Source organism: Nicotiana tomentosiformis, chromosome 2, assembly GCF_000390325.3.
Source record: "Nicotiana tomentosiformis chromosome 2, ASM39032v3, whole genome shotgun sequence".
Lineage (NCBI taxonomy): Eukaryota > Viridiplantae > Streptophyta > Magnoliopsida > Solanales > Solanaceae > Nicotiana > Nicotiana tomentosiformis.
The window spans coordinates 100,634,142-100,695,089 of NC_090813.1; the positions used below are offsets into that span (position 1 = coordinate 100,634,142).

General features: G+C 35.7%; 3 protein-coding genes and 1 long non-coding RNA gene across 4 annotated transcripts in view; all 4 read right to left on the minus strand.

Moving 5' to 3' along the window:
* Positions 1–797, minus strand: part of LOC104095268 (sialyltransferase-like protein 1) — a 9,089-nt gene extending 8,292 nt beyond the window's left edge. Inside the window, exons 1-2 of the mRNA XM_009601353.4 lie at positions 558–797; positions 347–426 (exon numbers count right to left, since the gene is read on the minus strand). Coding sequence (XP_009599648.1) covers positions 347–426; positions 558–675 — 198 coding nt within the window. The 5' untranslated portion in view covers positions 676–797. The remainder of the gene's footprint in view (positions 1–346; positions 427–557) is intronic.
* A 22,907-nt stretch (positions 798–23,704) lies between these two features.
* Positions 23,705–36,186, minus strand: LOC104095269 (uncharacterized). Its single transcript, XM_009601354.4, has 9 exons — positions 35,961–36,186; positions 35,705–35,754; positions 34,289–35,536; positions 30,356–30,444; positions 28,411–28,513; positions 28,211–28,315; positions 25,132–25,249; positions 24,199–24,357; positions 23,705–24,045 (listed from the first exon to the last, which is right to left on the minus strand). The coding sequence occupies exons 1-9, from the start codon at positions 36,115–36,117 to the stop codon at positions 23,879–23,881; spliced, it is 2,196 nt and encodes a 731-aa protein (XP_009599649.2). The 5' UTR covers positions 36,118–36,186; the 3' UTR covers positions 23,705–23,878.
* On the minus strand, positions 28,777–30,349 carry LOC117276538 (uncharacterized). The gene is made up of 2 exons (XR_004506799.1): positions 29,922–30,349; positions 28,777–29,840 (listed from the first exon to the last, which is right to left on the minus strand). It is a non-coding gene; the product is annotated as an uncharacterized lncRNA (long non-coding RNA).
* Positions 36,187–38,459: 2,273 nt separating the features above from the next.
* On the minus strand, positions 38,460–53,780 carry LOC104095270 (histone-lysine N-methyltransferase, H3 lysine-9 specific SUVH4). The gene is made up of 15 exons (XM_009601355.4): positions 53,188–53,780; positions 52,996–53,061; positions 52,121–52,180; positions 51,930–51,981; positions 50,398–50,510; positions 49,800–49,976; positions 48,032–48,130; positions 47,304–47,402; positions 44,840–44,889; positions 44,677–44,765; positions 42,874–43,033; positions 41,359–41,464; positions 41,079–41,261; positions 40,552–40,782; positions 38,460–38,843 (listed from the first exon to the last, which is right to left on the minus strand). Exons 1-15 carry the CDS (start codon positions 53,578–53,580, stop codon positions 38,730–38,732), a joined length of 1,992 nt encoding a protein of 663 aa, XP_009599650.1. The 5' UTR covers positions 53,581–53,780; the 3' UTR covers positions 38,460–38,729.
* Positions 53,781–60,948: the final 7,168 nt, after the last annotated feature.

The window sequence follows — 60,948 nt, forward strand, 5'->3', positions numbered from 1 at the left end:
GATACAGCATACATGCTATAAGATGCTGAAAATGCATATCACTATTCAACTCCACGGCAACCATTCAGAAGTTAAAAAAAAAAAAACATAGGTTATAACTGGAAACAAGCTTGGACAGACTCAGATTTGCATCATCATCGAGCATACGATAGCTGTGCTGAGATCCATGGAAAAAATTAAATTCCAAGAAGGTCAACTAGTATAGCATGGGAGATGTAAAACTATTCCTATAGGATGTGAAAATGGGAGACGTAACAGCAAAATGAGCTAAAATTAACGTTTCTATAGCATGAGCGTAGAGAAGAAGATACAGAAATTAGTAACAGAAAGTAAGAAAGGTAATTACGACGCATTGCTGAAGATCAGACAGGAAGTCGGACAAGATCCGAATTTCCTCTCGGCTGATATTTACCGCATTCCAACTGCCTGCATCAAAATGCGGCATTCTAAATTAGCTTGAAATCAATCAATCAATCAGAATAGCATTTTTATAATTTTAAAAAGAAAAATGGAACAGAAAATTGTGAGGGTTAAGGTAAGAGGAGAAAATAGCATACCAGTGAAGAAAGAGGACTGAATGGCGAGAAGGATGATGGAGAAGAGAGCAGCAACACAGAGGAGACGAACAAGAGCTGGTTTCCTGCTGATTGGCGACTGCTTCACAGGTCTTGTCATTTGATTCCCCCGAGATCTGGGCTATCTTGCCTTTGCTTAATTTAACACCCTTTTGTCCAATTTTTATCCAGTTTTGCTTTACTCTACTAAATTAAGCACTTAAATTATTGCTCTTGTTTAGTACTATTATTATTTTTCAGTAGTTTATGTATCTCTAATGGTGTTTAACGAGCGGGCTGAGACGGGCTGGACACAAAAAAAATCAGTCCGTCCGTTTAACGTTGCGGGCTGTTAGCGGGCTGTATTTTTTCGGGTTTTTTTTGTCCGTACGTGTTCGGGCTGTTAGCGGGCCGTGGAATTTTATTTTATTTTTAAAGTAAATTTTATTTTTCTTATTCAATGTTATTGATACTTAAGTGTTTGCAAACTTTTAAGGCTTAAAATTAAACTTTGAAATTTAAAATTTGAAATTTGAAATTTGAAATTTATAATTTTAAAATTGAAATTTGAAAGTAAGTGGCTACAAAAAATTATTTAATAAGACCAATAGGCAATATGTAAGGATCAAGCTCCGAAAACTTTCATTTGATATTTTTATTGAATAATATATAATACTTCAAATTAAGTTGTAAGTTCTTTTTTGATTTTGTTATTTTTGAACTTGCAAATTAAAAGTTTACAACAATTATATATATAAAAAAAGAAAAGAAATAGTACATCATATGCTTTGCATCATTTTTGTAAGTTCATCCATGTCAACATGAGGTTCTTGGTTTCCGGCATTGGTTGAATCAGAACCATAAATCATTATATCTCCAATTTCTTGGTCCTCCGCTTCATCTACCTCGTCACACCCTTGATTTCGTCGTTCTAATCTTATCCAATCTCTGAAGCACACTAGATATTCCAAAGCGTTGCTACCCAATGAATTATGGGTATCTCCTAGTTGCTGTCTTGCTTGGCTAAATGCGCTCTCTGATGCGACTGTTGAAATCAGCACATTTAGCACGTCTCGAGCCATGGCCGAAAGAACAGGAAATTGATTTGAGTTTCTCCTCCACCAACTCAGTGGTAGAAATTCCTTTGTGCGAAGCTCTGCTGACTTTTGCAAGTAGAATTGAAGTTCATCAATATTCCTGCTACTAGTTTGTTGATGCTCCCATGTTGTAGACCAAATCAAATAATCTTCAACACCATCATTATCATCCAAAACACCGGTCCTAGATGTTGAAACTGAACTTGAAGGAATATTTGCATCTACAATAGAAGAAGCATCAACAATGTTAGCATAATAATTATATAATGTTTCTAAATGTTTGTGTCGATCAGAAATAAATGTGTCAATATCAGGAGTTTCAGTTGGTCCAATATCCATATAAGAATATAAAGCAGTGATTAATTGGCGATAAGTGGCCATTTTGATATAAGGGTTTAAAATAGCACCAATTAGGTAAATATGGGAAATTGGGTAGAAATATTTTTTAAACTTATTTAGCATAGATTCAACAACAGAAGTATATCCTTCTTTCTTCTTCAAATTATGTAGTAAAAGAGAAATTTCAGCAATATGAACTAAACCATTTGCAATAGTAGAATAATAAGCTCCAGAAAATTCAAGTGTAGCCGCATAAAATTTTGGTAAAAAATTTACAACATCTTCAATGACATTCCAAGTTCTAGATGTTAAGAAACAGCTAGGATCAGAATAGGGAGGGGAGGCCTACTTGTATTACCACGACTCCCACCCCTAATATTTTGAGTTAGACTAGCATTACCAGGTGTAGCTGGTGGTGTTTCAAGATTATCAGGTGATGGAAATGGAATATCATCTAAATCATCATCTATACCATAATTTTCTTGAAGTCCCTCATAATCTACATTTAAATTTTCACGTGAACTTTCAGAAATATGTGTAAAGCTACTAGAAGAACAAGCACCACCTCTTGATCTTTTGGAAGTTTTTTTACTACCACCTCTACTAGTGCACGCTTTTTTGGCTGCTCTAAATATATCCATAATGTAAATTAAATTAATAATTGTAAATAATAAAATAAATGTACACCAAAGAAGAGAAAGATATAGAACGAGTGTACCGGGATTCCGGATGCCGCACTAAATTTGATATCAAAAACCAAACTTCAATTGATAGATCGATACTTGGTAGTTGATACCACACTTCACTTGAATACTTGATATTTGATAATAATAATTTTGTAATGGCTAAATTAAATATTTGATGAAACTTGAAATAATAAGTAATTGAGAATTAAAGAACAATAATCAATAATATCAAGAGAGAATTAGAGTAGTAAGAGAGTGAATTGTGAGGAAAAATGAAGAAGGAGGAGGGCGATTTATAGTTTTTAAAAGGTTAAAATTATAATTTATCAAATACTAGGGGTGTGGGGGCTATTTTCTTAAGGGGGTAGGCTTAAATGGCCATTTATACAAAAAAGGACCGTTGGCCAACGGTCATATTTGAATTTGACCGTTGGCAACGGTAAAAAAAAAAACGTTAAAAATCGGGATGAACCGGGCTGTAACCCGTTAACAACCCGTTAACGGGTTAACAGGCTTAGCGGGTTCCGGTGCACCGGTATCAAAAAACTATTCGTTTGAAATCCGCTCCCCGCCCAACCCGTCCCAGCCCACCCCCCCACGCTACAGTACCGGGCTGACCCGGGCTGAATCGGGTTGTAAACGGGTCAGCCCGACCCGATTAACATGTATGATCTCTATTCATACCTATCATCTATTTTTCAACTGACTTATATGAGCAACCTTTCTTCTATGTTTTGCTCATTAAATTAATAATCTCTTATTTCTTACTAGTATATCTTTTCATTAATATTATCTTAATTTAATAAACAAGAATTTTTACATATGGTAGTTTCAGACTTAATACCATCAATTCTAGCTAGTATTAAAATGGATGGAGGCATACAATGTAAATACTTACCCGCCCATAACTTATATTTATTGATTTGATATATGTGTTACATTTTTATCTTCCTACGTAAATATTTTTTTTCTAATATGGAAAGGAAAGCTATACTCCAATATTGGAAATCCCTGTTCCAAATAGCACTCGTTCTATGTTCCGAGGAAGTTTTGCTTACTTGTTATGTTTGATTGGGAGGTTTCAAAGTGGGCACGAGCGGAGCTAGAGTGTCGGGAGCGGGTTCAGCCGAACCAAGTAGTTTTGGTTCGAACCTTGTATTTGTCTTAAAAATTTCATTGAATATATATAAATTATTAATCTGGAACCCAGTAACTTCAAACGATTAGAATTCCAAACCCATAAGCTTAAAATCCTGGCTCCGCCTATGCAAGTAGGTGGAATTAATGTTTAAAGAGCAACATTTATGGGTTTAGAAGTTGTTAAATTCCACAGAAGTTCCGGACCTAAACGGGCCAACCGGGCCGGTCCAAACGGTCCCGAGTCCGATCCCAAATTTAACGGGTCAAACGGTCCCGGGCTAAATGGTTTTTTTGTAGGGACCGGCCCGGGACCGGGACCGTTTGGTCCCGGGCTAAACGGTTCCGACCCACAGGCTAAATGGGCTAAGTGGACCTAACAGATTTAAAAAATAAATAAATAGAAATTAGAGACAAAAGGATGTTAAAAAAATATCTAATGCAATGTTTTGTAAAACAAATATAAAAAGTTTTTTATCTATTCAAAAGAATCAAAAGCTTAAAGATTTCAAAGCAAGTTCCACGTATAGTTTTTTGGGATAAAGAAAAACTTGTCCTTTTATGGTCAATTAAAATGTATAAATAAGAGTAAATCAAATATAAAAAGTTAGATAGTGGTGGGCCCGAGACAAAAAGGTTTGTCATGACCTAGAAAACATATCATTCTTCAAGAAAGCATATCACTTTTCAAAAAACATGTCACTTTTTGTGAGGAATGTGCACAGATAGCCAGTAATAACAGATGTATTTACTTTTAAGCCATTGTTTTAAATATATTTAATCTTTAGCCACTGCTTTAATAAACCTTTATCCGTCCGGACGAAAATATCATTCTGTTATATAGGATTTTGCTGATACATACGCTCCTTATTTACGATCACCAGCAGCTCAAACTTACGTGCAGAGAATTGTTGTGATCGTCCAAAATTGTAGCGGCTTCTCTTCCGATTTTAAATTTCTAGTTTAAGTTCAGAATTCAACTTTCTCGTCCAAAATTCACCATAAAATTATAGTAAGTTCTAAAGTTTCAGATATCTCTATATGCTTTTGTGTGTTTATGTGGATTTTTATTTCGTTACTGAAGAATAAGATGCTAGGAATTTGTTTTTTTTTCTTTTCTGTATTGATAACGTTAAGGACATCGCGTCCTTAACTCTGTGATTATTCTGTAAATATTGAGGACATAATGTTAAGGATTTGGTGTCCTTAACATGACCGTTGTTCTAAAAAATATTAAGGACAAAGTGTCGTGTGTTTTACAACTTGTATTAATAAAGTTAAGGACACGATGTCCTTAACTTCATGACTGTTGTTCTAAATATTAAGGACATAGTGTATTGTATTTGCAAATTGTATTAATAAAGTTAAGGACAGGGTGTCCTTAACTTCATGACTGTTGTTCTAAATATTAAGGACACCATGTCCTTAATATATTCACTGCACACATCAAAGTGAAGGACACCATGTCCTTAACATTTTCACTACACACAACAAAGTTAAGGATAGCTTGTCCTTAACATTTACACTGCACACATCAAAGTTAAGAACGACTTGTCCTTAAAATTTTCACTGCACACATCAAAGTTAAGGACAACTTGTCCTTAACTTTTACAATGCATACATCAAAGTTAAGGACACCATGTCCTTAACTTTTACAATGCATACATCCAAGTTAAGAACACTATGTTCTTAATATTTTGACTGTACACATCAAAGTTAAGGACACAGTGTCCTGTTTTTGCAACTTGTACTGATAAAGTTTAGGACATGATGTCCTTAACTTCATGACTACTGTGTAAAAATTAAGGACTTAGTGTCCTATTTTTGCAACTTATACTAATAAAGTTTAGGACATGATGTCCTTAACTTCATGACTACTGTGTAAATATTAAGGACATAGTGTCCTATATTTGCAACTTGTATTGATAAAGTTTAGGACATGATATCCTTAACTTCATGACTGTTGTTCTAAATATTAAGGACATAGTGTCCTGTGTTTCACAACTTGTATTGATAAAGTTTAGGATATCGTGTCCTTAACTTCACGATTGCTGTATAAATATGTCCTGAATTTCCCATTTTCTTGACTTGCAGGATGGATACAATATGTATTATAGTTGCTTTTAATGGTAGATGGACTGCAGACTATAAGTATCTTGATCATCAAACAAAGCTTGTTCTAGTACCTGAGGCAATTCGATTTGAAGATTTCATTAACCAGGTCTTTGAAGTTATTAAATTGGATAGAGACAAGTTTGAAGCAATGATATGGTTTGATATCAATCTGGGAACAAGCAAGGGAATGCTTGTATCCAAAGATTTAGATCTTCACACATGTATAGAGTTACTAAAAAGTCATTCACTCTTCAAGGGTTGTCGTTTCATTATTGATGTTTCGGAATGAGTTTTTGGTTCTACAAGTACCTTTGAACATGTCAATACAGAAACTCAACAAGACAATCAAGACAAATGCCAACAGATAATGGAAATAAATGTGGTTGAAGCTCAACCAATAACTGAAGAGGTGCTTCAAACATTTGATTCTATTCAAGTGGAAGGACAAAGCATTATAGAGATTGACAACGAACAAGCTTTGGGTATTCAAGTCTTAGAGAGTGCACCGGTAATAGAAGAAGTTGCTAAAAAAACCTTTACTAAACTAACTAGACGAAGCTCAAATTCGAAACAAAAAGAATCCCCAACTACGATATTAAGAGAAAATGCTTCGTTGGATGAAATAAAAGTGGGATCAATATTTGACAAAAAGAAGAGTATAATTAACTATTTTTTCAATATAGCAATTAAAGGAAATTTTGAATTCAAGGTTGTTAGATCAAGCTCAAAAAGATATTCGTTGAAATGCAATGATGATAGATGTGTGTGGTGTGTGCGTGCTTTGAGAATTAAAGATTCAATACTATTCAAGATAGTAAAGATTGAGAAAAATCATGACTGCTCAATTAACACTATGAAAGCTAATCAAAGGCATGCAACTTCAAAGTTGATTAGCGGTTACATTATCGACAATCTTCGAGACCCAAGGTTTGAAGTTACACCAGCCTTTGTCATGGCAGAAATGAAAAAATTACATGGACTAGACATTGGTTATCACAAGGCGTGGCGTGCTATTCAACGTGCTTCAGCTTTAATAAGAGGAACTTACATTATTGACAATTTTTGAGACCCAAGATTTGAAGTTACACCAGCCTTTGTCATGGCAGAAATGCAAAAATTACATGAACTAGATATTGGTTATCACAAGGCGTGGCGTGCTATTCAACGTGCTTCAGCTTTAATAAGAGGAACTCCTGAAAAGAATTATGAATTATTATCTTCATACTTGTATATGATAAAAAGTAAAAATCCGGGAACATACACTAACATAAAGATAGACGACAACAACAGGTAAACAATCAAAAAGAGTTTATTAGTCTGTTTTATAAACTTTAGGACATGGTGTCCTTAACTTGGATATGTGCAATGAAAATGTTAAGGACATGGTGTCCTTAACTTGGATGTGTGCATTATAAAAGTTAAGAACATGGTGTCCTTAACTTTGATGTGTGCATTGTAAAAGTTAAGGATGTGTGCATTGTAAAAGTTAAGGACATGGTGTCCTTAACTTTGATATGTGCATTGTAAAGGTTAAAGACAAGTTGACCTTAACTTTGATGTGTGCAGTGAAAATGTTAAGGACATGGTGTCCTTAACTTAGATGTGTGTAGTGAAAAACTTTGGACATGGTGTCCTTAACATGGATGTGTGTAGTGAAAAACTTTGGACATGGTGTCCTTAACATGGATGTGTGCAATGAAAATGTTAAGGGCATGGTGTCATTAACTTTGATGTGTGCAGTGAAAACGTTAAGGACATTGTGTCCTTAACTTTGATGTGTGCAGTGAAAAAGTTAAGGACATGGTGTCCTTAACTTTGATGTGTGCATTGTAAAAGTTAAGGACATGGTGTCCTTAACTTTGATGTGTGCATTGTAAAGGTTAAGGACAAGTTGTCATTAACTTTGATGTGTGCAGTGAAAATGTTAAGGACATGGTGTCCTTAACTTAGATGTGTGTAGTGAAAAACTTTGGACATGGTGTCCTTAACATGGATGTGTGCAATGAAAATGTTAAGGACATGGTGTCCTTAACTTTGATGTGTGCAGTGAAAACGTTAACGACATGGTGTCCTTAACTTTGAGGTGTGTAGTGAAAATGTTAAGGACATGGTGTCCTTAACTTTGATGTGTGCAGTGAAAAAGTTAACGACATGGTATCCTTAACTTTGATGTGTGTAGTGAAAATATTAAGGACATGGTGTCCTTAACTTTGATGTGTGCAATGAAAATATTAAGGACATGGTGTCCTTAACTTTGATGTGTGTAGGGAAAATGATAAGGACATGGTGTCCTTAACTTTGATGTGTGCATTGTAAAAGTTAAGGACATGGTGTCCTTAACTTTGATGTGTGTAGTGAAAAACTTAAGGACATGGTGTCCTTAACTTTGATGTGTGCATTGTAAAAGTTAAGGATTTAGTGTCTTGTATTTTTAACCTTCTGTTAAACTGTATTTTCATGTTTCTTTATATTTTTTATGCATATGGATCATCAATAGCTGGTTGAAATCATTGTAGACCAATGATTGCTATTGATGGAACGTTTTTGAAGTCAAAATATCGTGGTGTTTTAATGATTTCAGTTTCAAAAGGATGCAAATAACCAAATATTTTCACTAGCCTTTGGAATTGCAGAATCTAAAAATAACAATTCCTATGAGTGGTACTTTAGTGAGCTTCGCAATGCAATTGGGAGCCGTGACAATTTAATTTTTTTATCGGACATGCATCAATCTATTACACATGGCATTGCAAAGGTATATCCTGAAAGCCACCATGGGATTTGTATCTATCATTTGGAGCAGAACCTAAAGCGAATGAAAGTGAAAAGTGAGTTCATAAAACTTTTCCAAAGTGCTGCAAGAGTATACAAGCGCAGTGAATTTGATCTATACATGTCAAATATAGAAAAATTTGATAAGAAGACTTTTGACTACTTGATGGAAGAACCATCGGAAAGGTGGGCACGTTCATGTGGTCCATGACGAAGATATGACATGCTCACAACAAACATAGTTGAGTCAATGAATTCTGTGCTATTTGAAGCAAGGGAGTTGCCTATATTAAGAATGATGGATTTCATCCAAGTGAAGCTACAACGTTGGTTTTATGAAAGAAGAAATGAAGCAGAAAGAACTTTTTATGACGTTTCTTGTTGGGTAGAAGAGGAATTGAAGAAAAAGATAGATTTAGCTTTTACTTTAAATGTAAGTATTATGTTCTTACTTTAGCTTATTATTTTAATGATAATTTAACATAATGGACTAACTTATAATTTTTCAACTTTGAAGGAATTACTTTCTTGGTGGACTTAAACAAAAGAACATGTGATTGTTTTCAGTTTCAATTTGATGAATTACCATGTATACATGCAATTGCAGCTATCGAGAAGAGAAACATCAAGAAGTCTAATTTCTGCTCGGACTGGTACTTACAGGAATCTTGGCTGAAAACATATGAAAGACAAATACATCCTGTAGGACATACTGATTCTTTGATTGTACCAGAGAGTGTTAAGTCACAAATTATTAAACCTCCCGATTTCAAAGTCCCTCCAGGTAGAAGGCAAAAGAAAAGGCATATTCCAGCTACCGAATCATCAAAAATAACATTCAAATATGGTCGTCGCAGAAGAATTAGTCATAATAGAACATCTTGTATATATTCTCCGGCAGTCCATCCATTTTCAAGGAAGCATAGAGAATAATAGATATATCCACTTATGTTTATCTACTCTTTTAAGTTTTTGCTATAAATTGGATTCATTTAGATTGTTTTTATTTGAGCAAGTAAACATTAGCAGATGGTTATATAAAAGATGTCCTGAATTTTCAAACTTTCTTTGCGCTTACGTGCTCTTTGTTTCTTTTTCTTTTTTTGGGAGTTCAATTTACCTTTGTCGGACCAATTATTGTTTATGGGATTTAATTCTTGCCTTAAGTAAACAAGAAAGTCCTTTTCTTTATATAATTTGACGTCTGCAGCTTGCTGCATCTTTATTTTTAAAATCAGATTGGTACAAGTAAAACTTAAGGACATAATCTTTTAAAAGTCCTGAAAATTTCAAGTATGAATCTAATATTAAGGACATAAATTTTTAAAATGTCCTTAACTTCTGGAAATCTCAGATTATTATCTAGATTTCCAGAAGTTCAGGACATTTTAGAAAAATATGTCCTGAATATTATTTTCATCCTTCAACAAATCAGGACGTTTATGAACATAATGTCCTGAAGTTCTACAACAATCAATGTATCTTTTGCTATATCTCTACAGATTTAATAAAAAAACTGGCAATTTAAAATGGACAAATCAGTAGTTATAAAATTTGACATCTGCAGCTTGCTAAACACAGCTTGATACATCTTATTTTTAAAATGAGATTGGTACAAGTAGACTTCAGGACAAAAATTTTTGAAACATCCTGAACATTTGAAGTATGAATCTAATATATAAGACATAAATTTCTAAAATGTCCTTAACTTCTAGAAATTTCAGTTTATTGTCTATATTCCAGAAGTTTAGCACATTTAAAAAAATATGTCTTGAATATTATTTTCATCCTTCAACAAATAAGGATGTAGTTAACAGATTCTAAAGTTCTACAACAATCAATGTGTGTTGCTTTTAATTTTTAAAAACTTCAAGACAATTTAATCAAAGATTGGCCCTTTAAAACTGTAAAAAATGGACAAATCAATAGTTAACAGAAAGAAAGAAATTAATAACATGATGCCTTCATATTACTGCTGAAACTGTAATTTAGCCTAGATGTGACCAAAAAATTATGCTATGCAAACAAAATAAAGTGCCTTGTGACAATTTACAGGATATTTCAGAATTCATATGGATTCTTTACAGCAATTTTATACCAATTCCACTACAGCTGACTTTCTTTACAACTACACTACAGCTCCTTTGGGAAAGAAGTTTCATTTTCACTATCATAGTCATCGCCGACATTTTCTGACGGCGTATCATAACCAGAATTTCTTTTCCACGCTCCATGTACCCAAAGATTTGCTACAAGTTCTTTTATAAAATTTGATATGTCCTCAGGTTGGAATTTCTCCACATCCTTTTCCATCATCAACAACTCCACATACTTGATTAGGAATGCACCACAATCAGTCCTAAGAAAAATGTAAGATATGGAGTCAATTAAACAATATCTTTAATAAAATAAATCTAAAGTACATATAAATTATATAGCAAATGACAACACATACGATCCAGTTTGGTGTGCTGATCTTTGCCACTGACTATCAAATTTGTTGAATGCATTTCCAAAAGACTTGTGATTTTTCTCAAACGGTGAGAACTTTAGCAAGTGGGGGATCATGCGTGCATACATTTCAATGTGTTTCATTCCTTGCTCATATGACTCACTATATATGGAATCGTACACATCAATCTTTCTCTCATTCAAGTCCAATACCCTCAAAAGAAAATGTGTCATAGCATCATTATCTTCTGAAGGAAGCCGACATGGATTTTTTTTTGTCAACCTCTGTCCAAGCAATTCCACATCTACGATTGTCACCCCACACATATGGTGTGAGAACCAACTGATTATCATCACACCAAAACAAATCTGAAGCATCTTCATAGAAATCCTTATACACAATTAGCATATAGTTATCAAAAAGTATATTTGTAGTTGTGCAACGAAAAGGATGGGCGCAAGGGTGGTAGCATTCCTTCTTTCTCAAATAATACATGGAAATGTCAATATGCTTCATAAAAAGGTAAAAAAAGAAAAAAAATCCATCAGTCATAAATAATTAAAAAACAATAAATTAAGAAGAAAGAAAACAAATGTCTTGTGAATTATCAAACCTTATCATCAAGTACAAAGCTACTATCTGCAGGCTCAAGGAAGAACATTTTGCTACTGATTTTTTGATGGTACAATTTATATGGATTCTTTCTCATACCATTATCCTCATCATATATATCAGTTTGTCCCCTGAAAATTTTGAAAATATCAAAGTTAGAAAGTTTATAAGTTAGTCTCAATTCCTAATTAAGGACACTTGGTCATGAACTTACAGTAACAAGGTTATAAGTTTAGGACCTTGGTCCTGAAGTTAGAGTTGCAAATTCAAAATTTAAGGACAAGTAATCCTTAACTTACCGTTACAAGTTCAAAAGTTAAGGACACTTGGTCCTGAACTTAGACTTATAAGCTCATAAATTAAAGTCCTGAACTTAGAGTAACAAGCTCATAAGTTAAGGACAATTGGTCCTGAACTTAGAGTGGAAGTGCAAAAATTAAGGACACTTGGTCCTGAAGTTAGAGTTACAAATTCAAAAATTAAGGACAGGATGTCCTTAACTTACAGTTACAAGTTCAAAAGTTAAGGACACTTGGTCCTGAACTTAGACTTACAAGCTCATAAATTAAAGTCCTGAATTTAGAGTAACAAGCTCATAAGTTAAGGACAATTGGTCCTGAACTTAGAGTGGAAGTGCAAAAATTAAGGACACTTGGTCCTGAAGTTAGAGTTGCAAATTCAAAAATTAAGGACAGAATGTCCTTAACTTACAGTTACAAGTTCAAAAGTTAAGGACACTTAGTCCTGAACTTAGACTTACTAGCTCATAAATTAAAGGACAATTAGTCCTGAACTTAAAGTAACAAGCTCATAACTTAAGGACAATTGGTCCTGAACTTAGAGTGGAAGTTCAAAAATTAAGGACACTTGATTCTGAAGTTAGAGTTGCAAATTCAAAAATTAAGGACGAATAGTCCTTAACTTACAATTACAAGTTCAAAAGTTAAGGACACTTGGTCCTTAGCTTACACTTACAAGCTCATAAATTAAAGTCCTGAACTTAGAGTAACAAGCTCATAAGTTAAGGACAATTGGTCCTGAATTTAGAGTGAAAGTTCAAAAATTAAGGACACTTGGTCCTGAAGTTAGAGTTGCAAATTCAAATATTAAGGACATGTAGTCCTTAACTTACAGTTACAAGTTAAAAAGTTAAGGACACTTAGTCCTGAACTTAGACTTACAATCTCAAAAGTTAAGGACACTTAATCCTTAACTTAGAGTTACAAGCTCAAAAATTTAGGACATTTAGTCATGAAGTTAGAGTTGGAAGCTCAATACACTTAGTCCTGAATTTAAAATTACAAGTTCAAGACACAAATGTAAGCAATTAAGAAATAATGAATACATTTAGGGACTTACACTTTTTTGCGACCTTTCCTTTTCTCCTTGCCCAACCACCCAATGAATTTCTTCAATAAGTTTTCATCATCTTTGGCATAATAAAAAATACATGTACGAGTATATTTTGATTTTATCCAGCTTGTATACTTGGGAGTATTTTCATTGTGCGCCATCGATATTCCTCTTTTTCTTTTCTGTTCAAAAAGAGATTTCAATTGCCAACTAAGCTTCTTATTCCTTTTCCCTCGACCAAGCTCTTCTTCAACATTTCCTTCAACCTCCATAGACAAACCCTCATCAATGCTCATTTGTGTAGTCGGAGGAGTAGGAGTAAGAATAGCAAATGATGGACCATCAAAACCAATACTATCACTCTTCCTTTTCCTAGTATATTGGTTAGCGACTTCATTTTTGTTTTGCTCTGCAAGCAACACTACATATACATTAGTTTGGTGCAAGTCGTCAATTCTATGACAAAATGTCAAATGAAGAGACAAAAACTAAGGGCATAATTTTTGAAATGTCCTGACAATTTGAATTATGAATACAATATTAAGGACACAATCAATACCTGTGTTGGCCACACTGCCTTTTTGTATATCTTTAACAGACAATGGAGCTGACATATTGATTGCATTTTCTTTATCTTGCAACTGTTCTCCATGTTCTTCGATTGCAAGTTCACAAGATTCTGCAAAATATTTACAAGAGCTAACACAATTAGTACTTGTTACTAATCTTTGATTAAAATAAGCATGTATAAGATGAAAAAAACTCGGTCTAACCTTTTGCAACTGTCAAGATCATGCCAGCTAAATTATTATCTTGACTAGCATTTGTTTGGCTTCCAATATTGTCTGTAAGAGAGAGAGGGCTAGAGATATCATATGTTCCATCTATACATTTGCAAACAATCTCACTTATGCTTGTTCCTTGGGTATTTTCTATGTCTTGAGATTCTCCTCCACTTCTCTCTTTTGAAATTTCATCATCTTGATAGTCCACTCCATCTTCTTTCCTTGCAGCTTCAAAAGATTCTGTAACATTTACAATTAATACTTGTTACTAATAGTTTACTAAAACTAACATTCAACATATCATGAAAATTTCATTTAAGTGAGAGAGGTGTAGATAGATCATATATTTCTTCAACACATTTGCATACAATCTCACTTATACTTGTTTCCAATGGATTTTCTAAATCCTGAGATTGCACTCCATATTTACAAATTATTTCTGTTACACTTGTCTCTTTTGGATTTTCCTGGTCTTGACATTCCAGTCCATATTAAACTTGCACTCCATCAAAAGATTCTACACACATTTGTAATCACAAAAAAAGTTTATATGTATTACGCTATTGAATATAAATTTCAATGATAACAAATTCAAAAACTGTATCTAACCATTCCCAATTTCGATGTCAATATCAGTTTCATCTTCTAGATGCGCATCTCTATAATCGCTTTCATAATGATCTTCTACATGCACATCTATATCATCACATTGATCATCAACTGCATCTTTGCTAATTGGAACACTAGGTTCTCTCTCTATGGTCCTTTCATGAGGTTTGTCAAGAAGCTTCAATAAAGTATCAATCTTTAATCCTAGGTTTTTCTTTAAAGCCTGTGAGATAGAATTTAAAATAAGAATCAGAATGTTAGCTGCTTATAAGTTACGGACACTTGGTCCTTAACATAGAGGTACAAGCTCACAAATTAAGGACAAGTGTTCCTTAACTTAGAGTTACAAGAATAGAAATTAAGGACATGTAGTCCTGAACTTAGAGTTCCAAGTATGGGTGTTTAACGGGCGGGTTGGGACGGGTTGGACACAAAAAAAATCAGTCCGCCCGATTAACGTTGCGGGCTGTACTTTTTCGAGTTTTTTTTTTGTCCGTCCGGGTTCGTTGTTATCGGCCCGTGGATTTTTTTATTTTTTTTTTAAAGTAAATTTTATTTTTCTTATTCAATGTTATTGATACTTAAGTGTTTGCAAACTTTTAAGGCTTAGAATTAAACTTTGAAGTTTAAAATTTTAAATTTTATATTTGAATTTTATAATGTTATAATTAAAATTTGAAAGTAAGTGGCTACAAAAAATTATTTAATAAGACCTATATGTAAGGATCAAGCTCCGAAGACTTTCATTTGATATTTTTATTGAATAATATATAATACTTCAAATTAAGTTGCAAGTTCTTTTTTGATTTTGTTATTTTTGAACTTGCAAATTAAAAGTTTATAATAATTATAAAAAATAAATAGTACATCACATGCTTTGCATCATTTTTGTAAGTTCATCCATGTCAACATGAGGTTCTTGATTTCCGGCATTAGTTGAATCAGAACCATAAACCATTATATCTCTAATTTCTTGGTCCTCCGCTTCATCTACCTCGTCACGCCCTTGATTTCGTCTTTCTGATCTTATCCAATCTCTGAAGCACACTAGAATTTCCAAAGCGTTGCTACCCAATGAATGGCGGGTATCTCCTAGTTGCTGCCTTGCTTGGCTAAATGCGCTCTCTGATGCGACTGTTGAAATCGGTACATTTAGCACGTCTCGAGCCATGGCCGAAAGAACAAGAAATTGATTTGAGTTGCTCCTCCACCAACCCAGTGGTAGAAATTCCTTTGTGTGGGGCTCTGCTAACTTTTGCAAGTAGAATTGAAGTTCATCAATATTCCTGCTACTGGTTTGTTGATGCTCCCCTATTGTAGACCAAATCAAATAATCTTCAACACCATCATTATCATCCAAAGCATTGGTCCCAGATGTTGAAACTGATCTTGAAGGAATATTTGCATCTATAATAGAAGAAGCATCAACAATGTTAGCATAATAATTATATAATATTTCTAAATATTTATGTAGATCAGAAATACAAGTGTCAATATCAGGAGTTTCAGTTGGTCCAATATCCATATAAGAATATAAAGCAGTGATTAATTGGCGACAAGTGGCCATTTTGATAGAAGGGTTTAAAATAGCACCAATTAGGTAAATAGGGGGAATTGGGTAAAAATATTTTTTAAACTTATCTAGCATAGATTCAACAACATAAGTATATCCTTCTTTCTTCTTCAAATTATGTAGTAAAAGAGAAATTTCAGCAATATGAACTAAACCATTTGCAATAGTAGAATAATAAGCTCCAGAAAACTCAAGTGTAGCCGCATAAATTTTTTGTAAAAACTTTACAACATCTTCAATGACATTCCAAGTTCTAGATGCTAACAAACGGCTAGGATCGGTACAATGAGAATTAGCAACTTCAGTTATAGGCATTCTATATTTATAACAATATTTTAAGAATAAATAAGTATAATTCCACCTAGTAACTATTTCTTCAGGCATGAGTCTTGATTTTAGTCCATAGTGTAGACATTTTTCTTTAAATGCATTTAATCTAGCACTTCTATTATTTTCTTGAATTACACCAACAACTCTTCTAACTAAAGTGATATCATCTCTAAATAATTCAAGGCCACTCTTCACAATCAAATTATAAATATGACATGCACATCTAACATGATATATTTCAGGAAGTGGTGGGCGTAGATGCAATTGTAATATTGTAATAGCAGCATTGTTGTTAGAAGCATTATCAAATGACACACACAAAATTTTTTCTGAAAGATTATAAAATATAGCAACTTCATGGATAGTATTACTTATAAATGCACCAGTATGACTTTGATCTTCATCATATTTAAAAGAAATAATACGTTTTTGCATACAAAAATTACCATCTATTTAATGGCATATAACAGTCAAATAATCATTACCATTTACAGCACGACCAATATCAGAAGTAAGAGAAATTCTACAAGAAAGACTGGCGAATAAATAATATATATATGTCTGATATTGTCCAAAAAGGCTACAGATATCAGCTCTATAAGTACTTCTAGGAATACCTTTAAACAAAGGGTTACAAATTCTTTGAATATAAGTAACAAGATATGGTGAAGCAGCAAAACTAAATGGTAAACAACCTAAAACAATCATTTTAGCTAATTCTTCCCGATCTTTCTTAATATCGTATTTACTCATTAACCCTCCAGTACCCTGGTTAAGTTTTTATTGCCCATCTTCCTCATCTACTCCCCAATCAAGAGGGTAGTTGTCTACCATGTGCCTACGAAGTTGACCCGTTCCCCCTTCCTTACCGGTCTCATGTTTATAAATATCCTTACAAATTCTACATCTTACATAATTTTTATCTTCTTCTAGTCTGTCAAAAAAATTCCAACACTTACTTCTTAATCTTCGATTCTTCTTAATAGGGAGGGGAAGCCTACTTGTATTACCACGACTTCCACCCCTAATATTTTGAGTTAGACTAGCATTACCAGGTGTAGCTGGTGGTGTTTTAAGATTATCAGGTGATGGAAATGGAATATTATCTAAATCATCATCTATACCATAATTTTCTTGAAGTCCCTCATAATCTACATTTAAATTTTCATGTGAACTTTCAGAAATATGTGTAAAGCTACTAGAAGAACAAGCACCACCTCTTGATCTTTTGGAAGTTTTCTTACTACCACCTCTACTAGTGCACGCTTTTTTGGCTGCTCTAAATATATCCATTATGTAAATTAAATTAATAATTATAAATAATAAAATAAATGTACACCAAAGAAGAAAAAGATATAGAACGAGTGTACCGGGATTCCGGATGCCACACTAAATTTGATATCAAAAACCAAACTTCAATTGATAGATCGATACTTGATAGTTGATACCACACTTCACTTGAATACTTGATATTTGATAATAATAATTTTGTAATGGCTAAACTAAATATTTGATGAAACTTGAAATAATAAGTAATTGAGAATTTAAGAACAATAATCAATAATATCAAGAGAGAATTAGAGTAGTAAGAGAGTGAATTGTGAGGAAAAATGAAGAAGAAGGGGGCTATTTATAATTTTTAAAAGGTTAAAATTGTAATTTATCAAATACTAGGGGTGTGGGGGCTGAACTGGGTTGTAGCCCGTTAACAACCCGTTAACGGGCTTAGAGGTTCCGGTGCACCGGTATCAAAAAACTGTTCGTTTGAAACCCGCTCTCCGCACAACTCGTCCCAGCCCGCCCCCCACGCTATAGTACCGGGCTGACCCGGGCTGAACCGGATTGTAAACGGGTCAGCCCGGCTCGATTAACAGGTATAGTTACAAGTTAAAAAGTTAAGGACATGTAGTCCTGAACTTAGAGTTACAAGTTAAGAAGTTAAGGACAAGTAGTCCTAAACTTCAAGTTACAAGCACAGAAATTAAGGACACTTGGTCCTTAACTTAGAGTTACAAGCACAGAAATTAAGGACATGTAGTCATGAACTTAGAGTTACAAGTTAAAAAGTTAAGGACATGTAGTCCTGAACTTAGAGCTACAAGTTAAAAAGTTAAGGACATGTAGTCCTGAACTTAGAGTTACAAGTTAAAAAGTTAAGGACAGGTAGTCCTAAACTTCAAGTTACAAGCTCACAAATTAAGGACACTTGGTCCTTAACTTAGAGTTACAAGCATAGAAATTAAGGACATGTAGTCCTGAACTTAGAGCTACAAGTTAAAAAGTTAAGGACATGTAGTCCTGAACTTAGAGTTACAAGTTAAAAAGTTAAGGACAGGTAGTCCTAAACTTCTAGTTACAAGCTCACAAATTAAGGACACTTGGTCCTTAACTTAGAGTTACAAGCATAGAAATTAAGGACATGTAGTCCTGAACTTAGAGTTACAAGTTCAAAAGTTAAGGACAAGTAGTCCTAAACTTCAAGTTACAAGCTCACAAATTAAGGACACTTGGTCTTTAACTTAGAGTTACAAGCACAGAAATTAAGGACAGGTAGTCCTGAACTTAGAGTTCCAAGTTCAAAAATAAGGACATGTAGTCCTGAACTTAGAGTTACAAGTTAAAAAGTTAAGGATATATAGTCCTGAACTTAGAGTTACAAGTTAAAAAGTTAAGGACAAGCAGTCCTAAACTTCAAGTTACAAGCTCACAAATTAAGGACACTTGGTCTTTAACTTAGAGTTACAAGCACAGAAACTAAGGACATGTAGTCCTTAACTTAGAGTTCCAAGTTCAAAAAATAAGGACATGTAGTCCTGAACTTAGAGTTACTAGTTAAAAAGTTAAGGACATGTAGTCCTCAACTTAGAGTTACAAGTTCAAAAGTTAAGGATAGGAAGTCCTAAACTGAGAGTTGCAAGCTCAAAAATTAAGGACATGGTGTCCTTAACTTAGAGTTACTAGCACAGAAATTAAGGATATTACCTTGATGTCATTTTGAATCTTTTTTTCTGATAAAGCTATTTTTTGATGTATTCTAGTACATTCTACCTCCATATCCTTTTTGAACTTCTCCGATAATCTCTGAATCAAAAACTAATGGTATTCAAAGACAGAAAACATACGTTAACAATTTTTTTAAGCAAGACTTCATCAAATTGTGTTGAAGGCATTGAACTTTGATCTTGAGACAATGGCACGTGCACACTAGCGGGCTCCGCATCTACGTCAGAAGAAAGAAATGGTACCATCTCGAGCAACTGATACAACTATTATATAAGAAAAAAAAACGTAAGTATTCAGAACTAAAACACATAAACAAAAAAATAGCTGGTAATCCTGTTAACTTACTTTTTCATTATGAAAGTAATTTTTACATAGGGTGTCATAATGTGGAGATTTCATATCTGAATAACATAGCATCCGAGAGAACCCACATTCTCTGAAGTTCACAAATTATTTTTCCTGAAAAATTGGGAATACTTCCATAATCCAAACACAGAAGGCGAAAGGGAAGCTAAGTATAGTATAACTGTCCTTCTCTTTATCTTTCTCTTTCTCTTTCTCTTTCTCATTCTCATTCTCATTCTCATTCTCATTCTCATTCTCATTCTCTGAAGTATTTTGTTTGGGCTTCAAGCAACTCTTCAATGATTTTAGTAACTTTTCATAACAAAGAGAGCCCCAATTGAAAGAAGAGCAGAGTTCATCGTCATCTACGATTTTCATTACCCGCTCAGACACATTCCGATTCTTGCACTTCCCCATCAACACAGATTCAACAAAATAAATTATTGCCAACTTCACTGCATCGTCATGGCTGCCTACAAATAATGCAGTTGTACCATATGGGTGACTAATAATAAAATACCACAAATCGCCTAACTCGATTCTATCCTTTCTAGGGAAGTAGTCTTTCGAAAGCCTATTCTCTCTTTCACGTAAAACTTTGAAGTCCACTGAAGAAGAACATTTCAACCCAGTAATTTAACTGGAACGTTTCACGTGTAAATTTTACTTCATGATAAAAAATTTGAATGTCATTGAATGCGAGTCATTGCTTATAATTTCTGAAAGCAACACACAATGAATAAGTCTACCACAGAACTTCACACCTTGTAATCGAAAAAAGTTTCTGAAAACACCATCCCTCAACTTCTTCCATTGCGTGTTCGACAAGAAATTTTTTATTATTTCCTTATACAGAAAATCTCCTTTCCAATAGCTCATCGAATTACGCCTATCATCAAACTCGAAAACACGATCTCCTTCCATTAGCACACTACAAAGAAGGAAATAGAACGTAAACATTAGGACTATTTTTCTGAAATGTCCTTAATGTTTAAACTACAAAACTAAAATTCAGGACCTAAGTAGATGCATCTTTAATAGAAGAACAGTAAACTAAAATTAGTTTACAAATTCTTAGGATTATTTTTCTGAAATGTCCTTAATAATTAAACTACAAAACTAAAATCCAGGACCTAAGTAAATGCATCTTTAATAGAAGAACAATAAACTAAAATTAGCTTACAAATTCTTAGGACTATTTTTCTGAAATGTCCTTAATATTTAAACTAAAAAACTAAAATCCAGGACCTAATTAGATGCATCTTTAATAGAAGCACAATTAACTAAAATTAGCTTACAAATTCTTAGGAATATTTTTCTAAAATGTCCTTAATATTTAAACTAAAAAACTAAAATCCAGGACCTAATTAGATGCATCTTTAATAGAAGCACAGTTAACTAAAATTCCTAAACACAGTTAGCTTACAAATTCTTAGGACTATTTTTCTGAAATGTCCTTACATAATCAATATATTGATTGAACCACAAACACATTTCAATATCAAAAGGTTCTCTATAACTTTCTCACAAAAATCTGCACCTTATTCCTCAGTGAATCAAGTTATAATCATTATTTTGGACATTTCACACATAGTTGATGACAAACACAGTATTGATCACGATTAGAGATATACAAAAAGAAAAATGCATAAAAGCAAAATCGAAAACATACTAATACGTTGGTTCGCTGCAGAGAAGATGACAAAGGAGAAGAGATTAAGTTGGACAAAGTATACACAGAGAATTGTTGTGGGCTGGGAAGGAACGATTTTGAGGGAGCGAAATTTTGCTTATGAAATTTTGGCTCTGAACTTCAATCGAGAGAAGAGAGTTGCATGGAGGAACGATATTGAGAGAGCGAAATTTTGCCTATGAAATTTTGGCTCTGAACTTAAATGAGAGAAGCGTATAAAGGAAGGGTTTGAGAATAAAAGAAATAGAAGAAAGAGTAAAAATGTCTTTTCATATTAATTTTAATAGAGTAGTAGCTATTTATGCTCAACATTAGAATTAATGGATAAAAAATAAACACCACCTTATTTAGTGGCTACCACACGTCATTTTTACACTTTTTGTCTAGGTCTTCTGTGTCTATTTGCATGCCTCTTCTTCTTTCCGTGGTTTCTTCCCCAACAACATATGTATACAACAACATATGTATACATATTTAATTTTTAGTTTTTTTTTAAAGTTGACTGTTGGGACCGTTTGGCCCGGTCCGGTCCCGGTCCTGGCGGGATCAAAGTATAGGACCTGCCCACGAGACCGGACCAAACCCACTAAAACCGGTCCTAACGGTCCTGGCCCGTTTGGCCCATTTGGCCCACGATTCCGGGCTTAGACCGGTCCATTTGCCAGCCATATACGGAACATTAACGTAGAAATGGCGTGATATAGCTATTTTTTTAAGTGGTATTTACTTTTTAGCCAGTGTTTTTAATGTTGAGCAAAAATAGCCACTACTCTATTAAAATTGATACGAAAAGTCTTTTTTTACCCTTTCTTCATGAGTGATGTGTAAATATTAAGGATATGGTGTCCTTAGTTTCGTTAGTGATGTGTAAAATATTAAGGACACCATGTCCTTAACATTTACAATGCACATATGAAGTTAAGGACATGATGTCCTAAAGTTTAACAACAGAAGTTGCAAATACAGGTTAATGATATTATGTCCTTAACATTTACACTGCACACATGAAGTTAAGAACACCATGTCCTTAATATTTACATTGCACATATGAAGTTAAGGAGACGATGTCCTAAAGTTTAACAACAGAAGTTGCAAATACAAGTTAATGATATTATGCCCTTAACATTTACACAGCACATATGAAGTTAAGGACACCATGTCCTTATTTTTTATACATCATTTACTGCACATATGAAGTTAAGGACGTAATGTCCTAAAGTTTATCAGCAGAAGGTGCAAATATAGGACATTTTATCCTTAATATTTACACATCACTCATGAAGTTAAGGACACTATGTCCTTAACATTTACAATGAACACATGAAGTTAAGGACATGATGTCCTAAAGTTTAACAACAGGAGGTACAAATACAAGTTAAGGACATTATGTCTTTAACATTTACATTGCATACATGAAGTTAAGGACACCACGTCCTTAACATTTACACTATACATATGAAGTTAAGGACATGATGTCCTAAAGTTTAACAACAGAAGTTGCAAGTACAAGTTAATGATATTACGTCCTTAACATTTACATTGCACACATTAAGTTAAGGACACCATGTCCTTAACATTTACACTGCACATATGAAGTTAAGGACATGGTGTCCTAAAATTTAGCAGCAGAAGGTGCAAATACAGGACACATTGTCCTAAATATTTACACAACATTCATGAAGTTAAGGACACCATGTCCTTAATATTTACACAACACCTATGTCTAGCACAAGGGTATTTTTGTCCGGCGGATAAAAATTTATTAAGCACTAGCTAAAGAGTAAATACATTTAAAACAGTGGCTAAAAAGTAAAGACATCTCTAATCAGTGGCTTTATGTACACTTCCCCCAACATTAACAAGGACCAAAAGCCTCATGAGGTATTAACCAATATGTGCTATACTGCTCATACGCACCAAAATATTTCATTCTTTAACTTACTTTTACATATTGAACCACAATTCACATGGTATGTTTTTGTTTTATTATCTAGTACTCGATAACTTGGTACTATATTATTAGGTCATGAGTTAGTATGAGAGATCTTTTTTCATTTTTTGATATTTCACAGAAGGTATAGTAAGCATTTGGACAATATTTAGTTGAAGTTGAAAAAAAAGAATATTTGAAGTTGAAAGTTTAAAAGTATATTGGAACTTCATGTTTGCTTAAATATTTCCTCACCGTGTTTAGTTTTATCATATACTAGGAAGGATAGGACATAACTATCAAAGTTAACACAGTAAACTAAAAAAGGAAGATGATATAGGAAGCAAAAAAGGTTGACTCTACAACTTCACAACACTGCAAAAACACCATGCTCAAATCTAGGTGAGTCACAACTAGCAAATCTCGGTTCCAGATAAAAGGTAAAACAACTATTAATATACAGATAGGTTTCCTTATCATGTCCCTTCAAGATTCAGTAACGCCTACCACCAGACGTTGACATTAGGATTCGATTTGGCTTCTTCCCCCTCTTCCCTGCAGCATCATTTGATTTAGACGCATTGGAACCTTCAACAGCTTTTGCTTTGGACGTTACATTTGCAAAGGACAGGGTTTCAGAACTCCTTGTTCCTGAGAGAACTGAAGTCCACAGGTTATGAGCACTAATCCCACATAAGCAAAACCAAACAATAGCATGTTTACAGCAAATTGTGATGAAAACATGATAGAGAGGAATTGAGATTATAGCAGATATTCAATGTCAAAAGTCAACTATGAGAATTAAAAAGATACCAGATGCAACAGTAGAATCACGTCTGGGCTCATCCGTCTTCAGTGCTGGAAGATCACATCCAGCGGCAAAACCAAGCCTTGCAACATTGGAAAACAGTTGCTTGCCTCCAGGCACTAGGGAGCTTGATGATGTAACAGTCGTACTCGTACTTCCCAAAGCTTATCACAGGTACAAACACAAGAACAATCATTTCAACTAACGGGATAACGGCTAGCACATAGGTAAAGCAATATTATAAGAACTTCAAAAAATGCCAAATGTACCAAGGCTTTTGCAATCATGAAGAAGAGATAAACAGTTAATAGCGTCGGTGTCAATATTGCATACGGCAAAAGTCAAACTTCTCAAAAACCCACCAGTATTCAAGCTCAATTTAGCTTCCAACAGTAACCATTTTCTATAACGATTTGACTCACATACTTACTAGCAAGAAAGTGATTGTATATGTTGAGACATAATTAAGTAAATAACAGTATGTTCTTTCTAATAGCTTAAGCTTTTAGATGATATGATCAAATACTTCAACATGGTAGCAGAGCCGGCAAATGTTCTAAGTTCAAGTCTCACCGCCACCCATTATTAGAAATGAATTTCACGTGCTTGGTACATGAAATTGAATCAAATCTCGCAGGTAAGGGGCGTGTGAAAGAGACAATTAAATAAAGACAAGTGTAATCTCTCTAACAACTTAAACTTTTAGATAAGATAGATCACACACTTCAACAATGTGCACAAATTAAGCACTTTATTAGATGAAGATTATGCACTTAAAGGAATATAGTTGTCTTATAACCAACCAAGTAATGGTATGATCATCTTCCACTTATATAAAGACTGGGAAATTAGCATATATACTCTGGGATGGTTAAAATTCCAAACCACGTAAGATGAGAACATAAACCCATTTACATAAATAGCAATTTTTGACGTACCTTCGAAGTCATCGCTAGTGAAATTAGGCTGTTCTGTGTAAGAAGGTCCTGCAAAGCTAAAAGGCAAAGGCTCTAAGTGCATGCCAATGGCTTCAGCTTTAACTTTTTCACGCAGTTCCTGGAAAAAGAAAAATATCATCTTTGAAGAGTTTCTCAACAATAAAAAAAAGAAGGAATCATCCAAACCAAGTTTCTTATCAAATCGTATGCACTGTCAACTTGGGGTATCATCAGAGCGTAACCAATGCTGAGAAGAAAGAGATGTGGACAGAGCATTAACAAGTTGTTTTTCAATACAAGACATCCAAACCAGTATAACGACCTTATTCCAATCTAGCCAAGAAAAGGGATGGCAGTGGGGCAAGGCCATCTATAGCTGAGTAAAGGGATGTCAATGATGTACTCCCCCCGTTAGGTTAGTTTTTCTTCTCTTTCACCGCTTTACTTATTTTTCTTCTCGTCAATTTTTTTTATATCATTTTGATTTCTTTTTTATATATAAGATGTGAGAGCATCTCTAGAGGCTTTATAAGTCATCTCTTGGGCCCAACTGTCCATCTTATTTTGGGTTAAATGAAGTAGGATGGATTAGCATCTCTATATGCGAATTCTTAACCGACCAACACTTTGTCCCATACAACATGGCTGGTCTAACCACCGCTCTATAGAATTTACCTTTGAGCCTCAGTGACACCTTCTTGTCACATAGGACTCCAGGTTAGCATCCGAAGTTCTTTTTTTTTATAAGGTAAATTGTATTAATCAAAAGGAAGAAAAAACTCCCGCATACAAGAAGTATACCAAAAAGTAGAGAATTTACATCAGAAGAACATCATGGAAAATTGGGAAGCTTTCTATGACAACATCACTTACAGGGTGGGAGATTGAAGGAGAATCAACTTTTGGAATCACAGGTGGTGTGGAGAGGATACTTTGAGGGGGTTTTTCCCCCACGTCTTCAGAGTTTCAAACCAGAAGGAATTGATGGTCCAACAGATTCGCAAGAAGCATGAAGAGGGAGTAGTATGGGACCTCTCTTTTAGAAGGAACATGCAAGATTGAGAGATTTCAGAGCTCCAAAATTTGTTGGCACTGCTATACGGGCAAGACAGGCCCCATCCATCTTGCGATTCTTGGAGATGGGGGTTGTGTGGCGATGGTTTGTTCACCGTAAAGTCATTTTACCAGAGTGTTGGCGAGAGAGGAGGCCACTTTTCCATACTCATCGATCTGGATTCCTAAAGCGCCCACGAAGGTGTGCTTTTTTGCATGGCTAACAGCGAGAGGAGTGATCTTGACAGCTGAAAATCTGCGAAAGAGAGGAATTACACTTGTTAGTTGGTGCTACATGTGTAAAAGCTCAGGGGAAGAAGTTGATCATCTTCTGCTGCATTACCCTGTGTCCTGGGGTTTGTGGAGGGAAATCTTGAATCTTTTTTGTGTTCAATGGGTGATGCCAAACACTGTAAAGGAAATGCTATATAGCTGGGCCGGTTTCCGTAGAAGAAGCAAGCAAAAGGCATGGAAATTCGCCTCGTTAGCTCTCATGTGGATAGTGTGGTTAGAGAGAAATAGGAGAGTTTTTGAGGGGATTGAGTCTCCGTTTTTACATCTTAAGAATAGTCTTTTATCTTTGATCGCTTTTTGGTGCACACATACAACTTTACATCTTAAGAATAGTCTTTTATCTTTGATCGCTTTTTGGTGCACACATACAACCCCTACATGTGTAGAAGATTGAGCATCTTTTGTAGAGAATCATGTTCTGATGTAAATTCTCTACTTTTTGGTATACTTCTTGTATGCGGGAGTTTTTTCTTCCTTTTGATTAATACAATTTACCTTATCAAAAAAAAAAGAGGACTCAGGAACTGAGGCTCAAAGGTAAATTCTATAGAGCGGTGGTTAGACCAGTCATGTTGTATGGGACAGAGTGTTGGCCGGTTAAGAACTCGCATATCCAGAGAATGAAAGTAGCAGAAATGAGGATATTGAGGTGGATATGCGGGCACACTAGGATGGATAAGATTAGGAATGAAGATATTCAGGAGAAGGTGGGTGTGGCCCCGATGGATGACAAGATGCGGGAAGCTAGGCTCAGATGGTTCGGGCACGTGCGGAGGAGAAGTCCAAACGCCCTAGTTAGGAGATGTGAGCGGTTGGCTTTGACAAGTATAAGAAAAGTCAGAGGGTGGCCCAAGAAGTATTGGGGAGAGGTGATCATGCAGGAAATGGCGAGGCTTAAGATTTCCGAGGACACGGCCCTTGATAGGAAAGTGTGGAGGTCTAGCATTAGGGTTGTAGGATAGGGGGTAGCGGAGCTCTTTGCTACTCTGCACCGGGTGAGAGGCTAGTCTGACAGGGTTGTGTCCTAGAGTGCTAGTGGTTATTGTTGTGTCCACACTTCTCTTTCACTTTTCATAGTACTGGGCCTTTCTTACGTGCTACTGTTATTGTTTTTCATCTATTTTCTGGTACTTTTGATTCTGTTACTATTTTTATGTCTTCTGTTGTTGGTACTGATATATTGTCTTTTCGTCTGCTTGAGCTGAGGGTCTATCGGAAACAGACTCTCTACCCCTTGGGGGTATGGGTAAGGTATGCGTACACTCTACCCTCCCCAAACCCCACTTGTGAGATTTTACTGGGTTGTTGTTGTTGTTGAAGTAGGATGGATTAGGGACTTCCTAGTATAAAACTATCAGTTAAGGACTGGCTTAACGGTTTTACTTGTCAATCTTATTGTGAACCAGAGCAATTCTGATGCGTTTTTAGCTTATAACATATATGTTGATCTTAAGCGTTCTTCTTTTGCTATAAGAAAATTAATCTTATAACACAAAAAGGATCTAGTTACATGCTAAAGGTAGACCGTGGAATCCTACACATTTTCTCTCTTAAAAGTCCCTCCACTGATCTTCAGCAGGTGTTATTTATATCCTGCACTTGAATCTTTTAGCACTTTCCGTTGTTCACTCTGGGATTTTCTAAGGATCATAAACCCATGATGTTAAACCAATCAATTGCACAAGAACAGAAAAATCAACTGAAATTCTGATGAGAAGCATGGGCTACAAACCTTCCTAGCTAGCCACTTCCTTTGTTTTTCCCTACTTTTGATCTCCTCCATAAATGGAGAAAGTGCATCCATGGGCAATATCTTGCTGAGATCAATTTCACAGAGCTGAAAATTACAAGCGAAAATAATTAGAGCAAACCAAACAATTAATGAAGGAAAGTCAACACACTTCCAGAAATAAGAATCATAGTAGCAAGTACCTGAAACGTTGTTGTCAAAGAAAAATGACTTAAGAAGCGGTAGCGCCTTCTCATGGCCTCAGATTGCGTCACAGACTCCATTTGTAATATTTTCCCACAAATTCTGTACCCAAAATTTCCTCTTCTAAGTGGTTAACAAATGGCATATGCTCAAATATATTCACATAGACAGGTATATAATGTTATTTTTGGGTAAGCATGGTATTTACCACCCTTTAGCCTCTGTCCCTCCCCACTGGTAAACCTATTCCCTCACCTCACCCACCTACCCCAAAATAAAAGAAACCTGTCACAGCAAGCGGCAACCCTGTGCCTTTTCTAACTCCCACATATCCATCCTTCCCCTTTATTATAGCAAATCCATCCTTCCCCTTTGTCATAGCAAATCCATCCTTCCTATGGCCTTCGCAAGCCAGAGGGAATCGCCATCCCCAACCCTTCTGGTCAGTTTACCAGCAGCACCTACAGTTCCTCTAGAATATGTCCAAATTATATGACTCCCCTACCCAAATTCACTTTGAATCACAGTTCGAGAACTGAAAATGAAGCTAACTACCTTCTGTTACGTAGGTGAGAGAAGGTAAAGGGGGTTGAAATGAGATTTAAGCTGAAACTTTGAGGGGAGGGGACTCCCCCCTTCATGTCATGTAAAGCCCTCTTTTCCTTTTTATGCAACTTAGATAAATTGGTCTAATAATCCCCACTTCATATTTTGGGAGAAGGGGCCTTATAAAAGATGCATACATAAAAAGGTAACCTTTAAGGGGCTGGAGGGACATTAACACAAACCTCACCGTTCTTACCCGCAAGAAGAACATAGGGTGAGTAACATTCATCTTTCCCCCAATGTGACCTAAGTTGCGATAGATTCACCAGTTTCCTGGTTGTGCCAATATCATAACCAATCTATGATTTGGTCTATAGATGAAACCAAAATTTGACGAAGGATGAAATTGCACAAGCTAGATATGGTGAATATTAAGGATAAAGTTGAGCAAAATAATAAGCACTAAAAAGGAAAAGAAAAAAAAAAAAGGCAAGAAAAGAGGGAAAAGAAAGGGAGGACCACATTCAACAGACTGTTGACACTACCAGCCGGCCACTCTGTTCTCGCCTGCTTTGCCGAAACATTCCTTCATTGTTGCAGAAATTCTCCCCGCAATGCCCCTTATAATTCATACTCTCACACCCTTTGAGACCCCCTGCACACCATAGCCCTGTGCAAACTCCTCTACACCCCAAGCTTAGCATATCCCCTGCTCCTTTCCCAATCACTATTCACTATCTCTGTCCCTCCCTAGAACTTGTCGTAACCATTTTTTTTCCTATGATTCAGATGCATCACGCCCTTCCTTTGCTTGCCGAGATCGTCAAAACCTCCCCCTTCACAGAACACCTCTTCCAGAATCCCTTTCTGAATTAGCTATTCTCTGATGAAAAGTGAGTATTGGGATTTAATCTGTTTGTTGGCTTGCCAGCTATCTAGCAAAAGAAGATTTTTCAAATTGTACCTCCAAACTTTGTCCAGTAGGTCACATGTTTCAAAATAGAGCTAAGTTCTAGTAGCCAATCGCACCAAGGACCATCCGGAACAGAATACATCTATCAAGGACAAAATTGAAACCCCAGAAGAATAGGGACGAAATTGCAACTTCCATCAAGGAGTAAATTAATCCACTTAAGACATTCGTACAATCTGATCATTGCCTCCTTACAAATGACGGTAAAGTATAAAACAACCTAAATGTATCAAAACTGATATTGATGGGTCCTCAGGTGTGCAGTTCCTATGAAACCAACTAAAATAGACACAATAAAACAGAGATCCCTTTCGCCGATGTCAATGAGGAATGAACAATCAAAAAAACAAAACAGAGACCCCTATGCCACCTATCACTGGAAAATACAGCATAACTTACTGTAAGAATGTAATTAGCTTTCAAACCTGTTAGGAAGACTATCATAGCCACCGTAATAATGCAGAAGACACTTCATGTTCAGTGGATTAAGGATAAGGTGCTGACCATCAATTGCCTGAAATAATCAGAAAAACATAAAACATGTATAAAGTTGTGCATTACATATCTCACACACACAACAAAAAGAAAAAAGAAGGATATTGACTAAACAGAAATGTTATGCTTAGTTTGAGTTGACAAGGTGGATTGCTCTGATGGTAAGCACCCTCCACTTCCAACCAAGAGGTTGTGAGTTCGAGTCACCCCAAGAGCAAGGTGGGGAGTTCTTGGAGGGAAGGATGCCGAGGGTCTATTGGAAACAGCCTCTCTACCCCAGGGTAGGGGTACGGTCTGCGTACACACTACCCTCCCCAGGCAAGCGGAAGCAGAAGAAAGCATGAGAAATGACCCCAGGCAATTAATTGGACCGTTTGAAGAAGCAGAGCATAAGAGGACCTTTGAAGGTGTCAATAACACACATTCACAAGTGGAAAGTCTGTCACTCTTTTCAGTCTATTTTTGAAGCCAAAGCATTCAAGTTTCTACGAATGATCAGATGACCATCATGGAAAACAATATCTTTGTATGGTACATCTATATTTTTGCATACATGGGCTTCCCGTTTCTGTCAATGAAATCCCATCACTAGGTTCTACACAAAATTAAGAACGGAATTTTCTTTGTGGAAAATGGCTTTACCCCCACTTTGCCTGATGTATTTAAGTAAGGGAAACTATCTATATCTATATCTACATATAGAGTTTTTGATCAGCAGCTAAAACCCCACCGAAGAACTTGTTCATGAAAAGGTAGATTCAACAGAATGAAATCAATCACTTCAAAACAACAATAAAGTCTGAAACTTGCTACAAGTCATCCCAACCACCAGCAACAAACTGAGTGCCTGAAAACACTGGAAACAACAACGACGACCCAGTAAAATCCCACAAGTGGGGTCTGAAAACGATACACGTCCGGTGGGACTCGAACCCACAATGTTATGAAAACACTGGAAAGACTTCTCTTTTATACCTCCCTTCAATTCAATAATGTTATGAAACTCAGGTGAGGAATAAGTACCATGCAAACAGAAAAGAACCAAATATCCAACAAAAATAGTGATCTTAGAGACCAAGGTTCAAATTCCAAAAAAGAAAAAAAAAACGCTTCGGGATGTTTTTCCATCTGCCAAACCTTGATGGACATGGTTACCGAGTACTTGTGCTTGGCAGGTCCTCGGTAAAATAGTGCACACCAAGCTGGACATGGCACCATCATTATAAGAAAATAGTGATCTTTGGCTATTTCATTGGTACCTGCCAAGCACATATGATCTTACTACTTTTGTTGTCAAGTATGCCACAGTCGTTGAAGAAATAGGTTATTTTCTTCTTACAAGGTCTAATCACCTCATGAGCTAACTTTTAGTATGAGCTACGCTCAAGGTCCATTTGCTTAGCTATGTATCAGAGCTAGATTCATCCCTATTCTTTGTTACTCAATAGTGGCTACCATGCTATGTTGTCTACTCTCCAAATGTCCAGTCCTTGACGTAAGGGGCAGGACCAGAGGAGGGGGGGTTTAACATAAGTGTCTCATATTTGTAAAAAAAAATTGGTTACTGCCTCCTTATATTTTTCCGGGTAATCCTCACCTCATGAGCTAGCTTTAGGGGTGAGTTAAGCCAAATGTCCAGTTTCTTAACAATAAACATGCATCTAAATGTAGTACACAAGTACTTGCATAAGAAAGACAACATAATGATTAAGATGTTCTTTTTTTGAGAAGGATTAAGATGTTCTTTTGAAAACATGACAAGGTTTGAATTGAGATGTTCCCTCGAGAATATGGCAGTTTGAATTCCACATACTTACAACAACAACAACGACGACCCAGTGGAATCCACAAGTGGGGTCTGGGGAGGGTAGTGTGTAGTGTGCACTATGGATGTTTACCGGAAGGGCTGGACATGGGAAAAAACAGCCCGTCCGGTTAGTGGGGCGGGCTGGTTAGTGGACTGGGATTCCGGGCTAGTAGTGGGCTGGGATATTCCGGGTTTTGGTGGGCCCGCCCGGGTTCGGGCTTATCAGGTCCGGGTTATTTTTTTTTTTTTTTAGTGTATTATGTTTCCTTGTTCAATGTAATTGTTACTTTAAGTGTTTGCAAACTTTTAAATAATAAAATATGTATTTTAAGGCATAAAATTAAACTTTTAAACTTTAAAGTTTAAAGTTTTAAATTTGAAATTTGAATTTTAAAATTGAAATTAAGTGGCTATATAAAATTAATTAATAAGACCAATATGTAAGGATCAAACTTCAAAAGCTTTCCATTTCATATTTTCATTGCATAATAATACTTTAATTAACTTGTCTTATAAACTAACACATTAAACTTAAATAAGTCTAACAAATTCAAAATAACCCAAATTATCTCAAATCAACTTAAATACGAATTACTAGAGGACGGACAAGACAACCCTTGATATGCCTCCTTAAACCAGTTGTGCCTCCCACTTTCGATGAACATTAAAGACTCAACCACAGTTCTTGCACTCTACTTTGCGAACTTCTTCATTTTCTTCTACCACCTCAAAGTGTCCCCAAATATGTAAGCGCACTCTAGAAGCACGAGGCATGATTTAACTTGAACCTAACAAAAATGATAACCACACTTCACTTGATAATTGTAATTTTGTAGTGGCTACCATAAATAATTGATAAAACTTGAAATATTAATTAATTGAGAAGTTGAGAGCAATAAGCAATTCAATAATCAAGGGAATTGAGAGAGAATTAGAGTGAAGAAGAGAGCAAGTTGTGAAAAAAATGAAGAAAATGGGGCTATTTATAGTTATTAAAAGACTAAGAATGTAATTTATCAATTATTAGAGGGTGGATGGGCTATTATAGTAAGGGGATAGGCCGAAATGGCTAAAAGTGCAAAAAATGGTCGTTGCCCAACGGTCATTTTTTATTTTGACCATTGGCAACGGTCAGAATTTAAAAAAAATAAATTACAACATAAACCGGGCTGGATCGAGCTGGACCGGGCTGGAAGTGTTAGCAGGCTAGCCGGGTTCCGGTGCACCGGTAGCCAAAAAAGGCCCGACCCCGTCCGGCACAACCCCCCTACCCTAGCCAAACCGTCCTACCCCTTACTGAACCGGGCTGACCCGGGCCGAACCAGGTCGAACTGGGTCGTTAGTGGGCCGGGCTGGCCCGATTAACACCCTTAGTGTGTACGCAGACCTTACCCTCCGGAGTAGAGGCTGTTTCCGATAGACCATCGGCTCACGACGATAGTAAAGGACAGTGAAGCTGTAACATCAAAGGAAGTCAGAAAAATAACACCAACGTGATAACCAGACAGCAGAAAGAAAAGCAATAACAATAAGCAGTAACAAAGGTATAGCACTGCAGACATAATGGAAGTAATAATGACACAACAAGAGCCACTAGCATCCCAAGACAAAACACTATCAAACTATGGACACACAGGAGCTACTATCAGCCTAAAACACAACACTATCAGACTAGCCTCCTACCTCCTAACCTACAACCTTAATGCTCGACCTCCACAGCTTCTTATGAAGGGCCATGTCCTCGGAAATCTGAAGTCGTACCATGTCCTGCCTGATCACCTCTCCCTAAACTTCTTAGGCCGCCCTCTACCTCTACTCATACCCATCAAGGCAAGCCGCTCACACCTCCTTACCGGGGCATCCATGCTTCTCCTCCGCACGTGCCCGAACCATCTAAGCCTAACTTCCCACATCTTGTCTTCCATGGAAGCCACGCCCACCTTCCCGCTCTTGAATTCCACATACTTACAGAAAATAATTACTCACAAAAAGGTTATTTAATCATTCCTCCCCTATGCATATGGTACCAAAAAACATGATCTGCAATTAAATTCACCTGGTAGAAACTGTAGGAATTGATCTCTTCTCTGTCTGTAACGCCACTATTGTCTTTCTGTAGGCTCTTGTTATTATCATATAAGGTCAACGCACAATCTCCTACTGATTCAGCATCTGCAGCTTGAATAAGCTGAGAGTCCCTCATTGCCTTATAGAGAGTTGATTTCTCCTGCGATATCAGCTTATCAGCGGGATGACTGGATGGCATTTCTGGAGTAGATTGACCAGCAGACGGGGTCTGAGAACTTTCTGGTGACAGAGATCCATTAGGACACTTTCCCAAATAATGGTCTCTGCTAGTGTTGTTTTTTTTGACAGCAATGTGTTGCTCATTCCAGTATTTCTTCCTCTGCTCCAATTGTTCCATTGCAGCACAGACAAAGGGAAGTTTCTCCATGTCATCAACTAGGCCTGAATCTGCTCTAGCTAACCAACTATCAAGATCAGACATTGCCTCTCGTACAGAAAGGTCGACATCTGAAGTAAATGTGAACTTAGAAAAGGACTTCTGAACCTCCTCTGTAGCACCAGTGCCATCATTATTTTTCAAAGATAAAGTAAATGAATCCTTGTGGCGGGTCAAAAGGACAAACTCTACGGCATCACCAACACGATGTTGCTTAACGTTCTCAATTTGGATGGTGTACAAATCCTTCGAAGATATCATCATAAAGCACAAGGGACATTTCTTCTTGAAAACGTCTTTATGCTCATCGTCTTCGTAGATCATTAAATATTGCATAACACAAGGAAAACAAAAGATATGACCACATGATGTTATCTGAGGACACAAAGGATCCTCTAAGCATATTGGGCATTGCACATGAAATGGAGTGGAATATCTCACACAAACAATATCCTCCCATTGTAAAATTTTGTCTGGATCCATTGAGTCAGGCGTGTAATTGCCTGAATCCAACAGAACAAACTTGTAATTTGCTTGGAGAAACAAGTCTTTGTTGTAAGGCTTTCTCTTCATGTATCTCCTTGGAGGTGGCGCCCTAGTTTGTGGACGAGAAATGGGATCATAATGAAAATTCAGCAAGTGGTTGCCACTAACCATCTGGGTTCTTCTTGGAGCTGAGCGCGTTGCAATTCCTTGAGGACTGTTGGAGCCAAAATGGTCGCGTCTGCTGGAAGGATCAATCGTCCCAGCTGATTTCCCTGGTTCATGCAGTGAGATTCTACCATTTTTGTGGCGTCCCAAACTTCTGAAACCATCTTGACTGGCACTGAGGTTATTCACCTGCAATATTTTGAAGAGCGCAAATCATCCAAGTAACAGGCAATGGGATGAACAAATAAGGAGTTAAAAAACAGATCATGACATTTAGCGTCTAAGGGGTGCATTTGTGAAAGAGCTGCATAATTAAATGGTTTAAGAGAAGAGAAGTTGCAAAGTGCAAAATTTTACCTTTTTGGAAGATCCACCAGTAGCATGTGATGTAGTAGGATCCATGTTTCCTGAGAAAACAAAAACTAAAGCATGATATGGAGAAAACATCTACATTGGGCAAGCTGAAGAGTACTATGATAGAGGTACTCATTCCCTTGAAAAACAAACAGAGGAAAAGGAAAACTCAACTGAAAAAGAGGTATGACGCAAGAAAAATGCAACAATATGACATTATAACATAGGCAGAGTTGAATTAGGTAAAAGAGCATAATACCTGAGAAGTTGTCGGAGGAAATTGAGGGAGAGTCGCCGAGTGGGCGAGAGGGTTCTTGTTGCTGTTTGGATCCATGATTGGAGTTAGGGTTTGGAGAGCTTGGGGAAGAAGAAGAGGAAGCCGTGTGATTGTCGCTATGGGCGGACAAGATGGACATGAAATTCCCACAAAGATTTCCTGGGAGATTACAGCGGGGGTTACTGCTGTTGATCTTTTCGGGCTTTAGCCTCCGAAGACCCAAATATATAACCCCCCCCCCGGGGGACCCCCAACCCCCCGGGGGAATAACTTGGCAAAAACACCCTTTAGCCATTCCAACAGTTTAGTTAATGAATACATTACTTCTAACATTGCATTAACTAGTACAAAATAGTTCTTTTAATTATGGTCTCAAGTTAATTTTTATAGGTTATAGTTTAAACACTTCTTTTATTTTCCTCCCCTTGATTATGAATTTTGAAATGTCTTAAAAGTTTTTTAAGATATCATTTAATTGGGCAAGTGCACAAATAGTCATTCTCAGGAATGTTATTTAAAAATTAGTCGGTACTTATTTTGTCCTGAAATTTTAAACTAAAAATCTTAACTTTAGGATATTTTTGTCCCAAGAATTTGAACTGAAAAATTGAAATACAGGACGCACCGACTAATTCTTAAAAACATCCCTTTAGCGTAACTATCTGGTATCATTTCTACCATTTAATTCAATCATGACAAGTAGCAAGAACTCACTGCCACTAGAGCAACCCACTCTTGTCTAATAGCACCATGATAGATAAAATAAATAACATTAACACTCTATTTATTTCGATTGAGATGCCATGGTATTCACTATTGTGGTGTTAAATGTTAAAAGATTTGAGCTTAAGGGGAAATGCTCAAGTTTGTAATACCAAATTAATTTCACATAGGTGATATTTATAATGTCATAACTTAAAATGTCTTAAAAATTTAATTCCTTATGAAATAGTATAACCTTCTATTAGTATTTTATAAGGCATTTTTTTTAGCGCGTAAGCCCATGAAATCTATACAATACCAAATTATAATTAAAATAATTAAACAAATCCTTAATACAATACCAAATTCAATACCAATATGAACAAATTTAGGGTCAGGATTAATTATCATAATTCACAAAGAATAACCGACGGCAGGGCAGCCCTATTTACCTGCTAAAGAAGCACATGCATACGCTGATTATAACCAGGAGGGAGGAAGAAGACGAATTTCACAAATTAATTAAGTGACCGTCGGTAGGGAAAAAGAAGCAACAGTTGCGGGGCTACGGGCACCTACCATGAGTTTCCTCTTACACTTGAGGAAGTTGAGAGAGAGATCCTCGCGCTAATAAACCTGGCCGCCAAGCTCAGGCTCCAGGAAGATGCGCGCTCATTTCACTTCCATGCCACCTCCTGATCGATGATGCACAATATTCTCCTAAAGGGTTCAAGTTGAAGGAAGATTCTAATTTGCTTATCCGCGCGACCCAGATTATATAAGGAAACCTTCCAAGTATACGCTTGATGCCTAAGATGATATGGATGAAGCATCCAACAGGAAAGCCTACATGGACTTCTTAGCGAGCACATCTGGAGGATGATAGCTCCACTAATTTCCAGAAATTGCCTCCACATTTAACCTGAGAATGAAGCGCATGGGTAAGAAAGGCGCTAAGGCAAAACAAATGCAAGTGAGAAAAAAATCCGATAATGCTCAAGTCTCTGCGATGAAAGAAGATGAGCAGCTGACAGAGCTAGTAGACCTGGAAGTCTGCAGAAGCACAGCAGACGCTATAGAACTAGGGCCACTATGGACATTGACGACCACAATGCTTGATTTTCACTTTTGTGTGATACATTTTGGATAGAGTCTACACCTGTTCTGTCTGTCCTTTTGTTTTTAAGTGAGTGAAAAAAATCATTATCAACAACAACCAATTATTGATCTTTGGGGCATCCTCCATCCGAATAACAAAATGAAAAGAAACTGCAAACACAAGTCATTTGCCTCTCTATAACATTGGTACAATCTGAGGAAATGAAAACGCAAAGCAGTTCGCATGGTTGTGAATCAGACAGATCCTCTCAGACATTTGTTTGTGTAATCTAATGCCTTATCCTCCAGATCGACACACTAGGAAGTACTAGTCTCAACACACCTCATCTACAGGAAGCATAACTATCAATGTATTGATCAGGCGTCACTTCAGTTAATTTTCATTACTTGCGACGCACACAATCTTTGCACTGTTTTTCGCTCATTTCAGTATCTGAAGTCTAAATTTATGCAACGTGAAAATGCATTGGGTTGGGACATGCCACTTCTATAGAAGTCAAAGGCTGGCGGTTCATAAACTGGGCAGTCCCAAAACAAACTCAAAAATACGTTCCAGTGCCGAACTTTTCATCATTTCTCTTCAGTTTATGCTATGGATAAGACAGATAATCAATCTACAGCACAATGAAAACCAGAACATAATAAAAGAAATCGACCTGCTAGCTAATTTAATCTCACGTTACTTAAAGACAGTCACAGGAACTTGGTAATATATACTTAACAAGAGCATGCACGTTCACAATGAGTGGGAAATCAAAAGAACAAGTTCCTTTTCTCATTTGGACAGGGAGATGCACACTAGGGCAAATTCCCAGCAGCATTCGGTAACCACTTCGCAGAAGAGCAGATGATGAGAAATCAACATATAAATTCCCAAAAAATGTGTAATGTATGCTACAGGTAACACCTAAAGAATGGTTATAAATCCCATTAATACAGACGCCTACGACAATCAGCAGCACCGCAGTGGCAAGCCATTTGTCTAACCTTGCCATCACGATCCATAACACTATCCAGCACATAGCCATAATCATATGTGAGTTCCTACAGGGAAACATAAACAAATCAATGAGCAATTTAATAGTATAAAGGCTGCTTCGTACTGTTTTTCATATTATAGTATTGCTCAGTAAGGGATAAATTCCATCTTCCGTTCATTCTTATCCAACCATTCTAAGTAATAAGGGTCAGGCTAGATCTGAATCACACAATCAAACCTGTGCACTTCTGCCCCCAACACTTTCAACAAGCTCCTCCCACTTAAAAATAGGAAAGAAAAGAAATGAGAAACACCTTCCACCAAACCCGGCAAACAGACATCTTCTCCTTCTCTTGAAGTAAGAAGCCTTTTTTCTAGCATGTTGATTGATCTAAACAACGGGAAGATTGACGAAGATGTTACCCATCGTATTGGAGCGAGGTGGATGAGATGGAGGCTCGCCTCGGGGGTTTTCTGTGATAAGAGTGTGCCACATGGACTAAAGGGCAAGTTTTGCAGAGTGGTGGTTAGACCGGCTATGTTGTATGGGGCTGAGTGTTGGCCCGTCAAGAAGTCCCATGTCAAGAAGATGAAAGTAGCTGAAATGAGGATGTTGAGATAGATATGTGGTCATACCAGAAAGGACAGGATCAGGAATGAAGTTATTAAGAACAAGGTAGGAGTGGCATCGGTGGAGGACAAGTTGTGCGGGAGTCGAGGCTAAGATGGTTCGGGCATGTGAAAAGGAGAGACATAGATGCTCCGGTCAGGAAGTGTGAGAGGTTGTCCATTGCGGGTATGAGGAAGGGAAGGGGAGGGCCTAAGAAGTAGTGGGGAGTGGTAGTTAGGCAGGACATGTCATTGCTCTAGCTTACCGAGTATGTGACCCACGATAGAGGTGTGTTGGTCGAAGATTCGGGTTATAGGTTGACAGATAGTAGTGTGTTCCTCGTAGGCTTACCAGTATTAATAGGATTATTTTTGTATTATCTTATTCATGGTTCTTTACTATTACATGATGTGTCGTTCGCTACCGTTAACTTAATATATTGTTGTTACTATTGTTTGCTACTTGTTATTTTATCTCCACTCCACTGTTCCTTGAGCCGAGGGTCTATCGGAAACAGCATTTATCTTTATAAGGTAGGGGTAAGGCCTGTGTACACACTACCCTCCCCGGACCCCATTTATGGGAATACACAGGGTTTTTTGTTGTTGTTGTTGTTGTTGTTTGATTGGTCCAAACAGTTTACTATAAAGCTACAGCTTTCAATGAGGAGTTCACTAGTTTGGAAGCCACAGCTTCCAGTCACAGAGTTTCAGGTGAGATGAATTATTAATCTTGAAGCACTAACTTGTTAGAAATTAATTCAGCACAAGTATATAAAGGTTCATTTTATTTTATATGAATATTTCCAAGCACATTATTCAACTTCATAATAGTGCAAACTGAAGGCATAAACATGGAGAGGTTGTATTTTCAGCCAGTCCGAAGTAGACTTTCTCAAGATTTTGAGGGGCTTTAGGCAGCAGTCCTTTTAACCTTTAGAAAAGCTGGAGTGCTTTCTCACTGCTTCCTCACCAAAAGATCCATCTCATGTAACCCTTTTGTTGATATTTTTACATTTTCCATGATTCTGGATCACAATCTTCTTATCACAACCCTACTTTCCATTACCACACCAAGTTAACCATTGATGTCCAATTAGAAACAAAAAGAATAATTTTTATTGAGTTCATTAAACACACGAGTAACAAAGATTCAGCAAGAACCTGCAGAGGTGGTATGTTGTCAGCTGCCATTAGCACCACTCTTGCCAAGCCAATGTCGTGATGGGAGCTTAACACACATTGAACAAATAAATTAGGTTGACAACTATGATTAATAAACCTCGCAACATTGCCAACAGAGACTGCATCAATGCAATACTCTGGCCCTCCATCTGAAGTCTTCTCAACATCCTTCTGCCAATATCCTGGCAAAGAAACCTCACCCAACCGTCTCTACAGAACATAAGAAGATGACATGGATAAGAAAACAAAGACAAACTAAAGGACCAATGCCCACTAATGCTATTATTATGATTCCTGATCTCTGAGAAAACTGCAACAGCCAAAAATATGAGAGCACAAAAGAGTGATGATCTGTACATGGCTAAATCTTTATTTTATGTCTGGAAGCAAATGATAAGAATAAGACTATAGTTATGAAAACGACATACGGCTAATCCTAGAAGAAATGTATATGAATAAGAAAAACGGAAAAGGAAAACTAAGGATTCAAATATATGAACACTTGCCTCCCTCCCATCCAGCCCTTTCATTGTTTGCAAGCAATCAATGTCAAAAACATAGTTGTTTTCTGCTGCAGGGTCAATATGATCTGTCTTCATTAGAAAACCAATGTATTCACAAATGGTTGCTCCAGAAGGTATATAATCCCATGATCTCACACCCCAGCCCTTGTTTGGAGTACGAAAAACCTGTTCCCATTGACAATGAAACATCCACAGAAATGAATATGCAGCACTCTTCTGTATAGAAAAATCTGAACTCTGGTTAATGAACAAGTGAAAGAACCTCAAGCCGATATCTCAATCCTTTCTGAGAAGTGCGGTTGACACAGGCAGGTCCACATCCACAATTTGGACCACATTCAAAAACAACAGCCTTTGGCTCAATAAGTCTACAGAGAAAAATATACCGAAAACAGAAGGCATGTTAAAAGAATTCTATTGCAAGTCAACTGCAAACAGAACATTAATAAGCTCTGCACTTTGCTGTCAAGCACCAGACAAAGCCCAATCAACACTTCTCACAAATTAAACAACACTCGTAACACTGCATTATGTTATCTCATATAGTTACACTGAGCTAACGGGCAAGTAAATTGTCTATCAGAACTATAATAAACCAAATAGATACGAGATAAGTGATATACATATAAAAGGGACCTTGAAATATTTTTTGTTCTATTAATCAAAAATAGTTAATAACAGGGACCAGAAAATGCTTTTTATAATAGACCAGGGACCTTAAAGAATTCTTGGTTCTTATATCAGAAATATTTACTGTTTCGTGTCATGGCTCTTCAGGATAACGCCCATTGGCAATGATACGTATGCCTTAAGAGTCTTGGTGACTGCACTAAAGAACCTGCTAAATGAGACTTCAGGAAAGCAGATATCATGTCTTGCACCTATCTTCAGGGCTTATAGAACCATAATAATGTTCGGCATAACCTAAGGCCCACAAAAGATAAAGCATCATGAGAGAGCAATCAGATATAGAAATTCTTCCTCTACTTTATTGTGTACAACGAATACCCTGATAAAACCTCCTTCCAACTTTTTTCTCCATTAGTAAATTGAGGACTTTCATCACAAATGGGAAAAGAAGCAGTTAAAGGAGGTACCCTTGCTAATTCACCAAGAACTCCGAAGAGACCTTAATATATTTATTCTTTCTTTTATAAAGTGAATACATTTCATTATTGTATGGGCCAAAACGACTTGTATACAAGTATACCAAAAAAGTAGAAAACCTACAAAAAGACATGGTTTTTCTATGAAAGACACCCAATCATTTACACAAGAAGGATCTTCATGGGTGCCAAAAGAAAATATGGGATTGACGGCTACTCCTTAACTCAATAAAAAATCATCTCTACCCCTTCAAAAGCTCTCCCGTTTCTCTCTCCAAATAACCCACATAAGTGCTAGTGGACCAACATTCCATGCCCTGTGCCATGTCCTCCTCATCCCACGACCCACATTTCCAAATGAACATTAACTCCTTGACAATGCTTGGCAATTGGCATCACCCATGATATACCAAACCAAGAATTAAAAAAGGACAATAAGAGGAAAAGGAGCACTATTTATATGTGAAAGAGAAGATCAAAGTGCAAATAACATAAAGAAGGAAACACATAGCATGTAAACCCAGATAATCATGCATCGACAGTAGGCAATTCTTGTGCCGGTAAACATGTAAAGTTAGCAGCACAAGTGGATGTTAGAAAACAAGGAAAATGAAATTCATCTTTAATTTAAACTAACATACTCTGACAAAGGATAGAAATACTGCACTCACCTTCCACCATCTTTGTGAACATAGGGAAAATCAGAACCATTGAGTTTAGCGCAAGAACAAACTCTTGGATCAAGACATGAACCACGACACTTGCATCCTGTGGAAGCTGAAGGGAGCTTTATACCTTTGGCGCATATAATATGCTTGCTATAAGTGAAACCTGAATGTTGTGTAAAGTTTTAACGTCAAAAAGATAGGCACAAATGGATAAGAGCAATACATTCACATTGGCAAGATGTTTACGTGCACGACATTGCCTAAATTTAAGCTTCAATCAGTCTAAGACCGACAGCAAAAGCTCCCAACTAACTTACTCATATCTCCACTAACTCTACGACTTCCATCAGAAATCCCTTGTTAAGCACATAAGACTGACAAGAATCAAGGGAAGTTAAAAATCGGAACACGAAAACACATTTAGGTAGTTCCTGTAGAAATTGATAAAGCTTGGAGGATTCATGCAGTAGGTAAGACGGAGACGCGATAATGCAAATTTAAACGGCACAAGAGTAGCATGTGAACTATTTTGGTGGCAGAAAGTGCAACCAGGATCCTTCATCAAGTATCAAAAACCAAGCTGCTATGATCGCAATTCAAAACTCAAAAATATTCAGAACCCTAATCATAAGATAATCAATCAACTATACCTCTATCCCAAGCCAGCTGCCATCATCTATATAAATCTTCCATATATCCATTCCGTGAAATATAATCATGAAACCTTATCTTTGTAATTACATGCAAAACTCTAACTAGACTACAAATAATCTTGACAAATACCAAAACTAATGCAAGTGTAACAATAACTTGCCGTTAATGCTAACAAATTAGTATTGCATATATGAACTTTTTCTTAACTATGATATATTTGTAAAGAACGAAGAGATTTGAAAATGGATTGCTTTTTTATTCCCTCAAGCATGTTGGGGTTTATATTGTGCTTACAAGTAATCCCAAAACAGAAAGGGAAGTATGCAAGTAATCCTAAAAAAGAAAGGAAAGTAATTCTTAATAATTCGTATTCCTACTTACACAATTATAGGGATTCTAAACCTTTTCCTCTATATACAACGAATGGGTACTTTTCACATTAATAATTTCCTAACTCTTACCAATACTTTCAGCAAAATATGTATGAAAACCAAGAGATAAATAAGTCTTTTAAGATAACTTCCTTCGATAGATTAAAAACCCTAATCATTTGGACAAAATAACGTAATAAGAAAAAGTAAGGAAACAAATGGAAAAGAGTTAGGAGGATGGAGATGGTGTTGCTTTAAAGATAAGTACCTTTCCAGCCACCTTAAAACAAGCATGTAAGGCTGGAAGAGTGTCTGTGTAGGAGAAATACCACTACAGTTTGTGGGTAGGAGATGGATATAACATAGAGAACCCTTACCCTCGAATCCGATCTCCATTGCATTTAACACATTGCAATAGTTTTTCATGAGAAAAGGGTGGCTTTTCACAACGCTCAACCAGTCATCTATACAAGTTAAAGTAAAATGAGCACTCTGAAATACACAAATATAAGTAATTTATTCTCCAATATAAAGCTTAGAGAAGATATTTTCCAATTCATAGATTTTCCAGGCTGCTGTCTCAACTTGGAGACAACTGCCTCGTTATATCTTCTCTGCTATCTTATCTTCAGATCGAGCTAAAAGTTAATAGTACAGACAAGTCAAAATTTTCTATAGGTACAAAATGATTTCGGGCTTTAACATGAAAGTCGTTGCTAATGAGGAAGGAGGTATTAAGAAAGCCATCAGAACAGCATAATACCAAGACATAGGTACTTGCCTGTCGGTGCTACAGGTGGATCATCAACTAAATTGGTTGCGGGAATAGGAATATCCTCCAGTCCACCAGAAATGTCCTCACATACCAACCTATATATTGAAAATGTAAGAGTTTGCCTTCTTTTAATTTAATTCACAATATTAATCAGTTCTAATTTAATTACCCTCGTATTTCAGAAATAGAATTGGGAATACAGCCTCGAGTAAAATGTACCTGCATGCAACAGAAGCAAAATAATATGGAAAGTTAAAATTCGATCAGTTGAAGGCAAGGAAGTGGCTGAAGGTGCAGGGAGCGACAAAATACAAAGAGGTCATTTAGCTACAGGACTTTAAGCGTGATTAAGCCAACTAACAAGCCACTTGCACAACTGAATTTTTAACCATAGTTGCAGCTAGCTCACTAACTGAAGTAGAGATGCTGCTTCAGAGCAGAAAAGGCATATGGATACTTTTTAAAAAAAAAAAAAAAGATAAGCAACTGGTAAAGCTTTATGAAGTGAGGAGATGAGTAGGTCACACAACACTAATGAACATAAGATAAGGACACCAAGCCCCAGTAGAATAGTAGGCGAGATCAAGGTGACTAAATAATTAAGCTAATTAAGATCAGCACCTAAAGAATTCTATTTCTGCATGAAGGCACTTGCATCGTTGATTGTAATAAGCAAAAAGCTAAGGCACATGAAATCCCTTCTCTCGTTGTACTACATTAGCTCTTAGCTCAAAATATAAGGCTGTTGCAAGTAGAGTAAGGTTTTCTATTTTTTGGTATACCTATTGTATACAGGCACATTTTTGCCACTCTTTAATGAAATTTATCAACTTATCGGGAAAAAATCACAGTACCAAAGTTAAAAAATAGTGGACCTCATTTTCAATGACTACTGGTAATCTATAATAAGCTTCTACTGTCTTCCAAAAGAAAGAGGCATCTAGGCACTAAAGCTCTAGGGACGGATGCAATCCCAAAGCTAAAGAGAAGCAGCGCACAAAAGAGAATTTGGGGACAGTAAACCAAAATGCCCATGAGTTGTAAGTTCAATAAGCGATATCAGAAGTTATGAAACAAGTAAAGCACAAACTAAGAGTTGCTCGCAAATCCCACTGCATCTTACTGCAAATAAAGAAAAAAGCAGCTACATAGATAGTATATAAAGGAAATATTTTGAAGAAAGTACATAAAGGAAAGGAGCAACCACATAACAAGTGTCATATAAAGTTGCTACTAAATTAGAAAGTGGTGCTTTTGCCCTACAACCATTAGAAATATTATTTTATTATATATTATTCATTTAACCAACACTCAAAACAACAAATATCACCTTGCAACATTTAGGGATAGTTGGTTTACGGTCTAGTTATGCAGAAATTATAATGCGAGGATTGTTTATGCGGTGCATAATAATACAGGAATTGCTACGCATTGAATAATAATGCATGGGATTGTTATGCTGTAAATAGTAACACATGGAAGGATTGCCTAATTTAAGGGCACCTTTGTCTTCACATACTCTTATCTACTTAGTGGGCGTTTGGACACAAGAATTGTGAAATTCTGAAAAAAGTGGGGGAAAAATTCAAGTTGAAAATGGTATTTGAAAATTAGAGTCGTGTTTGGACATGAATACAATATGGAGCTGTTTTTGAATTTTTGTGAGTGCTTTGAAGTGAAAATTTTGAAAAATAGTTTTTTGGAGTTTTTCAAATTCCGGAAAATTCCGAAATTCAACTTCAAGTGAAAAATTAAATTTTTTATGGCCAATCGCTGATTTTAAAAAAAAAGTGAAAAAAAATCAAAAAAAGGAATCCTTTTTTATGGCCAAACAGGCCCTTAGAGCTAATTCTTGTATTCTTATTCTACATTTTATTCCGTAAAAAATATTACACACATTCTCGTATAAGTTATACCGGAACTAGTAACACATCATTTGGTTTGTTTCTCCAAAAAAAAAAAAATTTTGATGATCGAGAAATCCGTCTGTGGCCGATCCTTTGGACCAACCGCAGCCTTCGAAACTCGGTGGATAATGGGCACGCCCCTCTACCCTTCTCCACTTAAATACCAGGCTTTGCTTTGCATGGTGTGGGGGCTTGAACCTGTGACTTAAGACACAAATCCACCACCCTTTGCCACTTGAGCTAGGCCCTGGGGGCTTTGTTTCTCCAAAATTGCAAAAAGGAGTATGCTCAAAATTTCTTGATATTAAACATCCATTAGGAGAAATAGATTCTTTTGCCCCTAATTAGAAGAAATCAAAGGTGTGTAGCCTACCATGAATTCAAAACCACGTGAAAGCTTTGAATTTGGAGGTAACTTTAGAAGTGACACAAAGACAATGTAAAACGAGTGAAGATCTAGAGAAGAAAGACTTTCAAGAAACAAACTGCTTGAACTTTCTGGACAACAAATTCAAGAAACATAGGTATCTACTCATCAGTGAAATTACAAATTCGAAGTTTCTACCTTAAAATATAAGAGATTCGTTATTTTTCAGTCCCCAAACTCCAAGATAGAAAACCAAAGAGTGCAAAAGGACATTTAATATTTTGGCACATGAACAAAAGCTTAAAATTAAAGCATAAAATACCACAGCAAAAGAAGTGAAGTTAAAAAAGGAAAGAAACCTGGTTGGTGGTTAACACAGGTTGTCCCTCGATACGCTTTAATCGGTATTTAAAAACGGTGAATCCAGAAATACCCTTCTCTGCCCAGTAATTTACAACCTGCAAAACAAAGCTAATTTGACTTAATACTTGAATATATCCATGTTTTAACATTTGAACAGCACCCAAATCTTCACCACCATAATTTTGAAGAAAGTAAAAATTGACTGGCACAAACAACAGAAGGCTAAAAAATGACATTGCTGATTTATATTCTTTACTTTTTTTCAGCGCTTTTCCTTTTCAATTTGATGGCCATTTAGCCATTAAGAGAAATATCAGGTAGATTGGTCAGTCCTACATAACTAAACATGTCACGGTCAGAATCCACATCTGACCAGATTAAATGGTCCAATATCACGAGATTAAGCACATATTCACCAACAGTAAACCACTCAAATCACCCTACATAGCCAACACTCACACATCCAGATGTTGATTGAATGTTGCTTTCATATTCTCCTATTTGGTTACTGTTGTGTTGCTAGCAGCTAGCAACAGCTGTTTACATACATACTAACTCTAAAAACAACTCATTTAAACTAATGCTAAAGATAGAACAAAGATGGGAAGCTCTGAATGACAAACCTCGTATCAACAAATAGAAATATGTCTCAACTTTTACAAGCACATTCTGCATCTATTCAGAAAGAAATCTTTCGGGATTCAAAGATGAGGAAATTGATTACCCTATACAAGCCGTCATAGGTGTAAACCTTTCCAACGTAACTATTCACACACCGATGTCCACGTGTAACCCTAACAGGGACAGATTGCTCCATACAATTCTGCAAATAGAGAGCAAGTCATGTAGACAAACAACTTGACCACTCCTAAAGACTTCAAAAAAACAATAAGCACCACAATATTAACTATCAAAAAGAAAAGAAATTAAACTAAACATTCAAAAAAGCAAAACATCATTAGTCATGAAGATTTTACAATATAAAAACATAGATAAGTGCCAAAAAATACCAATCAAATCCTAAAGAGCTGAAACATTATCCGCAAAACACCACAGCATGAACAATATGAACAGATAGAACAATATGTGCTACTATATAAATGGCTTCATCGAAATCATGAATTTCACCAATGTACTAGTATCGTATTTTAGTGGGCGTTTGGACATAAGAATCGTAAAATTCCAAAATAGGGGGAAAAAATTTTCAAGTGAAAATGGTATTTGAAATTTAGAGTTATGTTTGGACATGAATATAATTTTGGGTTGTTTTTGAAGTTGTGAGTGATTGAGTGAAAATTTTGAAAAACAACTTTTTGGAGTTTTTCAAATTTTCAAAAATTTCCAAAATGCATTTTCAAGTGAAAATTGGAAATTTTATGAACAAACGCTGATTTCAAAAAAAAAGTGATTTTTTTTTGGAAAAAAAGGAAAAATTTCTTATGTCCAAACGGGCTCTTAATCATGCCTCTTTAGAAATATTTTCACCAGCTAAATGTGGGAAAGGAAAATCACCTAGAGTTGCTTATTGCTTATTAAAATATCAGAACAAGATCACCAAAATCTCACTGGAAAAGTTACTGCTGATAAAATATTTCCAAGCTTTGGGTTTTCATCTCTGCTTATTTGTTACCCTTGATGTTAATTCAAAAAAAATAAAATTCCCTTGTTCAAATGTTTTTTTCCACAATCCCAACCAAAAACCTCCACAACACACAATTTACAATTGGGTATCTTTCTCACTGCTTATTCAGGTAAATACCACTATTCCACTCTTCCCCCACTTAGCTTATTCTTCATTGTTAGACAAAAGAATTGACAGCAAAGAAAACGACATGAAACCTGTCTGACAAACAAGATAGTAGGACATCAAGCGTTTAATAATTGACTTACTCCAAAGAAGTTATAATAATTGATTTTATAACAAAACTATTTCACGTTTCTATCATTGTCTCTAAAGCGAAAGAAATTAAAGCGGGCAAACATTTCTTATTTCCCACACTAAACACATACATTGAACTCATGCAATGTAAGAGACTCAGTTCACCAGACAAGAGAGAACAACATGCCCCTTTCTCTAAAAGTCTCCCTTTGAACCTTGGTTGTCAAGATTTTTATGCTTGAGAAACCATAGAGAGCATAAAATGAGTCTTTCTTTCAATTCATAAAGTTACTGCCTTTTTTCCATTTTATAAAACAGGTATTTGTCTTGGCACGGATTAAGATGTTAAATCTGACTTATATTAAACAAAATAGAAGAAAAAACTAATGTAATGGTTGAAAAAATTAGTTAGATAGAGAAATAACACATCAAAGTATAAAATTGCAAGTCATATTTCTATAGGAATGGAACGGTAAATGAAAGCAGAGTTGCATAAACTGGGATTGTCAGTTAACCTGTCACAAGCCCATGACAGAGCATAATATATTAAATTCAGAATAAATGAAGTGATACTAACAAAAATAGCTTCAAAGAAAGAAGAAAAATTGCGAACCTTGAGCCCTAGATTACCCCGTTCCATGACTTGATCCTTTATTTGGCGCTTGTTACCAAGTAGATCATTTCCACCTTGACCAGTATAGACAACCTCTTCATAGTTGTCCTGGTCGTCCTCATACTGTCCTGATAGGACAATAGATACAGCAAGGGGCAATCTGTAGCCTCTGTACTCCTATATGATGTGAAGGGGTCATATTTCAACAGGCGGCAACACAAGTTTTAACCACAAAAAAAAAAAAGACCTCTAGAATGTCTAACTGCAAAAACAGACTAGGCAGTAAAGGACTGTGATCATGAAGGATCAAAATTTCTCTAACAATGAACCAGATAACCGACATCCTTCATGACACAACTTATCTTCTTTCTCCAAGGCACCACCACAACATCCTTGAATATGTTTGTTTTGAAATTACGCCCATAAATGTTGAGTAAAAAGAAATTCTCGTGACATTTGGAGGAAAATGAGTTATAAGAAGAAATGAAAAGCAAACAGTATTCACTATTCTAGGTAGAGCAAGGAAGAATATATGTAATTCAAGAATGAAATTCTTTGCTAGTCAACTGTTTCTCAAACTCAAAGGCCAACTGTATACCCCTTTTTTCCCAGCAGTTTGGCCAACATAATCAATGCCGTTTAGCCAATGGTTATGGAATCCAACAACGACCATCTCCGCACGCGAAAAGAATTGATGACCAACATCAATGCCTGCCACAATAAACTTAAACCTATAATTCTCAAAAACAAATGTAGCCACCCAAAACATAATTGGATGCGAGAACATACCATTAAACCATATAGATTGATTGGATTTTCAAACGTAAAGGACAAGGACCAATATTAATGTTATGCAGGCTTCTAGAAGTTACTTGACACATAAGTTAAAGGTCTAATCTCTAGATGTGCTATGTTAGAAGCTTGTTAGCCCATTCATCATCATCAAAGTTCTCATTTTCTATAGCCAAAGTATGCCATAGATGTGTACGTTTGGTCAAAATGCAAACATTTACTTTGTTTGAAAAGCCAGATGGTAAATCAATTTCTATTGCATTTCATGCAAAAGAGAAAAGTTACATGCTGCAAGAAAAATCTGTAAATCACATTATCAAACTTAAGACACTCTTCCTCTGCATTCACTGTACCGGATTGACCCAAACGCAAGAAATTAGATTTGTTTAATACATGTTGAGAGACCATGTTGGGTCCATGAAATCTGATAGAGAAGGAGAGAACAAATTTGGTTTTTCTTTTCTTGTTTTTTAATTTTGGGTGATATGGTAAACTTCATAACCTCAAACCCTCAAGCCAAGAGTACAATATAGTATTAAATGCAAATACATGTGTAAACACAATAAATAGAAAACAATGGTGCATGTACTGACATATTTACTAAGTCAATATCTGTATTGACTTTGAACAAGCTCCCTTAAACTCAAGTTGCTCAAATAAGTTGCCATTAGAACAATCGCCAAAGAAATAGTAATATAGCAGGAACAATCACCAAAATTATAAGGAATAGAAAAACTATGACAAGAAGAAAAAACTTTAAGGAAAAGGCCAATCATTGTTAGGCAAAAGCTAATTAAGTCCCTACCATCATCATAGAGCCTCTTTATACATGTGAAAATCCAAGTGAGAGAAGAGGAAACTAAGAGAATTAATTGAGTTCTCTTTAGGTTGCATTGATAAGAGTAAAAGAGGTTCACGTAAAAATTTTATACCATGCAAGGTAGGAACTATGTTGGAACTAATCGGAAAGGGAAGTTAAGGCTATTATTTGATGGGTGAAAGTAATTAACATTAAAATTTGAGAGCCACCAAAGCAAAACTATGTGGATTAATATTATTGCAATTGCTAACCTTTATCTAGAAATTAAATATGAAATGAAGCTCTATTCAACGTAAAATAAAAATATATGTTAAGAGGTATTAAGTGATTAATAAGCATAAAATCTTATGATATTACCTAAAATTCAAATAGAAAGTAAGCTTCTAGAAGCAGGAAGTTGTTTTTCTGAGAAAAGCAAGTGGAGACTTATAATTCTCAACCATACACAAATGGCCATCATTTGCTAAATCAATCATATAATGAAACGTATATTTGCATGACAAGAGTAGACAAACAACCTGGAATGGAGCCAATTTTCTCAGAATTCAAAACCTCCTTTGCCAATATCATCTGCAAGCTTTTCTCGTTAAGAATCAGTAGTACTAGAGTAGAACTACTCAACAGAGCCTCAAATCTTTTATGAAGTATCCACATTAAGGCAAATAAGGGTATTAACACGACCAGGATGAACTTATGACGCAATACATGCCTTAGAAATCGCTTTTAGATCAGGGCGCTTGGAACTGCGTTTACCATCATCTTCAGCTTCCTGCACATATGTGTTACAATTTACAAAGCGAAAAACGTTAAGGACTACCATGTTTTGCTTATTTTATCCAAAATGAAGAGGTCAAGGACTACCATCATAATAAAAATATAACAAAAATTAAGGCGCATGGAGATGAACATCATTGTTTGAAAAGCAAAGACACATAACAGGCTATTTTACTTAATGTTAGCTCCTAAGCATAGGCATAAGTCCCGGACTTCACATTTTTAACAATAGATTCAAATATGGAAGATTAAATTTGTATAACTTCTGTACATAAATGAATTTCTAATAAGAAAATAGCCATTTAATATGGTATACTATGTGTACATAAAAATCAATTTTCCTGGGATATGTACATAAAAAAATTCTAAGTCGCCAAATTTTGTTATGATAGGATAACAACATAAGTTATTGTTAAATATTTATAAAGGAAATTTTACAAGAATGTTTTGACTTTTGAGAGGTAAAAAAACAAACCATATAATGCATAATGAGTGCTTGAGGGAGTGTTGGGGCATACAGGGTGAACAAACTCAAGATGTAAAGTGTGCATGGAATAAACATCCACCAATTTTAAGGTGAGTCTGCAATTTAAATGACGATGAGGATAATCAGAAAAACTGAAAATTTATTGATTGAAATCATAAATCAAATATGAGTAAAGGAGCACTAAAAGGACAAACGACTAAAACAAAATTTGAGCGCAAAGAGAGAATAGGATGATACTGAAGTTGTATGTTGATATGTATCCTGGTTCTAACTACCTACTGTACTTTTCTAGTTTAACTAAGCAGGGTCGGGGGAGGGCTGACCTTAGATTTTGAATGCTTCTTTGTTTTCTGTTCATCTTGAACTCTTCTACACCTTATCTCCTCTTCCTGACCATGGTCAAGAAAATCATTAGCACATAAGAGAGAGAGAGAGAGAGAGAGAGAGAGAGAGAGAGAGAGAGAGAGAGAGAGATGCTTTAAAGCTGATTCCTCTCATGTTTTTATGAAATGTACCTGAACGAGATGGAGATAATGCTTGTTAAATCTCCGAACAGTCTCTGTTACCCTTAGATGCGCACTTTTCTCAGTCCCGTCCCCGTTAAGATGGGGACTCTGACTCTGGGAGGCTTCAGCAACAGGATGATGATTATCGTAGGTGCAGTCATTTGGCGGATTGGTCCCCGTGATGTCATTATCAATAGCTTGTGGTGTCATAGCGGGAGTATCCGCCTTTCTCGCCTTATGAGCCTTTGCTTTCTTCTCAAGAGCTGGGTCGTCGTTGGAGCGGCACCGTGTTCGCTGAGCTTCCTGTTGACTCTGCAAAGTCTTGATTCTAGCACTGCAACGTCTTGGGACCACCACTTCCGTGCAGTCATTGTTGTGATCGGAAAGCTCGGCAACCACCATTTTGGGGATTCTGCTTTTTTGAATTTGTAGGGTTTTAATGAATAGCTGCTAGTTAGGATGAAAGAGTTGCGACACAGTGAAGAGAGCAAAATAAGCGAACGAAGCTGGCTTCAAAATTCACTTTTTTCCCCCTCGATACTCGTGAGACGCTTCATTTTCCCGCCCAGCACTCCTATACTAGACTCTCGAGTAATTTTTGTTTTCGTTATACAAATTTGTAAACTTCTCTTCTAAGATGTTTTCTGCTTGTTCCACAATTTTTGAGTTTAATGCATTATAACTCATTACTGATATAAACTAATGTTGAGATAACAAGATTAATAGTTTGTTTGGTCAAACTTTTAAAATTTATTTATTTTGGTAAATACTTTTTAAAAAATTGCTTTTCAAAAAAGTAATTTTGTTGAGAAACAATTTGTGTTTGGTTAATTAATTTAAAAAGTATTTTTAAGCAGTAATTAGTGTTTGGTCAACCTTTTGAAAACCGTTTCTAAGTGTATTTTTCTCAAAAGTGTTTTTGGAGAAAAGCTATATTTTTCTGTTTTCTCAAAATTTGATTTTACTTCTACTCAAAAATAATTTTTTCCTTCTAAAAGTCCAGCCAAACAACTCATTTTTTTGCCAAAAGAACTTTTGGCCCAAAATAAAACTTGGCCAAACAAGCTATAATTTCGCTGCTGAACTATTCAAAATTGGAAAATTTTGCCCTATGCGTCATTTATTTGTCCAAATGTGTGTTATCATTAACCAGGTAGCTCAAAAATACTCTCCTAGAGTGCGAGGGCACTTTTTGACGAAAACCAACATGTAAGAGGCAAAATTGTCGCATTTTGAATAGAGTATTATTTGTTCACAGAAAACGGGCAAGCTAACTCAAGCACAATCTATTATTCCTTTTATCCTAATTTACGTGGCATAGTTTAGATTTTTATAGTCAAACTTTTTAATTTTAACTATGAATTCGAACATAAATTTTATAAAATTTTGAAATATAAGTTACATATTTGAAAAACATCCCTTTAAAAAATATTATAAGTCACAATAATTAACAATTTGAAATATTTAAAAGACATACAAAAAAATTACGACTAAAGAAAAATAAATTGACTTATAAAAATTCGAACATCACCACATAAATTGAAACAGAGACATTTAAATTCGATTCAAAATTATTTTCAATTAATTTTCAGAATCAGTTCTTTCACAACTAACAAATATTACATATCGGACCTCTGAGTATGTAAATCAAAGCTCACTAACTTTGTATTCGAGTCAGTATTTGCTCGTGTCATTTTTACACAATAATGTTGGTTTGTGAATTGAAGCAAAAGAAGGGGGAAAAAAAGAAAAAAGAAAAGACAAAGGCTTATGTCTTATCTTAGAGTTTTGAAGTGATTAGGATTGGTTAAGCGGAAAAAATTAACTGTTATGAAATATAGCTCAAAGTAATAATATAGAATAAGGAAAAACAAACTAAGAGATATAGAGAGAAGGAGATGAGAGATTCTTATTTATTCTTCAATTGTGTGTATTTTTCTATCTATTACAGGGCTTTTATATAGCCATGAAAAGTAAAAAAAAAATATGTCATTGAATATGTCATTAAGCATAGAAATATGTCATTGAATATGTCATTAAGCATTTGAGAAGATCGTGGAGGAAGAGTAGACATCCACCATAATTTGATTTTTCTTATAACACTCCACCTTGGATGTCCATAGATAATGTGCCTCGTTAAAACCTTATTATGAAAAAACCCTAAGGGAAGAAATCCTAGTGAAGGAAAAAGAGTACACATGTTTAGAAATACGCCTTTTGGTTGCCTCGTTAAAAACCTTGCAAGAAAAATCCAATGGGACAAAACCTTATAAGGGAAAAAGAGTACAACGCGTATTAACTCCCCTTGATGAGAGTATCAATTCACATCATTGAGCCTTCACATCCCAATCTTGTACACTAGTTTCTTGAAGGTTGACGTCGGTAGAGATTTAGTGAACAAATCAGCAATATTATCACTTGAACGGATCTGTTGCACATTGATATAACTCTTTTTTTTTAAATCATGTGTGAAAAATAACTTTGGTGGAATGTGCTTTGTCATATCCCTTTTTATGAATCCTCCCTTCAATTGGGTTATGCATGCTACATTGTCTTCATACAAAATTGTGGGTAGTTTGTCACACTTCAAACCACATTTGTCTCGAATAAAATGTATTATAGACCTCAACCATACACATTCTCGACTTACTTCATGAATAGCAATTATCTCAGCATGATTAGATGAAGTAGCCACGATTGATTGCTTAGTCGATCTTCAAGATATGACAGTGCCTCCATATGTAAACACATAGCCTGTTTGAGATCGAGCCTTCTGTGGGTAAGATAAATAGCTAGCATCGGCGTAACCAACAAGATCGGGACTATAATCATTGCTATAAAATAATCTCATATCAGTAGTCCCTTTTAAATATCGCAATATGTATTTGATTCCATTCCAATGTCTCCTTGTATGAGCAGAGCTATATCTTGTTAAGGCATTAACTAAAAAAGTTATGTTAGACCTTGTAATGTTAGAAAGATACATTAGTGCACTAATTGTACTAAGATATAGTACTTTGGGGTCAAGAAACTCTTCATTATTTTTATGAGGTCGGAATTGATCTTTATTTATATCGAGTGATCTCACAATCATCGGGGTACTCAATGGATGTGATTTATCCATATAAAATCGCTTTAAAATCTTTTTAGTGTATGCTGATTGATGGACAAAAATTTCATCTTTCATATACTCAATTTGTAGACCAAGACAAAATTTTGTCTTTCCAAGATCTTTTATTTCAAATTCTTTTTTTAAATAGTCTACTACTTTAGGAAACTCCCTAAAAGTTCCAATGATATTTAAATCATCAACATGCATGGTGATTATAACAAATTTAGATCCAGATCTTTTTATAAAGACACAAGGACAAATTGAATCATTCTTGTACCCTTCTTTCAACAGGTACTCACTCAGGCGATTATACCACATGCGCCCTGATTGTTTCAATACGTATAAGAATTTTTAAAGTGTTCTTGAGAATTTCATTTGATTTGGTGCTAAATTTAGAGTTCTAGGTATTATTTTGGCGATTTGATCACGCGAGCAGGTCCGTATGATGTTTTTAGACTTGCGCGCATGTTTTGTTTGTAACCTCGAGGCCTCGGGTGACATTCGGGCGATGCGCGGGTTGAGTTCAAACCTCAACAAGGCTGCTGGTGCACCAAATCTGGTGTGCCCGCACATGCGGATGCGCAGGTGCGAAGGTCGCTGGGCAGTGAGCATTTAATTCGGACTCCAGCCATTTTTCTTCTCGTTTTCAAAAGGATAGGAGGTCTAGGGCGTTTTTTCAAAGACATTTTCTTCCTCAAATCATAGGTAAGTGTTTCTTAACTCGTTTCTTTCAATCTTTTACTTTATTTTACTAGAATTCAACCTAAAATCTAGAGTTTCATGGTAGAATTAGGGGTTAGGGTAGAAACTAGAGATTTCAGCAATTTGGGGATTTAGACCTCAATTCGGGGTCAGATTCTAAAACTAATTACATATTCGGGCTCGGGGTGAATGGGTAAGAGAATTTTGGTCCGAACCTCGGGTTTTGACCAAGCAGGCCCGGGGTCAATATTTTATTTTATTTTTTTGACTTTTTGGAGGAAAATTTTGGAAATTTAATTTATGAAATATAATCAATTCCTTTAGCAATATTTGATATGAATGAGTCTTTTTTGAAAAAATATGAGTGGCTTAGAGGGGAATTCCAAAGAAAAAACTGTGATTGAGAATTAAGTGGCCTTCGGAGCGAGGTAAGTGTTGTGTCTAACTTTGGCTTGAGGGAATAAGTATTGTGTGAGTATTTACTACGTATTTTGTTGTTGAATACGACGTATGGTTGAGGTGACGAGCATCTATACGTTGTGGTCGAGTCATAGCATGCGAGTAAAATTCCATTTCTTACAAATTTGTAGTCTTAAATCTTGTTATCCATGCTTATTGTTATTGTTAAAATGTTGGGAGACTTGTATCCGGTTCCCACATGGTCGATAAAATTGTGAATATTGATTTCTTGTGAAACTTTTCTCAATCTGTGGTTATGGAATTTGTGAATTGTGAGGAAGAGTATAAAGCACGAAGGGTGATGCCGTGCATAATTTAATTATATTGTGAGGAAGAGTGTAAAGCACGAAGGGTGATGCCGTGCATAATTTAATTATATTGTGAGGAAGAGTGTAAAGCACGAAGGATGATGTCGTACAGTTTTCCTTGTTGTTTAAATTGCTCAATTCGTTTAAAGTATTTTCTGTTTAATTGTGTCTTTTCATTATTCTCACTCTTTATGTTGTATTCCCCCACTGTATGTTCCCTTCCCATTATTTATGCGTTATTGCTTTATTTACTGTCGTTGCCACTAGCATGATTATACTATTCAGGTTATATGTGGGTGTCTTGTCCTAGCCTCGTCACTACTTCGCAGAGGTTAGGCTCGACACTTACTAGTACATGGGGTCGGTTGTACTGATGCTGCACTTTGCACTTTCTATGCAGATTTTGATACCGGCTCAGGTTGATCAAGATTTGCTACTGGTCCGCTATCCGGAGACTCAAGGTAGATGTGTCGGCGTTCAGAGACCTTGAAGTCCCCGTCTATCTTTTATGTCATACTGTTTTCTTTCATTCAGACAGTTGTATTTCTTTGAGACTATTACTTGTCGTAAATTCTAGAATGTTCGTGAATGGTAACTCCAGATCCGGGTGGCAGTAGTTAATACAAGTTGATAACAAATGCACATGTGACCATTGAATATACGCATCTATTAAAATCATATAATAGTAAAATGGTCCAAATGGCATGTGACCGGACCCATATATTTATCACCTTTTATTTATTCCAGAAATCAAGGGATTCAATCCCAACCTTAATTGATATATCACGAGAATAAGCAGCACAAGAGAATTCTTGAAAAATCTTCTATTTCTTCAATATATGTCAATGTAATTCTCAATTAATTTTCGCATCATAATTGAACCGGGATGGTCAACCGGTCATGCCAACTAATATTTGTTTCAGTAAACCTCCAGTTTACTTGTGACATATGATTCCATCATCATGCTTGTATTTGTGTAGTACAAACAGAAAGAAAATCGGGTAACCTTTCATATTTACCCGTTATGATTATAGAAATCTGAAGATATTCAATATTCTTATAGTCTCAATATGCCAACCACTTTGACTTATACATTTGAAACTCAAAAAGTTTCTTTTGAGACTTTACAATATCAATGTCGTGAATAATTTTATTCATTCGGATAATAACAAATTAATTTTTTCGGAGTTCTTAACAACTTTTGTACTACAAGATCTTTTGTCACACCATTTGTGTGGTACATATCTCCTTCACGAAGAAAATTATATCATAATAAATTGTCATGGTCAAAATCATCATAAGCAAAATCATTTTTTGCTTTAATTTAGCCTTTAATAACCTTTTATAAGGCACAACAAAAATATTTTTTTTGGCGTATCACATGTACGCGACCAATGGCATATTTATGTAACCACATAATAATATTTATTTTCTTTATTTCACTCAAACCTCCCTTGGAGGTGAGTTGTGTGGTATTTATCTAATCATGTATTGCATGTCTTTATTTATTACTTTTATCACATATTGCCACATTCACCTTTAAGAATGGGTCTGGATTCTCAATGCTTATCACAAGTCATATTCTCTTCAAGGAATTGATCATAATCAGCGGTATGCTTTATTATTTTTCATACAAATTTGATGGTAAACAGTGCCTTCACATTTTGAAGGACTGTTTTGAGAACCCTTATTATTCTCCTTTTATAATTATAGTGATGATTATTATTATTTTGATGTTTGGAACGCACACGTTCATAGTTCAACCACTTGTCTTTATTTAGACTTATTATGCGTCGCTACCACATTCACTTCAAGAATGGAGCAAATTAAGAGGGACAATATTCATGCCTTTTCATGAAAAATATATTATTTTTCTTTAGTTATTATTATATTATCAATATGGTATAGTGAGACTCATACCCAATGTCTTACCAATATAAATGCATGTTAGGCCATAATGAATTGGGATTCAAACCCAACTCCTATTATCATGAAGCATCAGGACTTGATCCTAATGTCTTGCCCTCATGGTGCATTGTGACTTGAACATATTGAAGTTGATGTCATTAATAGCAAAGAACAAAAATAATTTCAAATACGAAGTAAATGCTTACCTATTGTGTTAAACTCTTCATAATGTCATTTGGATATAATTCTCAACAATAGACTTTCGTTTACTCAAATCAGCTAAGTAATTAGTGTCAAAGAGATATATGAAAATACAAAATAATATTAAAAATTCACATGTGGTCTTGGCTGCAATAAGCTTACTCCAATATGAAAGTGATATGACCGTAACATTAAGAAAACATTATGTATCAAACATAATAATAGTACTACTAGTTACCATGCACTACTAAGTATTATGCTCTCTAGAAAAATAAAAAAATATAGCAAAACCTTTAAGTCAATCGGGGAATCAAAAAAATAGTAGACAAATCTCTGTCTGCTATCTACCACTATATGGTTTCCATATAGAAATGATTCAAAATGTTAATTTGATAAGAGCTATCATCAATAAAAATTTTGGTGTAGTACATACTTCTTGTACTAATATTTTATCTTATCAAAATAAAATAGTTACAATTATTATTATTATATTATATTTACCGTAAACTAATGTATAATCATTATACTAAGCATACTAAAATCGTATTATAATGTAAAACCATTAGCATATATAATAAAGTATTATTTTAATTTTGTAGATTATTTAGTATACCGCATGCCACCTATTATTTAGTTCATGAAAATTTAACAAGGTGACATCTTTAGCAGCCACATAAATACTAATTTTCTAATAACCAGACCATTGCTTATTCTAAATAGTGGTACAAACTTATCTGGTTTAAAGCTCAGACTTGTTGTTGTAGCAGAAAGACGTGTCTGTAACACTACATACCTTTCTGAATAAAATTTTGATAATTTTGACAATAGATCATCGAGATATACCTTACCAAAAGTAGAATTCAGCCTTGGGGTTAGAGACTTCGTATTGATAACGTGTTATGAAATATAGCTCAAAGTAACAATATATAACAAAGAAAAATAAGCTAAGAGATATAGAGAGAAAGAGATGAGAGATTCTTATTTCTTCTTCAATTATGTGTATTTTCCTATCTATTACAAGGCCTTTATATAGGCATGAAAAGTGAAAAAAAATATGTCACTGAATATGTCATTAAGCAT

Excerpts from the sequence above, each read along its gene's own strand:
- LOC104095269 (XM_009601354.4), bottom strand. The coding sequence starts at position 36,117 with ATGTCCATCTTGTCCGCCCATAGCGACAATCACACGGCTTCCTCTTCT. Across the intron at positions 30,445-34,288 it reads ATTCCTACAGTTTCTACCAG|GCAATTGATGGTCAGCACCT; the intron begins GTGAATTTAATT and ends TGATTATTTCAG. Across the intron at positions 28,316-28,410 it reads CTTTGACAACAACGTTTCAG|CTCTGTGAAATTGATCTCAG; the intron begins GTACTTGCTACT and ends TGTAATTTTCAG.
- LOC104095270 (XM_009601355.4), bottom strand. The coding sequence starts at position 53,580 with ATGGTGGTTGCCGAGCTTTCCGATCACAACAATGACTGCACGGAAGTG. Across the intron at positions 43,034-44,676 it reads TCCACCTGTAGCACCGACAG|GTTTCACTTATAGCAAGCAT; the intron begins GCAAGTACCTAT and ends CACAACATTCAG. Across the intron at positions 38,844-40,551 it reads ACAACATACCACCTCTGCAG|GAACTCACATATGATTATGG; the intron begins GTTCTTGCTGAA and ends GTTTCCCTGTAG.